At 36.2% G+C, this 72089-nt stretch overlaps 2 protein-coding genes and 2 pseudogenes across 2 annotated transcripts; 3 read left to right on the forward strand and 1 right to left on the reverse strand.

The window, feature by feature from the left end:
* The first annotated feature begins 34353 nt into the window (after nt 1-34353).
* On the forward strand, nt 34354-36904 carry LOC136227705 (uncharacterized). The gene is made up of 3 exons (XM_066016768.1): nt 34354-34636; nt 36334-36457; nt 36599-36904. Exons 1-3 carry the CDS (start codon nt 34485-34487, stop codon nt 36635-36637), a joined length of 315 nt encoding a protein of 104 aa, XP_065872840.1. The 5' UTR covers nt 34354-34484; the 3' UTR covers nt 36638-36904.
* Nucleotides 36905-38540: 1636 nt separating this feature from the next.
* On the forward strand, nt 38541-44217 carry LOC136216585 (large ribosomal subunit protein eL19z-like; annotated as a pseudogene).
* Nucleotides 42471-43595, forward strand: LOC136223085 (nuclear pore complex protein NUP155-like). The gene is made up of 3 exons (XM_066010886.1): nt 42471-42656; nt 42816-43021; nt 43439-43595. Exons 1-3 carry the CDS (start codon nt 42561-42563, stop codon nt 43593-43595), a joined length of 459 nt encoding a protein of 152 aa, XP_065866958.1. The 5' UTR covers nt 42471-42560.
* Nucleotides 44218-45252: 1035 nt separating the features above from the next.
* Nucleotides 45253-51149, reverse strand: LOC136216591 (uncharacterized; annotated as a pseudogene).
* Between the last annotated feature and the right edge of the window lie 20940 nt (nt 51150-72089).

A 72089-nucleotide genomic window follows, 5' to 3' on the forward strand; every position in this document is an offset into this window, starting at 1 on the left:
GAGGAGGTTCAGGCACTTATACAGTCATCTCGGTTGGCACACCTTTTACAGATCGTGTACGCAAACATTGATGCACCTCTGATAGCTGTTTTTATCGAGCATTGGCAGTCAGACACCTTATCATTTCACCTGCCTTTTGGTGAGATGACCATTCTATTGCATGACTTGTGGTAGGTTCTACGTATCCTAGTAGAGGGGGATACGGTGACTGCTGACCAGGGCTCATATGAGCTTTAGACCACTGTTATAAATCTTTTCGGGGTCACTCGAGATGAGCTGTTGAGAGGCCACTACAAAAGTGGCGGAGTTGTGGCTAGTTGCTGTTGGGGTTTTATGTCATATAGACATTTGTTTTAGGATATAAATACTTGTAAATGAATTGTTCTTTGAATCACTTGTTTTTATAAGATATAGTATGTTGAACTATATATAAAGACAATCATCTTTTATTAAGAACTAACTAAAGTTAAATAAAAGGAAATCCCAAAATTGATTTAAGGTGATTATGAAGTGTTAAAACAAGCATGAAATGAGAGTAAAATTTATAATAAACCAATAAACTTAAAACCACTCCAACTCAAGTAATATGTTTATGGGGTTAACATAATACTGTTGAGATTTGCATGTAATAATGTCTTCTGTTCTGAACAGAGAGCTGATCTCACAAGCTTCTGATATGAAGATATCTGGCAGTTACATGGATCCAGTGAAGGAGTTCATTAGGATTGAGGACCCTACTTGAGATAACAGGATGGATGGATTTATCCTATATCATATTTTATCTCATATGGTATTACTATGTATAAGCAATCCTCAGACTCAAATAAATATTAGTTAGTGATTTCGGATTGTGGAGTGCGATAATGATCCTAGGGTGTGTGCGTCACTCGTTGGGTGTCACAATAAGTAACTACAGAATAGTTAATATTAGATTGAGCATTCATCACTCCTAATAAGTGGGAGAGATTCGTTTAAGTATACAGCTGATGAAGGATTGAATAATACTGGAACTAATACAGAGAGGTAAACGACCGAATAAAAAATTAATTCAACTATATACGACTAGTAGTAATAAAGACCTATTGGGTCACACATGAGACTTGGAACCGGAGGACGAGACAATAATTATTGGATGGAGTAGTGTGGGCCGAAATTTGATGTATAGTACATCTAGTGGGAATAATTGATTTATTGAGATAATTGTAGTTAGATTATAATTATGGTTAAATCAATTGTAGAATAAAATTTAATTAGAAACAATAATTTATTGAGATAATTATAATTAGATTATAATTTATTGAGATACTCTATCTGATGTTTCTGTAGAGTGGAGGATTTTGAGTCTCTCCGTCTTCCACTTTTGTGCCAAATCTGTCGCAGTTTTAAGCTTTGAGAAATGTAAAGAGGAGTCTTTCAACATTTCTTCCCAATTGCCCTGCCCCAATTTTCGAACACCAAGCCAAAGAGAATCAAGCTCTTGCTCTAACCAGAAACACAACTTTCCTAGATTTTTTGCTGAGTTGTTCAACAACATCACCCGGCTGTCAGCCATTAAATTAGGTGATTTTGAACTGGATGACACATTGCAAGGATTATAGTTTCCTCCTCGAGACACTGCAGTTGGATTCTACATATATATAAAGTAGAAAATTAATCATTGTTCATTAAGGAAATTTTTTGTAAAGTATACTTTCAAAAATATTCTCAGTATTTCTTTTTAGACGAGAACAGAATACCATCAGAGATGATAAATTAAAGCTTGAATCCTGCTGCCATGGAAGAGCAAGTTCCTTCCCTGCCAATCGCTCCTGAAGCCAGCGAGGCCTTCTGGGGTGTTGTAAGATGTAAAGATTCTTACAAGAATTTAAAGGGTGTTGCTTCTTACCGCCCCAAAATTACTTCATACCGTCCCCATTTGGATAATTTTGCCATTTTAAAAAATAAAAAAATTAATTTTTGAAAAAAAACACTAATTTTGGTCTAGGTGGGTGCTAGATCCGCGCAGTCAATGGGCTGGGCGGATCCAGCTAGAGGTGGCAAAATGACACACGACCCGATTACACGACACGAACACGACACAGATTTTTAGTGTTAGTGTTGAGCTTAATAGGTAATGGGTCATTTTTGGGTTGACACGAAACTGACACGCTAATTTTTGGGTTGGGTTAGTGTTGATATGTGAACCCGAAAACGACACGAAATGACACGGATATTGAAAATTATTGTTATATTCTCTCGTGTTTTTATGTCACTTTATTAATAAAGATAAAAAATAATAATTATTAATTGCAAATATTGATTTGAATTTCCTAAATTGTTATAAACACATTACATTACCCTCTAACATGATATTATCGAACTTTTCGATAATTATTGTTAACATACTAATCTAAAAATGATATAAAATGTTTAAAAATAGTATCATATATTCTTATATTTTTAAGAGTTATTATTAATATATATGCATAACAAAATTACATGTAACCCGAAAACACGACACGAAATCGACACTAACCCGAACAGGTTAACACGATTTTGACACGAAAGTTTTTGGGTTGGGTTTGGGTTTACTCTTTTTGACACGAACCCGAAATGACACGACACGAACACGACTCGAACACGATAATTGCCAGGTCTAGATCCAGCACACGCCCAGCCAATGGCATAATCATATACTTTTTAGCGACGGAAAATATAAAATTCGCTAATTTTTTGTGACGAAAAATGTTAATCGTCACAAAAAATATGCATTATGTTCTTGATGTTTTTGAGAAAAAAAATGTAAATTTTATTGTTTCCGACTCATAATCATCCATTTTCGAGATTTGAATTGTTGCATATCAATTATTTTTATAATTTCAATTATTATTGTACGAGTTTGTGATTTTAGAGAAAGAATTTTTAGTTTTTTATCAAAATTATGAGAAGGGCAAAAAAGTCCAAATGACGGCGGTAACAGTAATTTGGCAGCGGTATTGAGAAATTCACAATTTAAACGACGGAAAATGGAAACATTTATCGCCCTCAATGGAAGGGGATCCAGCAATACTGGCTGCTTCTGACCAATTTCTGGAGTATGCACTCTCACCAATTCTATACTGCCTGCATTCAACAGAAGCAGTTGTTCATGTCCCTGAACTCTAGAACCAGGAATGGCTGCCCAGCTTCTTTTCCCGATGGAAATTCTTTGTTTCTCTCTCGCTCGGAGCCTTGCACTATTTAAACTAAATGGTTACTATTACAAAAACGTGTATCCAAATAAAATGAAAAAAGCACATATACATACAACTTCTCTTTAACAGTTTCGCCAGATTTTGGGGGTAAAGCCTGATATAATTCCTTCCTTTCTTTACTCTGCTTCAACACCATCACAGCGAAGTATAAGCTGAAAGAGTTCAATACACATAAAATATATGATACCATACGAGAATGAATTTGCACTTGCCTGCATTGAGCTCTGGCCGTCCATTAACTCCTGCATAGTGTCCCTAATAATTTTTTCACCAAACTAAATTCAATCAGTTTCTTCTAGCACAAACCATTTGCCCTTGTTTCTATGTTTTCTTGGATATTCAATAGACAATAGATGTAGCAGACGAATTAAATATTACCTCAGTATCAAAAATCAGCACACCATAACACGGGATTTCAAAGGTGAAAGAAGAAAGTGATATTGCAACTTGAATATGTGGCACTTAGGTGTAGAGAGATTAATGACACGGTTATCTCATATGTCATATTTCTGTTACTAGATACTCAATTGTGTCATTTGATAAATGTAGAAATAAAAAATTTGTTGTTTTGTATATGGGGACTAAATTCGCAATTTCCAAAAGAATTGAGACTATTCTAGTACTATAGGCATTCGGGTCGGTGTTCTATGATGAAAATCTTTAAAGGATGTTTGAAAAATATGATCGAAAATGAATCATAGAAATATCATTTATTAGGAATTCAAAATCAATCATTTTCCATTCAAAAGTCAATTTTTTTTGGATATCTTAGTGATGTGTGTGCTCGAGAATATTAGAACACACTTTTTGGGCACAATTTGGAGGTATAACAAAGAAGGTGTGACTATGTGAAATTTCAAGCGAATTTGAAGGATGGAGGACATGTGTCGGCATGTGCGATGCACACACTGCACGTATCAGCACAAGACTGGACGCATGAAATGTTCATGCCCGACAAATGTCAGGTTTATGGTAGTGTGTGCATTGCACGCGCCAGACAAGTAGCGGACACACATTTGACGTTGAAACTATCAATCAGGACTGAAACTGACATTTCAGTGGAATTTCTCACGGCTGGCTTTCATGATAGTTCATTATTTAATTTATTCAAATTAGTCGGCTTTTATGCTTTTATTATTGAATTTGATACTAATAATATTACTATCTAATATTTTTCATTTAGTTGATTCATTTTATTCATATCAATAATTCAAAATCGCTGAATCAATTTGAGATAAAAAAAAATTATGTCCTGCCCGTTTGGATACTGGTAGTTATCAAAATCTTATTTTATTCTTTTTAGTACTTAATTTGAAACTTGTTATTTTATTCATTATAATCCCTATTTTGGAAATATTTATTTTATTCCTAATTTAGAACGTTATTTTTTATTCACTTTTATCCTTAATTTGAAATTTGTTCTTTCTTTTCATTTGATCGTCCCTCAATAAGCTTTTAATTTATTCAGCTTAGTTTATGTTCATTTTTACACTATAATTAAATGTATAACTATTTTAATTCATATTCATTCTATTGCTTTTGGATGGAAATAATTTCATTAGTGGATTGTTAAATACCGCCACAAATTACTCATCACCGCCCCATCCTAGACATTTTTGCCCTTTTCATTTTTTGATTCAAAAACTGAAATTCTCTATCCTTTCAAAAATCAAAAACCCAAACAACATTCATGTCTGGCGGATACGACAAAGGAAAAGGACTAATGATCCCCATGATAAGTGGTTGTTAGAAAATCTAATCGAAAACAACGGTTCCGTCTCTAGATTCGGAGATAGATCCCATTGAATATTGCCAGGAAAGGTGAAATACATCGCCTGCCCTAAGAGTGGGCGGATTAACTACCTGCACGCTCCCAAAGGCTAGCGGGTGATTCACCAAGCTGCCCTTAGGGCAGACGGTGTTTTTCACCTGCGCGTCTCCTAGGGTTAGCGGGTGTTTCACCCATCCGCCCCCAAGGGCTAGCGAGTGATTCACCTCCCCGCCCTTAGGGCAGGCAGGTGGTTTACCCGCCCCTACTAAAGGGGGGCCAAATTAATTTTTTAAAAAATTTATAGGTCGACCCCCTTTAAGGGGGTCCCAAAATAGGAAAAAAGCCTATACCGAGTTACTGAGCCGTCCGATTATTGTTCTGACGCAGATAATAACAGAAATGCTTGGGGTTTAGAGACGAATTTCAATTAGCGTAAATAAGAAATGATGTTATTCGATTTGTTTATTATTTTTCAGACTTTTGAGATTGGCAATAGTTTCGTACAACGGCACACTACTTGTCGAGTTGTCACTGGCTCCGCACGGAGGAGCCAGGACCAGCAAAGGCTGATGGAGGACGCCTAGAGAGCCTATGTGGCACATGATCAGCATGGTATATATGATCAATATGATGATGTTGATATGGACGTAGATGGCTCACATCATCCACATGACGAGATGATCCTACCTCCTCAAGTGGTGAGGGGTCGAGGGGGCCGATTTGTTGCTGCTGGATCGTAATCTGGTAAATAATTTACATTCTTGTTTTATTTTTTTATTAGTTTACTTTAGTCATTATTATAATATTTCAATCGTTTAAATGTTATACGTGTTGTAACCACACAAGGGTTATTTGAAAGTGTTTTCTTATTAAGTCTAAAGGTATTACAAGTATATATATATATACAAACAACCATTAATACCCAACTACTTACTTCCCAACTACTTACTTAAATGCTAGCTACTAACTATATCTAATTAATATTGTAACACTCCCCCTCAAGCTGGAGCATAGATATTTATCATGCCCAGCTTGTTACAAATATAATTGACTCGAGTTCCTGGTAAAGCCTTGGTGAACACATCTGCTAATTGACTTCCGGTTCTGACATGTGGAGTTGTGATTGTACCATCCTCCAACTTCTCTCGAGTAAAATGACAGTCAACTTCTATATGCTTTGTTCTTTCATTAAACACATAGTTCTTTGCAATATAGATAGCTGCTTTATTATCACAATATAACTTCATTGGTTTTATCTGGTCAAACCCAATTTCGCCAAGTAGACGACGTAACCACACAAGTTCACACGTAGCCTGTGCTATAGCTCGGTATTCAGATTCTGCACTGGATCTAGAAACTACACTTTGCTTCTTACTCTTCCATGAAACTAGATTTCCCCCAACAAATACACAGTACCCAGTAGTAGAGCGTCTGTCTGACAAATCTCCAGCATAGTCTGCATCGGTGAAGCCTTCTACGATGTGATGTCCATGATTTTGATATAACAAGCCTCGTCCAGGAGCTCCCTTTAGATACCTCAAGATGTGAGTAACAGCATCCCAATGTGTTGTCCTAGGTGAAGACATGAATTGACTTACCACACTCACAGGAAATGAGATGTCAGGACGAGTAATTGTGAGATAATTCAGTTTTCCCACAATTCTTCTGTATTTCTCAGGTTCTTTGAGTAAGTTACCATCATCAGACTTCAACTTCATATTGGGCACCATCGGAGCATCACAAGTCTTTCCCTCAATTAGACCTGCATCTTTCAACATATCTAAATAGTATTTTCTCTGATTTAAACAAATTCCTTTCCTACTGCGAGATACCTCTATTCCCAAGAAGTATTTCAAAGGACCAAGATCCTTTGTCTGGAAGCAAGTACCAAGGAACTTCTTCAACTCCTTAATCCGATCAACACCATTTCCTGTAATTATGATATCATCAACATACACAACCAGAAGAATGCATCCAGAGCTAGAACTGAAGTAGAAAATAGAAGGATCATATGCACTTCTGTGTAAGCCGAATTCCATTACTGCGGCACTGAATTTACCAAACCATGCACGAGGAGATTGCTTCAAACCATACAGAGACTTTCTTAATCTGCACACCTTTCCAGACTCCCCCTGAGCAACAAAGCAGGAGGTTGCTCCATATAAACCTCTTCATTCAGGTCACCGTGCAAGAAAGCATTTTTAACGTCCAGTTGATGAAGCTCCCAATTGTAAGTGGCAACTAAAGAAATGAACAGACGGACAGAAGTGAGTTTAGCAACAGGAGAGAAAGTATCGAAATAATCAAGACCATAAGTCTGAGCATAGCCTTTAGCAACCAGGCGAGCCTTCACTCGAGCAACAGTACCATCAGGATTCATCTTAACAGTCCAAATCCACCGAGCACCAATTTTCTTCCGATCTTTTGGTAAGTCCACAATGTCCCAAGTGTGATTTTGTTCGAGTGCCTTCAGTTCTTCTTTCATTGCCTCTAGCCAATCAGGATGATTCATAGCCTCTAAAATGGATTTTGGAACTGCAATGGAATCTAAGGTAGCTACAAAACACTTGGAATGGGGTGATAAGGCATCATAAGAAATAAAGGACGAGATAGGGTAAGTGCAAGACCTTGTACCTTTCCGAAGAGCAATAGGGAGATCAAGACTTGGTTCAGAGGAAGGTGTAGGATCTGGAGCCGAAACAGATGAGGTATCATTGGTGACTGGTCCTGGAGCAGGTGTCGTAACCGCATGCTGCACACGCCTAGAATAAACGTGACGAATAGGAGGACGAGGGACAACCTGTTCACTTACAGTATAGATCAAAAAATCATCATCAGATGTATCAGCAGGAAAAGAGGGTGAAGGGGAAGATGGACGGAAGAAAGACGTATTCTCAAAGAACGTGACATCGACCGACACAAGATAGCGCCCCAAGGATGGAGAGTAACAATGGTACCCTTTTTGATTTCGAGAATATCCCAAAAAGACACACTTGAGAGATTTGGGGTCAAGTTTGGAGACTTGAGGACGAATATCGTGTACAAAACAAGTACACGCAAAAATACGAGGGGCAAGAGAAAATAAAGATTGAGAAGGAAACAAGATAGAGTATGGAATCTGACCCTGAAGAACAGCGGATGGCATACGATTGATGAGGTAACAGGCAGTGGAAACAGCATCTGCCCAAAACACTTTCGGGACTTGCATTTGGAACATGATCGCCCGAGTGACTTCAAGTAAATGGCGATTCTTCCTTTCAGCTACACCATTCTGTTGTGGTGTAACAACACATGACGTTTGATGAATAATACCATGTTGTAGAAGGTATGATTGAAAAGTACTGGATAAGTATTCTTTGGCATTGTCACTTATCAAAATACAGATATTTTTATTAAATTGAGTTTTAATCTCAGCATGAAAAGCACAAAAAACAGTAAATAAATCTGAACGGTGCTTCAAATGATAAAGCCATGTAACTCAAGAAAAATCATCCACAAAAGTCACAAAATAACGATAACCAAGTTTAGAAACAATAGGACAAGGACCCCACACATCAGTGTGAACTAAATCAAAGACAGACTCAACACGTTTATTTATTCGAGGAGAATATGGGACTCGATGGTGCTTAGCAAACTGACATGCTTCACACTCCAAAATAGAGTTCCTTGGAAGACTCGGACACATTTTCTGTAAGACTGGAAGAGATGGATGACCAAACTGACAATGAAGCTGCAACAGAGAGGAGCTTGTACAGGCAATTGGTCTTGGCACCGCTTTAGTGGAGTCAAGAACATACAACCCATTCACCAGTTTCCCTCTACCAATATTCTGTTTCGTCCCAAGATCCTGAAAAAGGCAATAATTTGGGAAGAAAACAACACAACAATTAAGGGCTTTGGTGAGTTGACTAACAGATAACAGATTAAAAGGAAATTGAGAAAGACATAAAACAGAGGATAAAGAGATTTTGGAGGTAGGATGAGCAGTTCCATGACCATTTACAGGAGCGGTGGCTCCATTAGCTAAAGTAACAGATGGCAGATTGGTATGAGAATCAAAAGAAGAAAGAATACCTGTGTTACCAGTCATATGATCGGTAGCACCATAATCAATAACCCAACTACGGGATGAGGTGGAGAGACAAGCAGCCCGATTACTTGTATTAGCCAAAGCAGTAGTAGCGGACTGGGAGGCACCATGATCAAGAGACAGTTGCTGAAGTCGAGCATATTCATCAACAGAGATAGTGACGGTAGGAGTAGAAGACGAAGATTGAGGGGACGGTAGGATACCATCACCAGCAGCAATGTGAGCAAACTTCCGATTGTTACTTTTCTGCGGCCGACCATGTAGCTTCCAACAGTTCTTCTTAATATGTCCTTCTTTACCGCAATGATGGCATACCTGAGGACCACTTTGAGAGATACGGTGAGTAGTGGAATTCTGAGGACCACTTTGAACTCCATGTGTCGCATTGCTCACCAGAGCCATTGTCTCTTGAGACATCACATCAGACGTCTTTTCAATATCCTTACACACAGGAAGAAGTCGACCATAGAGGTCAGCAAAGGAGGGAAGTGTCCCACTGGTCAATATCTGGCTGCGGGCTATTTCAAATTCAGGACCAAGACCCTCCAGAAATCCAAGAACAAATACACAATCATCATCCTCTTGCATCTGCTTAACATCGGCTGTCATAGGAAATCGAGTCCGCTTCTCCTCACAAATCTGCTTACATTCATTATAATACTGAAATAAGGTGCGACCCTTTCTCTGAGGACGATAATATGAAGACAACAAGTTATGAATATGAGTCAAGTCTTGTTTACTAGCATACATAGACTCTAAGTATTCCCACATTTCTTTAACAGTATCACAATGAGTCACAATGTCATCAATAGTAGAGTCCAAAGTATTCTGAATCAGATTAAACAGTTTATAGTCTACCATCATCCATTTCTTCCTACTTCCCTGATCATCTCTAGGTGGAGGATTATTACTCAAATGATCTCCCAAATCAACACTATTAATGTACCGAGTAATAGTACGTTTCCACTGAGTGTAATCCTTAACTCCAGTCAATTTTCTGTCCATAATTCGAGTGGTACCAACAGTAATTTCAGTCATGACTTTCTTATCCCTTTCCTCACGCATTGTCAATCGAAGCAAATGACAATTACCACCAAAAAATCAAAGAACACTAAAGGCACTACTAATAATTCTAACAAGATCAAGATAAAGTAGAGAAAATATAGCAGCCTCAATTGAACAGAAAAATCAGATCAGAAAAAATGGGACAAACCGAACACAAGCCGGGGTAGCCACAAAGAAGGAGACTGACCGAAGTTACCAAAATGAGAAACTGACCACACAGACGGGCCGGAGATATAGAGGCGAGGCCGGGAGAAGAAAGACGGCGGCGAACGGAGCAGCCACGGGCCGCCACGCACCGGCGAGTGGGCGGCGCGTCGGACTTAAGATCGGCGCGTGAGGCCTACGCGCGGCCTTTCTTGTTGCCGGAGTTGAGCAACCCGACAGATCGGCGGCAGAGAAATCCAATGGAGGGGGCGGTGAGATGAACGGAGGTGTTTGAAAAAACGACTTCCAACTCGGACCGACCTTTACCGTTCAAACTCAGAGAAACAACTTCCTAAGCCAAAATGCTTGGCTCTGATACCATGTAACCACACAAGGGTTATTTGAAAGTGTTTTCTTATTAAGTCAAAAGGTATTACAAGTATATATATATATACAAACAACCATTAATACCCAACTACTTACTTCCCAACTACTTACTTAAATGCTAGCTACTAACTATATCTAATTAATATTGTAACACGTGTAATATAAATCCAGGGAGGAGAAAACGCTGCAGGGATGCTGCAACTGACGACTGGGTTGTGACGGAGCCATTTCCAAGCGGTCCTATTGATGGTTCAGTGATTCCCAACTTCATATGACATATTGCAGCTATGATTTGGAGAGGTCATCAGAGGGGTGTCCTTAGATGCCATACCAGATCCGAGTTTTGCAGGAGGCTACTCACATGGTGTGAGGGTTCGACAAGGAGTTGCAAGCGCTTATACAGTCATCTGGGTTGACACACCTTTCAGATATCATGTACACAAACATTGATGCACCTCTGATAGCTGTTTTTACCGAGCGTTGGCAGTCAGACACGTTATCATTTCACCTGCCTTGGGTTGGCAGGAATCGAAGTACCAGTGAACAGATCTGAGTAGAACTCACCCACATGCTGTGAGATTTTGTCCATATCCAAAGTGAGCTCATCGTTGGTAACCATGGATTTCAGACATGAATAAAGCTTTTTAGCTTTAGCCGATCTGTGGAAGAACACCGTGTTTCTGTCACATGCAGGAGCTCTTGTCTAAATAATTATAATTCTAAATCTCCTTGGTGCAATACGCTCATGTAGTGTGGAACTTATTCATTAAAAAAATGAATAACAAATATTATAAAAATAATCAAAATAGGAGTATAACTATATAAAATTATAAAAGTGGTTTTTTATAAGAGAATAAGACATATAATTATTTTTTAATTAATATACATAAATATAAGAATTTTGATGTATATATACTACACAAACTTCATTATAACTATTTTGATTAAATTTGAAAACTAGAATGAGAAGTTATTTATTTGTATAATTAGGAGCAATTTTGTACTTTTATGTATAAAAATATATAAACGGACTAAATACTTGATTAAGATAAAAACTCACGATCTTATAATAATATGATGGACCTACTAGTGGGTTAATTAAAAACATAGAAACCTTATAATTATTTACCATTTTTTTTTTTATTATTCTAGTAACTTATAAATGCTAACTTTGAACCCTTTGCTATGGTAAAAAAATGAAACTTTGAATCCAAAAAGATAACTTGGGTTAAAAGATGGTAAAAAAAAATTTGAATGGAAGAAGATGAGAACAAAAAATAAGGAAAGAAGAGAACAAAATCAATTTCTCTTCTGTACAACTCATCCCTCTCAGTGTCAACTCTTTTTCTCTTCTTTTCAATTTTTCTTGGCCCATTTTCTCTCTCTTTTCTTTGTTCATCTTTACGCTGAATTCTCATTTTCTAGGTAAAACTGCTACAGTTAAATACTTGTTTATGGTTTTTCTTTTGATTTTGGGTACATCAATTTTGCATGGTTTTATTTTTTCAGAATCGTTTTAGGTTTACAATGGTAATTTCCTAGTCTGAAGAGAATGGGAAAGACAAATCTTATAACAAACCCATAGTGAAAGACTAGTTCAGTTCGTACTTTTTTGAGTTTCTAGATGAATATGGCAGGTAGATTGCTCTTTGGAATTCAATTTGGTTGAGCAGTACATTAGAACACAGTACAACAGTGATAGATATCAAAATATTCTTTTATGAAGTATTCCTTTTTATAATCTTTTTATTTGTCTTTGTAGTTTTTTTTTTCTTCTTTTTGTCGATGTAGCCTATATGAGTGAGAGGTTTTATTCCTCTTTATTTTAATGTTGTATTTGTACTTTTTAAATTAATGAAATGACATACTTTTTCTCAAAAAATTAAAAATAAAAAATTCCTTTATGAAGGTAGAAGTCATGGATTTAGATTCTGTTAATACGTTATTAATTACAAAGATAATGTTTAGGGATAATTGGTTAATTTAACATGTGGCATATAAGTATACAATCTATGAGCAACAGTGGTAGCAGTAATTCCTTTTTGAACTATGTAAATTGGTGTTATCTGTGCTAAGAAAAGGAGAATTGTTTTTCCGGTTTGAAATTATGGGTTACTTTCTTGAAATTATATATTAAAAACAAAGTAAACTTACTTTCTTGAAATTATATATTTAAGAAAAGGAGACTTCTACTTTCGAATGTTTATTTTTATTTTTTTGAAAAATTAAAACCTGCAGAAGAAATATGGTCGGGTTTCGTTATATTTTTACTTCTCCAATATGCTTTATTGGTAGATTTCTAACCTAATTCGACTTGGAACCCACAATGTCCCCACGATGTCGCTTCCAAGTAGAAAACCGAAAGCCAATGCTAATCCGAATAGGAAACAACATATACTGTCGGGCGGGGGATCCACGATGTCCCCACGATTGATTGACAGCAGACCCGTTGCTTCCTGTCGTATTGTGTTATATGGATTCAAGGCATTACAACATCCTTACTGTCCCTTTGGACGAGTCTCTTGCTCATTTTTAGTTTAGAGTTATTGTTTTATTCAGAATATAGTCTTAGGTGCAAAGAGGATAACACTAACACCTTTTTCCTCTCCTTCCAATATAGTTAATATTCTGCATTCTGTTTCAAGCAGAAACCATTAATGCATTCTACTATGAAATTTCAGATGTAATATAGTCTTAAAGATGTTATGTGATGATGAAACTAATCTAATCTTCGGTATTATCTAACAATGTAGGTTTACCTTGGACCTCCATTGTAGTTTAGTTGCCTTCCAACATGATTGATACACGGAATGGGAGTTATCAAGGGAGTAGCCATAAAAGGAAACAGTGTTCGCAGAAAGCAACGAAATCAAAGCGTAACTCATATAATTCTGGTGCAGGAAATGATGATAACTCATCTAGTTTGCCTCCTCGAACAATAGGAGCAGATGGGGTAAGATTTCTCTTTCTTTCTAATATCTTGGTTCATTATATTTCTTGTTATCTTAGCCTATGCTTCTAAACTCTCAAATAACCGGTTATCGAAATTACTTATTCATCGTTGTTTTAAGTTTACCACACAGCCTAAAATTCTATATAGGTGCAAAAGTCATATATGATTTGGTTTAAGAGCAGTAAGTTAAAGCATACACTATTCTCCTTATTTTACCTCAGAACAAGAGGAAATGTTCAAATAGCAATTGGTTTATAGGAATTAATTTGCTTAAGGATTTCCCTATATATTATTTGTTTTCTCAAACTCGAATATTCAGCTTCCATTCTATTGGCTATTACTGAACTTTGCTATGTTTCACAGTATTACTACGAGTGTGTAGTATGTGACATAGGTGGAGACTTGCTATGCTGCGACACATGCCCCAGCACTTATCATCTTCACTGTCTCAACCCACCTCTTGATGTATGTGAATTTTATGTTCGGGCTCACACCAATTTTCTATTATTTACATCAAGATATTGATACTTATCATGTATTTTTTTTCCTTCGAGAAGTCAGTTCCCGCTGGAAATTGGCAATGCCAAAATTGTTCTGGAGTTGCTGACCTTTTAATTCCTCTAAGTGCTCTCAAGAGGTCGAAAAAGAAACCCTCATCCGACAAGGTAAGGCTTGCTCATGCATTTTATTGTCTCTTCCTTAATTTTGTTTGTGAATATTGGTCTTCTTTTGATTAATGTTCGGTACAGAATCCTCCTGCTGATGCACTTCATTCATTAGATGATGCTGGAGCTCTTATAAAGCGTCTGAGAAACCAGTCAGTTCCAGTTTTCTACTTCTAGATCATGATTCATATTATATTTGTTATTATTGTTACTAGTTATAACGGGCTAGTTATTGTATTCACTTTTTCTTTCATCCAGAAGGTTGTGAATCACAATAGTGATGGAAAAGAGCATGAGACTTCATGGAAAAAATACCACAAGTACCAATCTGCAAATTGACGAAATCAGAGAGCATCTGTATGTAATTAACCTTATAAAATAGTAATATTCTTTATGATTATTAGTCAAGATCAACATTAAAATGGTATAATTGAGAAGCTAAATTTTAAAATATTGACAATAAATCTCTTTTTTTGCAACCATGAATTTCGGTGTATGAAAATATTCATTGCAATTCAGTATTCATTTGATCTGATTTGCAACAAATTTCCATAGGTATTTATCAATTTATTTGAATTATTTAGATTAAAAGGGTCTCAAATAAATAAATATTTATTTATCTATTTAAAGCATAGGACTGTGTCTACCATAGGTCAAACCATTAGATTTTTTTTGGACTATGTCTGCAATAGATCAAACTACTATTTAAAATTTGACCTTTGATCGATATGTTTAAATCATGAGTCTGTTTACAAATTTAGTTATTACTAGTCTGTTTACAAATTGGTTTATTACTTAAAAAATTATTACTCTCTTTCTGTTTCTAAAAAATTGTTGGGAATTTTTCTGGATTTCGATAATTTAGCGGAAACAATAAATCTCAATTTTATTGAATTTATGAGGTTTACAAGAGGGTTTTCTCTAGAAACTTTTTAGAGTTACAATGAGATAAAAAAAATAGTAGCACTCCGGTGTTTCCCAAAAATACCCAAAATAATTATCTTTACTATTTTTATCTCTCCTCAAAATAATTATCTTTACTACCCTCTAAAATAAACTCTCAGAAACTCTCAATGCACAATTGTGCCTTTCTCCCTCTACATTATTCCTCTCTCTATTAACTCCCTTTCTCTCTCACTCTACACCATCTTTATATTGAGAGATAAATTTCAAGGGACTGCCAAAGTTCGCAACATCAAGCTCCAAACTCTCCGGAGAGATTTCGAGAACCTTAAAATGAAAGATGGCGAAGCTATCAAAATCTACTCGTCAAGAGTTAATGAAGTTGTGAACTAGCTATGAGCTTATGGAGAAGATTTAGTGATCAAAGAGTTATCCAAAAACTCTTGATTACACTGACTGAAAAATTTGATTCAGTGGTCAGCGTTATCGAATCCAATGATCTTTCCCAAGTTGCTGGCACAATTAATTGATACATTGACCACCGAAAACTTTTATTTATTTATTTATTTAAATAATTACAAATTACAAAAACTAATCCCTCAATAATACAAATTACAAAAATAATGCTTCATCAATTGGGATTTCACAACAATTCATTTTTTTATTTAATTATTTTAAATTAATAGTTAATTTTCTCAACAAAAATTGCCTATTTCTTCTTCTCATTTCCTTTTCTTTCAAGTTTTTCTTGCTTCATTTTCACTTCCTCTTCTATTTATTCATCTGTGCAGGTAAAACAACTACTATTATTTACATCTCTATGGGTTTTCTTTTGATTTTGGCTACTCTTCTATGCTTTGTTGGAATTTTTCCTATGCTTGCATCAATCTGCATCTTATAGATTAGATGATGGCTTGATCGTTTTGCTGTTGCTTCTATTTCCTTGTCAATTTCTAGTTTTTCAGAATCTGGCTTTTGATGATGGTCTGTTTTAAAAAGAACTCAATCATTTTTAGGTATTAACAAGCACTATTAAGAAGAGGAATACCCATATTTTAATGATCTCCTCTAATAGCATTGACTAAGGAGCCCTTAAGATACCCAAACTATGAGTCAAATTCAACCAAAGGTCCGGGCGACCAATATTGGCAACACTCCCCATAAATAAAATTGAATTGGTGAAGGGCACAATTAGTTAGAAAATCAACAGAAATATGTTGATCATGAATATTAAAAGCTAACCCAATATTAGGATTAGTTAAAACCCAAATGGAACATTAGTACAGAAATGCTCACTTGTGTCGCACCTCTTGTGTCGCGCTTGAAGATAAAGCGACACAACAGAGTAACTAGTGTCGCGCGTTCTGTAAATGCGACACAACTAAGTATTCTGTCTCATCACTTGTATCATGCTTGAAGAACGTGCGTCACAAACGAGTTACTTCTTGTATCGCTTGTCTTACAGTGTGACACAAGAGAAAGCTTGTGACACGCCTTTACCAAAGCGACACAAGGAGTGTGTTATTTTTGTGACACGCTTTTATAAAAGCGACACAAGGAGTGTGTTATCTTTGTGTCGCTCCTTTTTAAAAGTGCGACACAACTAATACGAACTATTATTTGGAACGACCTAATTAAGCTTAATTCAAACAATTAGGTACATGATTAAACCATGGAGGGGTCTAATTGACAGGAGACAAAGTAAATAGGTCCAGATTCGTGAGTATATAAATCAATGGGGGACTAAATTATAGAACGGGAAGGGTTGATTTGAACAAAAATTGGATTAGCAGGAACTAAACCTGAATAAACAAAATAAGGGGGTTAAAAGAATAAAAAGCCTATAATATATTCTCAATTAGGTTAGGGATCATTTGGCATCCCCCTCTTTCATATACGGAGAACTCATAGGCTGTACTTCCAATTAAGGATTTCTTCACGGCAATTTTGAAATGAGGTGGTATCAAATGCGCAAACTCAGACTTCCTCTCAGATTCAATTAGGATGAGTTATTTAAAGTAATGGAAGAGAAAGATACCATCGGAGACGTTCTCTGCTTTAACCAGGTTCAAAGTGTCTGGAGAGGACCCAATAGGAGTATCATTTTTTGCTACAACAATACTCAAATTGCCAATAGTAGTAGAAGTGTCAACAATGGCCAATCTTCAAGAGCCATCAATGGCGTGCTACTCCGTTTCAGGGTTGTGATCAATGGCGTGCTACTCCGTTATTACTATGCGCAACTTTCCTGTTTTCAACAATTTACTGGTTGAGATTAAATTGTAATCAAAGGCAGGTATACATAGGACATTATGCAGTATAAGTTGTGTGCTAAGGATCACAGTGCCCATATATTGGGCTCTAACCCTTTCTCCATTTGGTAAATTGACCCAACACTTTTCTATTTTGGTATACGAACTGTATAGTCCAGTATCACAAATGATGTGATCAGTGGCCCCTGTGTCTATTATCCAAAATGATGAAAAAGAGTTAGGATATTAAGCGTTACCAGAACCTTCTCCTTTGACGAAGGTGTTAACACTACTCCCCGAGGCCGAAGCTTTTCCCAAAGGCTTCTGTGGCAATAGGGTGACTAGTGTGTGGTATTGCTCTTTGGTGAGGGAGAAAGGTTCTGTGTTTGGCTGTCTATCATCCTCCTCTCCTGATTCTCCGTTGTCCCTATTCTGATTCACTGCTGCATTCGCCTTGGATTGATTAGTTCTGAAAGGACTACATTTGTTTCTATTGCCATAGTTTGGTGGGTACCCATGTTTCTTGAAACAAATCTCCTCTGTGTGCCCTGTATTGCCACAATATGTACACAAGGATGAGTTTTTGCTGTTGGTTTTTCGATTATTATACATTGGGTTGCCTTGTTTGTGTCCTTTGTTCTGCGCATTTGTGAATCCTGCAAACGCATTGCTTTCATCCCCTTCATTGTTTTTTATAGGTGCAAGGCCTATCTGCCGTTCGTGTTGGGTTGCCAGTGCGAAGGCCTTGTTCAATGAGGGCAAGGGGTCCATCAAGAGGATTTGTGAACAGATAGTAGAATACGAGTCATTTAACCCTTGAAGAAAGGTTATGACTTGGTCCGCATCCTGTTGATCCCGAAGGATTTTGAAGGCACGACAACTGCAGGCCTGTCTACAGGTGCATTTGGGCATTGGCCTGAGGTTCATCAACTCATCATACAAGATTTTCAAACAGGTGTAATAGTCTGAAATATTACCATTCCCTTGTTTGAGGCTATGTATCTCTCTACGCAGTTCAAGTATTCTAAGTGAATCCGCCTGTGTGAAACGTTCTTTCAGGTCTGCCCAGACTTAGACCGCCTTATCGAGCCACATGATGCTCCGAGCGATGGATGGCGACAACGCATGGTGGATGCACGACATGACCATGTTGTTGCACCTCTCCCATTGGTTGTACATCGCATCTTCAGGTGCAGGAGCTTGGATGGTGCCGTCGACAAAGGCAAACTTATTTTTCGACATTAGGGCAACCTTCACGGCCCTTGACCATTGGTGGCAGTTTGGTCCGATGAGGACTTGGGACACCAGGGATAATGCCGGAGTTTCATTTTGAGGCAAGTGATAGGGACTGTTGGAAGTAATCAATGGAGCAGCCATAGTGGTTCAACAAGTGAAACCTTTAGCAAAGTATTTTCTCTGATACCATATTAATTGAATGAGGTAAGAAATCAATATCTTGTATTTCTCATTAGGGCTAAAACCATAGCTAACTATTACATTTATATTGTAATATTAGGTGTGCCTATCAAGCAAACTTAAAGAGCAAGGAAAAATAAAACAAGTGTCTTAATTGTGGCCATTGATCTAATTGATTGCAATGGATGGTGGAGATGGATTTGTGGTGAGCTTGAGTGTGGTTGATTCCATGATAAGCTGATGCAGCTTCTTCTAGAATCTACTACTTGTGTGAAAAGTCAGAATTGCCCCTAGCCTTTGTACAAAGACTAAAAGGCCTTTGGAGCAATCAATTAGGAGTGGCGTGTTGTACTTAATGTGGCTTCTGTACTTGATATCATGCGGATTCCCTTTTTCTTCTTCTTGGACTTAGACAGGAAACGAAAAGTCTCTCTTCTTCTTCTTCTTTGTTCGACCTTCTTCCTTCCATTGTAACAAAACCTCTCTGGTTTCCATTTTACTACTATAAGAGTGTCCATATTTATGTACATCTTTATATCTTAATTCTCTTTAGTTTAATGTTAGTTTTACTTTATTGGTGCTTATTTATCTTGTTTTGTGTTTTATAGGTGTTTTTGGAGATTCAATTCAAATTGGAGATTAAAATGCTAATCTTATGGAGCTTAAAGTGAAATTGGAGAAATCTGTCAGGTCCTAACCCATGCCCATGGCTTAGGCCATACTGAAGAAGGAAATTATTCACTAAAAAGCTGATTTGTCCTAACCCATGCCCATGGGTAAGGACCAGTCCGAATTTAAGAGTTAGATTATGATTGGAAGACTTTTATTTCATGATTTTTACTATTTGTAATTTTCATTATTAATTTTAATTATATTAAGACATTATTATAGGATTTAATTCTATTAGGATTTCAAAATATAGAATCCTAATGAGAGTTTAATTCTATATAGGATTTTTATTATTAGATTTTTATGGGTAGTTATTTAGTTTTCTCTTGAGAGAACAACATGGAAGGTGGGAAGAGTGGGGATTTTACGTTTTAAGAGACAAACAGAGAATGAGGGATGCTCATCTTTCATCATCGACCTTTTCTTCCAGCAATATCATTCTTCTTCAAGCTTCTTCATCTTTGGCGCTTTATTCTCTCTTCCATGAGGAACTAAACTCCAATTTCTAGCTAGAGGATTTAGGTCTTGAACAATGGAATTGTGAGATCATTCTGTACTTCATCTTTTTCATCTATTTCAAGTAATTGATTTCCATTCTGTTCTTATTCGTATTGCGTGATTTTATTGAATCCTTGATTTAATTATTTACTTGCAATCGTTTTGCTAATTGGATGTTTAAATACGTAATCGTTTAAATCATCTGATACAAGTAGCAAATAATATAGTTGATTGTGGACAAACTTTTAACCTATGTTGTGAATTGAGATTGATATGCTTTAAATAATCCCGCTTGTGTGATTGTTGAGTAGAATTAGCATCTCTTTTATATTTAATGTTTTCAATCAAATTAAATTCTAAAGCTTGTTTAGAACTGTTTGATTGATTAGAGGTAATTAGTGAACGTTTCCTGATTATCTAAATGGTAAGAAGAGATATGTTGTTAGTGCTTTTTAATAACCATAGCTAATTTATTTGAAGGGTTGAAACTTATATTTTCTGTTATCGATGATCGATTGGTTCAATTCAAGACTCGAACCTAACCTCTGGCTAGAATCTTTCTCATACATATTTCTCATTTATTTAATTATTGATATTTAATTTTTACTTGTTATCTTATATTCAATTCCTTCCACAAACCAAACCCCCCTCTTTACTTTTAATTGTTAGTTTCAAAAAGTTATAATTCGACTAGTCTCTGTGCATTCGACCCTACTCCACATTTACTAAAGTTTTCTAGTTCCAATAGTAGGTATTTTATTTTTGGTGAATTCGACACTCATCAGTAAGGATGTTTGTAATATGGTTCTTCATTATTTTTGACACAGGTTACATCTTTCTTGGTATGAATTCGAACCTTATAGCCTTACTCCCTAAGTCTGACGGAGCTATTCAAGTTTCACAGTTTCAACCAATTGTGATGAGTAATTTCTTGTATAAAATCATTGCTAAGATTTTAGCGGACAGGCTTGCCATTGTTGCCGCGAAAATTGTTTCAGTAAATCGATTCGGTTTTATCAAAGGGAGGAGTATTCATTAGTGCATTGCCGCAGCTTCTGAGGGAGTCAATCTATTAAACAACAAATGTTTTAGGGGAAATATGGCTCTGAAAGTTGACATTCGCAAGGCTTTTGACACGATTGACTGGAATTTCTTGCTTGCCATTATGGAATCTTTTGGTTTTTCGCTTCAATTCCGAGATTGGATACTGAACATTCTGACATCATCTAGAATTTCGATTCTCATTAAGGGAAATAGATGTGGATACTTTGGTTTCTCATGTGGTGTCAGGCAGGGGGATCCTTTATGTCCAATCTTATTCGGCATTGCAGAGGATTTCTTCAGCAGGTGGTTTAATAATAATGAAAGGGAAGGTTGTTTCTCTCCTATGGCTTATACGAGCATGTCTTGTTTTCCAACTCATTTACTTTACACCGACGACATGCTGGTATTTTGCAAGGCAACAAAGCGTAACATGTCTGCCTTTCGAGAATTGTTCCAGTTTTATGGGTCGCTTTCTGGTCAGGCAGTTTTTTAGGATAAATCGGATGTTTTCTTTGGGAAAGGAATCCCCATTCATAGAACAAACCAGCTTGCCTCTATTCTGGGTATCCGCTTAGCAGAGCCACCTTTTATATATCTTGGAGTGCCCCTGTTTCAAGGTACGCCAAAATCTCGACATTTAATGTCGATTGGTGATCATTTCATAGAGAAATTTGCACAAAGGAAATGTATTGCACTTTCCATGGCCGGGCGTATGACTCTTGTGAAGTCTTCTATCACTGGGGTGCTAATTCATTCTTTTTTTATCCATCAATGGCCCATGATTCTGTCAAAACAAAATTAATCGCGATGTGAAATTTTCTCTAGTCTCGAAAACGGGGTGTGCGGAAGCTGGTCACTATGGCATGGTTGACTTGTTGTAAAAGCCCTGTCACTGGCGGCCTTGGTTTAAAGCATTTCAGACTCTGCAATTTAGTTCTTGTGGGAAAATTTTGTTGGGAATTAGTTTAGGGAAATTCCTTGGTAATTAACCTTTTGAAAACTCACTTTTTTACCTTCTATAGGACCCCTAGAACCTGCATTAACAACTCCTTCGTCTGGTCGGCTTGCAAAAAGTGCTTTGAGAAGCTCCATAACCAAATATAGTGGTGGATTGGGAGAACTTCAAAATTAAACTTCTGGACTGACAAATGGATTGAGCCAATTGTTGCGGATCAGCTCGGCATCGAGCCTAAACTGCAAGCATGGATGTTCACTCCCATTGATGATTTCCTAGTTGAGGGCGTCTAGATGAAAATTGACCACTTGCCCTCCACAGTGCGTGGAAATATTCTCCGGGTTCAAGAGGATTAGATAAGGAAGATATCTGTATTTAGAAAACCGTGATAAACGGAAGAATTATAGTCAAGGAGTTCTATAATAATCAATTGAATATTGTAGAAGCAGTTCCCTATGGGCATTTTATTTGGCGCAGATTTATCCCTCCTAGTAGGTCGATGCTTTGTTGGAAGCTTTTGCACGGAAAGGTTGCCACAAAGGATGTGCTTCAGGCATGAGGTTTCAATATTGCATCACGATGCGAGCTTTGTAAGTGTGCCTCAGAAAATATTAACCATCTATTTGTTACTTATTCGTTTAGTGCAGGTCTCTAGTGGGCCTTGGGAACCTTACTTGTCATCATGCTTCCACCTCCGGCTCTTTTCTGTGATTTTTTTGCAGCTTTGCAGTAACTGGGCGTTAGGCGAATGTTGGAAAAACTGTGGAATTACAACATGATAACCTGCTGCTTGGTTATCTAGCATATCAGAAACGCGCCAATTTTCAAGAAAGAGCTCCCCTCAATCCAAAGATCTATAATGCAGCTCCAAAGTCTCATAAACGAAGCCCGTCACTGTCCTTTTGGTGCTACAGTGGAGCGAATGCGGCCTCCACCTGCTCCTGATTTCATCCCAGTTCGATGGATTCCACCTCCGCCCGGATGGACGAAAGTAAACATGGATGGCTCTGCGATGGGGACGCCTGGTACTGCTAGAGTAGGTGGTATTTTTTTCTAGGGGCGAGGCTTTTCAAGAGGAAGTTTCGTGATTCCAATCCCAAGCTCTTATGCTCATTTTGCAGGATTGCGTGCTGTTACCTTTGCAGTAGAATTTGCCTGGGAAAAAGACTGGCACCGACTATGGATTGAATCTGACTCTACCACTGCTATTCATCTTCTTCGCACAAGATCAGTTGACGTGTCATGGCAACTAAGGCAAGACTGGCTTCGCTGCTTGGCTCGCTGTTCGATCATCCGGTTGGTTTAACCAAGTGCGTGATTCCAAAACCAAGATTTTACCAAAATGTATTCAATCATTGGCGGACGAGTGACCATAACTTATTTGAAACCTCCATGATCAAACTTAATAGGCAATATTAACAGGGGTTGATTATTCATGGAGAGCTTAATTCTACCTCACCAATGTATGTCACTCTTATCACACAATTTTTGGTGGGTTGTTGTTTATATGCTCTTCTTTATACTTAACCAAAATCATACTGAGTTTGCATGTTCATCCGGGTTTTTCCATCCATGTTATGGTCGAACAATATTAAAAATAAGCCCGGACGGGGGTAGTAATGTAGGTGAGGCTTTTTAGTGGTTAGGGGTTAATTTTAGGAACTCGTGTTCGAACACCGAATTTGGTGATTGCATCGTTTTTTTGTTGATTCGTTCTAGCAAGTACGGGAGATGAGTTTGAAATTTCTTGTGGATCTTGAGAAAGCCTATTTACTATTTTTTTTCTTTTTATTTATATCTTTTATTCCGAGAGTGGCACAAAAACGATTTCAAAAGATGATTTGTATTTTCTTGCTAGAATCTTTGCTTTTTTTGGGTAATTCGACGCATTTGAATTTGTTGGGTGTTCAAACAAGAAGAAAAAGGGTTAAATGTTAAATGGGTGTTGGCAAAGAAATTGGTTAGTAGGCTTGACGGGGTTTTCGAAGGGTTTACGAAAAACGAGAAAAAATCAACAAGAAAGAATTAGCCTAAGTGAGCTCATTTTATCATCTATTGTTCTTTTACCAAAACAAATGTACTTAACTCGGTATTTACTGCAAACTCTATGAATTGAGTGAAGCAAAAGCACACAAAATGTCGTGAAGAAAAATAGAGTCCTCGTACGAACTCTTTTAGGCTCAAAATACTTCACATTGATTTCGGGTTTAATTGTCTACTTTCAAGCTCTCGTAAAATTTTCAAAAATCCCGTTTTTATTGCCTTTTTTAATTTCATTATGGAGATAACTCGTGGGTTTGGACTCGTTGCATTTGTTGAGTGCAAATCTCGACTATCCGTAAATTTTCTAGTTTCGGAATCAATACCTAAAATTTCTTAACTAAACCAATCCTTTGTAATCACGTGTTTCCCTATTTTAAGGACAAATAACGTAACTTTTAATTTATTTCCGAGGGGGTTATGTGCCGGAATGATTACTAAGCTAATTATTTAGTTTAATTGACTCTATTTTTATTGATTTTTTGTTTATTTTCATCTTATTTTTATCTTTATTTTTGTTTTATTATTTTTTTTCTTTTTGTTTCGTTTTTAAGTTGTGCCACGCGGAGCTTGGTTTTTAATTATTTTGTTTCTTTTTGAATTCTAGAGACTGGTTTACGCAGAGCTTGGCCAAAGGCACACTCCGCATGAACCATGATTAGAGCAAATTTTTGAATCAGAGTCTAGTTTACGCAGAGCTTGGCCAAAGGCACGCTCCGCGTAAACCAAACTTTTATTAATCGAAACACGAAATTAAACGATAAACGAACTTGAAAACAAAAAACATAAACGATATATTTAATTAACATGAAAAACATAAAAAATATAGATAAAGATAAAGTGCAAGACCAACGACTAGTGCGGGGTTGTATGTCCCTCCGCGTGAAAAACTAGACTTCAATTCCAAAGACGTCTAAAACATAAAAGCATAAAAAATGAAAACATGAAAACAAAACTAAAACACAAAAAAAAGAAAATAACACCCTAAAACTATTATGGAGGCGGGTGAGGGGGGCAATCGATGTGGAAGTGCGAGCAAAAGGCGTGGGTGAACGAATCAAAGTTGGCCCGGTCCATTTGGCGTTAGGCCTCGAGAGTGTCGAAGCGGGTGGCGAGGGCGGCGTGATCCATGAGGTGGTACGCCTCAAGGGTGTCGAAATGGGCATTCATAGAAGCCCGATCTTACCGGTGGTTGCCCTTTCAACACGTCCAACCGAGTATGAATTGATTAGAAGTCGAGGTTGGTGGTGTAGGAGCGACCGGTAGGAATGTCGTCCAAATCAAAATCTGAATCCCATCCCTCCGCGACTTGTGTGCTGGCACCCGAACTTTCACCCGGACTGGAAGGGGGGGTTTGGAGGTTTTTAAAAGAGGACTTGTCAATGGGGCAGGGGGCTAAATTGGGGAGCCCATCAAGGACGTCGTTCCCAAGTGCGGAGGAGGCAAAAAATGTAACCAGATGACCTAAACCCAAACTGGATCGCTTCTTTTTATTCATTTGGCGGAGAGTGGACTCGACTAGGAGGGAGAGGTCGAAAGCAAGCCCGTTCTCGCAGCAATAGAGGGCAAGGAGGCCTCAACATGTTACGGTTCCTGTAGGACAGATTTGAGTGTTGAGGTCTCCTCCAATCACTATCATAAAAGCTATAAGAATTGGGGTTAGAATTGTACCTTTGGTGATTACCCACAAAACTTACACTTTCATTGGTGTTGAGGCTCAGTTTCGCCATCAAGATATCCATTTTCTTATTTAACTTGGGCATGGAGGGATTGGGAGCCTCATTCTCCAGGGCATGAATATATTGTCTTGATGGTATTGTAAACTTTGGAGCTTGCCAGTCGACTCTTTCTTGCCAATTCATTGATCAGAGAATGCTGAGAAAAAGTGAAGTTCTAGCACAAAAGTTGATAAGCAAGATTTTACAGCTATGAATACAAAATTTTAACAAGTATAAAACTAAAAATCACAGCTATGGAATTTTAACAAGTATAAAAGAGTATAAAGAATTATATAATAAAAAAGTATAAACGATATAAACAAAGGATATTCACAAAAGGAATGCCTAAACTAACAAATTCGACCTTTGGTTCGATATTGCTGGAAAAGTAAATCCCCGACAATGGCGCTAAAAACTTGATGCGTCTCACGGTGAGACTCACTAAGGGATAAGTGTACCCCTTCATTATCAAGTAATAAAATCTGGACAAGTCCATGTATCGAATCCACAGGATCTACTGCTGCAAGTATCAAGCTACTCGGTCGTGTGATGTTATATAGGCTTTGGGGGGTTTCGATTTTGTTTTGTTTAAGTTAACCTACTCCTAGTTAAATTACTCTACTCCTAGATAAGTTATTCTATTTCTAATTGAGTTATTCTACTCCTAATTAAGTTATTCAACTCCTAATTAAGTTATTCTACTCCTAATTGATCTTTCACTAATGAAATTACCCGAAGGAACATGGAGTGATACGATAATAATTAAGTTATTCTACTCCTAATTGATCTTTGTTCCAACATTTGTGGTATCAGAGCACAAGCTGAGAGTGAGTAGAGAGTAAACACGTGAGTTGAGTGAAACACTAAGAGCAATAGAGATGGGCAGTAATAGCAATGCCATGGGTGTAACACAATCACTCATTCCCATCTTCAAAGGAGAAGGATATCAATTCTGGAGTATTCGTATGAAAACTCTACTTCGCTCTCAAGATCTTTGGGACTTGGTAGAAAAAGGGTACTTCGACTTTGATGACTCTGATGATGAAGACAGAATACGGGAAACCCGAAAGAATGATTCAAAGGCACTAGTAATCATTCAACAAGCAGTCCATGATAGCGTTTTTTCACGAATCGCATTAGCGACGACCTCGAAGCAAGCTTGGTCTATTTTGCAGAAGGAGTTTCAAGGAGATTCGAAGGTCCTTGTGGTGAAATTGCAATCACTTATGCGTGATTTTGAGACCTTGATGATGAAGAACGGAGAACCAATTGCTGATTTTTTGTCAAGAGCAATGGTAATAGTCAGTCAAATGCGATCCTATGGCGAGCAAATCACAAATCAGACCATTGTTGAAAAAGTTCTTAGAAGTTTAACTCAAAAATTTGATCATGTGGTAGCTGCTATAGAAGAATCTAAGGATTTGTCAATCTTTACCTTTGACGAATTGATGGGGTCTCTTCAAGCTCACGAGTCAACAATTAATCGATCGCTGGAAAAGAGCGATGAAAAAGCATTTCAGGTGAAAGAGGCAGCCAGCAAATTTGAAGAGGGTGATCATTCAGCAGGTCGAGATTTTCATTCAGTAGGTCGAGGCCGAGGGAGAGGAGGATTTCGTGGCCGAGGACGTGGCAGAGGTCAAGGCCGAGGTTGATCTGATTGGCAAAGAGGCAGTAAGAGCAATATTCAATGCTACCATTGCAAGAACTACAGACACATCCAAGCCGATTGTTGGTTCAAGGAGAAACAAATGAATTTTGCAGAAGAAGATGAAGAAGATAGTAATTTGTTCATGGCCAAAGTAGATGCAGCTGTTATTTCCAATGATGTTTGGTTTGTGGACAGCGGTTGTTCAAATCATATGTGTGGCATGAAAGAAAAGTTCAAGGAACTTGATGAGTCTCACAAGATAAGTGTCAGGCTTGGTGACAATAAGGCAATTCAGGTTGAAGGGAAAGGCACTGTAGTAGTAAAGACTCGCAATGGTAACACAAAACTTATCTGTGATGTCTATTTTGTTCCAAATTTGGCCCATAATTTGTTAAGTGTCGGACAATTGATGGGTAATGGGCATTCAATTTTATTTGATGATGGGCCATGTATTATCAAAGATAAGAAATCCAGGCAAATTATTGTAAGAGTTCTTATGACGGAGAATAAAATGTTTCTAATTGAAGTCTCAAATATGGAGAATTATGCTCTTGTTGCTGATGAGACAGACGAGTCAAAGTTATGGCATTTGTGATATGGGCATTTGAATTACAGAGGTTTGAAGGTGTTAAGTCATAAAGGTATGGTTCTTGGACTACCCAAAATAAATCCTTTTGACTTATGTGAGGGTTGTATCTATGGAAAACAACAAAGACATTCATTTCCTACTTATATGTCTTGGAGGGCCTCAAAATGTCTTGAATTAATACATGTTGATTTATGTGGACCTATGAATACTGAATCATTCGGTGGAAGTCGATATTTTCTGATGTTTACAGATGAATATAGTCGTATGAGTTGGATCTATTTTGTGAAATATAAATCGGAAGCATTTGAGAATTTCAGGAAATTCAAGGCAATGGTTGAAAAGCAAATTGATGCCAATATTAAAATTCTTCGTACAGATAGGCGTGGAGAGTTCTGTTCTGATTTTTTTAACAAATTTTGTGAAGAAAGTGGAATTCGTAGGGAATTGACAGCACCCTACACACCTGAGCAAAATGGTGTGGCAGAGCGAAAGAATCGCATGGTGGTTGAGATGGCAAGAAGTCTATTAAAAGCAAAGGAGCTGCCAAATAGTTTTTGGGGAGAAGCAATTGCAACTGCTGTGTATTTGTTAAATATATCCCCAACCAAGGTTGTCCTTAATCGCAGTCCACATGAAGTTTGGCGAGGAACAAAACCCACGGTGAGCCACTTGAAAGTTTTTGGTTGTATAGCCTATGTTTTGGTAAATTCTCAATTTCGCTCTAAACTTGATGAAAAATCTGAGAAATGTATTTTCATTGGGTATTCTTCTCAATCCAAAGCATACCGGTTATATAATCCTTTTAGTGCCAAAGTGATCATTAGCAGGATTGTGATTTTTGATGAAAATGCAAGATGGAATTGGAAAGTTAACCATGATGATTCACAAATTCAAATTCCAACACAACTTCAACCAACAAACCCAACTTTCAATGATCCTAGCCCCACAAACTCCACAAATAACAATTCCACAAGTTTACCAAATGCTAGCCCTACAATTTCATCAAATACCAGCCTGATAAATTCCCCAAATACCAGAACCTCAACACTTATAAATAGCTCCTCATCTGATGAAACACCTCCTAGAAAATACAGACCACTTGCTGAAATTTATGAGACCTGCACATTCGCTTTAATGGTGTCGGACCCACTCAGTTACAATGAAGCAGCAGAAAGAGATGAATGGCGCAAGGCAATGGAGGAGGAACGGATGGCAATCAGGAAAAATGACACTTGGGAGCTTGTTAATCTACCTGAAGATAAAAATCCCATCGGATTGAAGTGGGTGTTCAAGACAAAATACAATTCAGATGGTAGTATACAAAAGCACAAGGCTCGATTGGTAGCGAAGGGATATTCACAGAAGCAAGGTATTGACTTCGAAGATACTTTCTCTCATGTTGCTCGTTTTGAAACAGTAACAACCTTTTTGGCATTAGCTGCTCAATTACGTTGGCCAGTTTATCAATTTGATGTTAAGTCAGCATTTCTAAATGGGGAATTGGAGGAATAAGTGTATGTTGTACAGCCTGAAGGTTTCATTGTTCAAGGAGCAGAAGACAAGGTGTACAAATTGAGAAAAGCATTGCATGGGCTGAAGCAGGCTCCACGCGCATGGTATAGCAAGATTGACTAATTTTTCCAGCAAAATGGGTTTAAAAGGAGTGAAAATGAGCCTACATTATATTGTAAGAAGTCAAGTTGCAATGATGTCTTACTGGTTTGCCTTTATGTTGATGACATAATTTACATGAGTTCATCTCAGTCTAGCATTTCTGAATTCAAAATGAGTATGATGAAAACATTTGAGATGACAGATTTAGGCTTGCTGCATTATTTTCTTGGAATAGAGATTAAACAAGGAGAAGATAGAATGTTTATCTCTCAACGAAAATATGCAGAAGATCTTCTCGAACGGTGTAACATGTCAAATTGTAATATGGCTGTTACACCAATGAATGTTAATGAAAAATTTCAGCTTGAAGATGGTTCGGGGAAAGCAGATGCAAAGAAGTTCAGAAGTTTAGTTGGTGGTTTAATTTATCTGACTCATACTCGGCCCGATATTGCATTTTCTGTTGGTGTGGTTTCCAGGTTTATGCATAATCCAACTAAACAACATTTTGGTGCTGCCAAGAGGATTTTGCGTTACATAGCTGGAACAACCAATTATGGGATTTGGTACTCTAATGTTCCTGATTTCAAATCGACTGGCTTCACAGACAGTGACTGGGCTGGCTCATTAGATGATAGAAGAAGCACCTCAAGCTGTGTATTTAGTATGGGTTCAGGAGCTATAACATGGAGTTCCAAGAAGCAAGGAATCACAACCCTTTCTTCCACTGAAGCAGAGTATGTTGCAGCAACTTCTTCTGCTTGTCAAGCAATTTGTCTTAGGCGATTACTTGTTGATATGAAACAAGAACAAAAGGAGGCAACTGAGATTTTCTGTGACAATAGATCAACAATTTCAATTGCCAGGAACCCAGCAATGCACGGAAGAACAAAACACATCGACATTCGGTTTCATTTCATCAGAGATTTAATTGCAGATGGATTGATAACTCTTAAATTCTGCAGTACCCATGAGCAATTGGCAGACATATTCACAAATTCACTCTCAAGTGAAAAGCATGTCAGATTTAGAAATCAACTTGGTGTTTGCACTTATGAATCAAGTGGGAATGTTGAAATAATTTGATTCATAACTGATAGCACTTGGACTCAGTCTTTGGTTGTTGAAGACCTGTTCCTGGATTTTCTGATAGTTAGTTAAATAAGATTATGACTGATTTAGTGGCTAAAATATCTGTATTTCTGCTGTAATTTGTTTCTTGTTTGCTTATAAATTGGGCTTTCCACTGATTGAATAACATCTGCAATTCACAATCACTTTCTGAGTTTATTTTACTTTTTTCTCTGCTTTGTTCCAATAAAGCACTCCTATTTATACACAAATCAAGCTTGGGTCATAATTGTAATTACATAGTGTGAAGAGAAGACTTTGAATGTGAATGGAGACCTTGAATGTGTGTAAAAGTGGTAGGAAGACTTTGAATTTGATGTAGAATAATGAAGCATGTGATGCTTCATTATTTTCTTATTTTCTCCTTTGCATATTTCACACCCATGAAAGATTTCTTAAGCTTCAACACGTCCAGCAACTTAGATTAATTATTTGAGCCTGTTACGCTGCGAATTTGGAGATGACATTATTAGTCACTTGTATATCTTTCTTTTAGATTTTCAACGCATTTTAATCGCCTCAATCCGAGTTCGTATGAGGGAGATACGATGAAAATACAAAAATATGTCAAATCTGTCCTCAATGTGAACAAGGTGACCTGACACCTCGCGCTCCGCGTGGAATACCCCAAGCCCCGCATGGATGAGCTTCTGAAGTTATATTTTTGTCGCTCTGCGTGAATGATTTGCTGACGTTTATCAAACACTTCTCACTGATTTAAGCTCCGCGTGGTACATCTTACGCTCCGCGTGGACGTTTATTCATCGCCTTTTCCATCTCATACATTTGTCCTGCAAAACACAGTAATGAACACCGAGATTACTTGATTTATTTATTTATTTTATTTATTCAAAATGACGAAAATTAACTAAAGGTACATAATTTATTACTTGTTGCTAATTTATTGAAATATGCAATAAACTAGCACTAAACCTAACAATTTAGCTTAGAAATAAACCGTAAATTACCCCAAAAGATAGGATAAAACGTCCATATTAGGCACGTACATTAACCTTTTTTCTCAAATTTCAGAATCCATCATAATCTTAAGAGATGTGGTTTTTCTCTTTTTTTTTTTAAATTTATGTACTTTCTATAGTAAAAATGAATCTTAATTGCTCTAAATATATTCTCAATCAAGTACCCAAACTCAACATTTACAAAAGAAAACTTTTAAATTTAAAGTATATATGAGACAAATAAGCATGAATAAAAACATCCAAGCATTTTCCAATATCAAAGAATTATTTTTATGGCCAAATTGGTAAAGGCTAATGTATTTGTTCTTACTAATATCAAACATAACCATGAGAGTGTTTTTATAACGACTTGAGTGAAAAATACACTAAACACTTGAATGTGAGAGTGACTTCCAGGTGAGGTGTTTAAATAGGTTCAATTTTATTCAACTTAATGAAAAATGACGGTTTAAAAATAAGAGTGTAAAAACAAATAGTTTTATCAAAAGAAATAGTCTGAGATTTGAATATAGAATTTTTGTTCATTTTCGATTAAAATAATCATATCCTTGCATTGATTTATTCGACCATATAATTTTCGTTTCAGCTTTTCTTTGCTCGAGGACAAACAAAGCTTAATTTTGGGAATGTTGTTATCGACGTAATTTACACAATTTTTCGTACTTAATTACTATTTATTCCGTACTATTTCAATAAGTTCTAATGGTATTTTTTTTATACTTTCATCATTTCATGTATCTAAGTAATTTTCTTGTGTCTTCCGGATTTTTCACAAGGTTTCATCACAAATAATTATTGAAGTCGGGGCTTAAGACGAGGATTCAGAAGTAAAACGAAGCCATAAATCAAGTTTATTCAATTTAATCCCTGCACCTTATCGACGTGTATAAGCACCTCGTCAAGTTGGATGCTGTAGGTGGAAAGTCTCTTATTCATATTAATGGCAGATTTGACACATTTTCATATTACAATTGTAACTCGCGCATACGAACTCTGATTGAGGGGATTCGGATATTCAAAATGTTGTGAAAATTGTATACTTTAAGGACTGAATTGATCATTTTGAAAGGTTAGGGATTCAATTGACTTCTATGTAAAGGTTAGGATGCAAATTGAGCATTAAAAAAATTACTCTCTTTCTCTTTCTGGATGCTGGTGCATTCTCTTTCTCTTCTCTCAATATGGTAGCCATTACTCTCTTTCTTTTTTTAATAAATTGACTTCTCATTTTCTATACTTTGCTATTGAATTCTTCTTCTTATCTCATTTTCACTCTCTCTCCCCATTTGCACTGAAATTCTTCTCCTTATCTCATTTTCTAGGTAAAACTACTACTGAATTCTTCTCTTCTATTTGTTTTTTTAATTTTTATCTTTGCATTGGATTTTCATTTTCTATTCTTTTCAAGTTTTTAAAAATGCTGAATTCTTCTCCTTTATCTCATTTTCTAGGTAAAACTCCTATTGTTATATACTTGTCTATTGGTTTTTCTTTTGATTTTGGGTACATTTCGAAGCTATGGCTTGATGTATCGGCATCTTACAGATTAGATGATGGATTGATTGTTTGGTTTTGCTTCAATTTCCTTGTCAAATTTCTAGGTTTTCAGAATTTGGCTTTTGATCACTACAACAAAATCAATTTTTAGTGTGGAAAATTTAGTGGGAGAAATTAATTCGCCACTGAATATGAGGCGTTTGTGGCGAAACTCGTCTTCACCACAAAAAGTGATTTTTTAATGGGGAAGTTGAAAACCGCCACAATAATTAATGCATTATTGGAGGGTTCATATATTCGCCATAAATAAAGCACTATATTATGGGGAATTTTGGATTCGCCACAAAACAAAATATATTTTGTGGGGAATTTAATATTTTCCCCACAAAAGTTTGTGAAAAATGAGCGGCAATTTTAACCGCCTAAACAAACAAAATATATTTTAAATACTTAAATGATATATATATATATATATATATAAGGGTTAAGGTGTAAAAATACCCCTAACGTCTAAAATGGTGCAATTTTACCCCTAACGTTGGAAGCTAAGAGCAATTTTACCCCTAACGTTAATAAATTGGGTCAATTTGATAAATAATTCATCAAACTGTCTTCTCGGTCATGAATCTTGTCATCTACACTTCATACGTGTGTCATTTTATCAGTAACAAATTATAAACATACGTTGGGATGTGAAAAAAAATAAAAAAATATAGTATCTTTTTGTATGAATTAGACAAAATAAATTTTAAAAATTCACCAAATTTAGAAATATTAATATCAAATTCTATTATTAAATTAAAAAACATGAAATCATTTTTTCAGAACAAATTATTATGCAATTGGTGCTGAATAAGGAACAAAAGTATCTATGTTTTATAATAGTGCCTGAAATTGACCCAATTTATTAACGTTAGGGTAAAATTGCTTTTGACTTCCAACGTTAGGGTCAAAATTGCACCATTTTAGACGTTAGAGGTAAAATTGCTCCTGATCCAAAACATTAAAGGTATTTTTGCACCTTAACCCTATATTTAATATAATCTTATAGAAACGTGATTATTTCTCTTTCTCTCCAGTATAACCTAATTCATCTTTCTCTCTCTTCGGCAGTCTCCTGCGCCGCTTCTCTGTCTCAATACGATCGCTCTCTTTTTCTTCCTCACTTTCAACGGCGACAAACACCACTTTCTCTTACCATCTAAAGGGATGCTATCGTTCAATGGTGATTCTGCATCTGCCTTCCTCCGATTTCACTGGCAGTTCTCCTTCAAATGGCAGCGGCTTCTGTTCTGGGCGATTTTCCTTGAAGAAATTTCTTCCTATCAAACCTAAAATCGTTCTATCCGAGCTTCAAAATCCACCTTCAACAAGGTAAACCGCTTTATTGTTTAGCAAACCTAAAGTTTTTATTTACTCTTGAATTCTCTGTCTATTTTAAAGTTATGGAGTTCCTGACACTCCTCTTTCAGTTTGCTTAATCGGTCATTTTGTTGCTTGCTCAAATGATCTCTTTTTCGGATTTGGAGCCCGAGGTTCTCTTTATGTATTTTGATTTTAGAATCAAACAAATGTCTTGGTTACTTGAGAAATTGATGACTTTTTTCCCCTGGTTGCTGTGATGAATTTGGCTTTAAGTAGGGATCCTATTTTGGTTTGCTCTGTTTGCCTTTTGTGTTGCTGGATTGATTTAACTGGTTTTTTTATAAGTCATTATTGACACTTTGAGGTTTTTTGGAATCCCCTTGGTGAATTAGCTTGAGGTTTTCATGTCATGACTTTATGTTCTGCACCGTGATGGACTTTGATATATTTTGGGGATCCTCGAGTTCCCCATTTTTGTCACTCTAGAATTTATGTGCTTGTGTTTGGATGTAATTATATCATGTGGGTTCGTTTATTATGGCTCTAGTTCAAAATGATTGGTTAAACTATGTACAAGAAATTTTTGAATTGAAATGGTAAGTGTAGGTAATGAAGAATAATGACTCTTATTTCCTAATCCCTGAAACAAACTTTAGGGGTTTTGAGAGTTTGAATCTAATGGTTTTAGCATTCAATTCTATTGAAATAGCAATCAGTTTGCTTTGAACCTAGGTGAGTAATTTCCTAATCCCTAAACCAATGCCTCTTTCTTGAAAAATAAGATTGTGAACCCCTTGCCATATTGTCTTGTAGAGGCCGTATTGAGATTCCTAGATGAGAAGACTAAATCTCTTGTGTTGAGTTACTTGACAAAACTCAGTATCACTCTATAATACCCGTCAATGTCATGACTTTCCATTCTTAATATATAAAAACCATCAACAATTGTTTATCTCCTCCAATTGTAATTAAATTGATGCAGTTTCATTAAGAAAGATTAATGGCTGTAACGTTTAAGCACGGAGATGAAGTTAGAGTTAGAGATGAGTTTGCAAGATCAATAAGCAGAGTTTGCAAGATCAATAAGCAGGTCTATGAGTAGGAATTTATCAGCTTCAAGAAACAGGAAAAGTTGGGGTTCGGGTAGAAGCAGTATAAGAGAAGTATGGGGTAATCAAGAAGATGTGTTTGGACGGAGTGAAAGAGATGAAGAAGACCTCAAATGGGCAGCAATAGAGAGGCTTCCAACTTATGATAGGCTAAGGAAAGGGATTTTGAAGCAGGTTTTAGATAATGAAATTGTTGATTATCAAGAGATTGATGTTACTAATCTTGGTATGCAAGATAAGAAACAACTTTTGGAGACTATCCTTCAAGGTGTTGAAGAGGATAATGAGAAGTTTCTGCTTCGACTTAGGGAAAGAACTGATAGGTTGCTTCAACTACTCTCATCATTTTTTTTCAAACATTTTTGTCATTAACTCTGTTTGAAATACTGATCAATTTTTAAATCAATGAGGATAAAATTGCATTTTTAGTACTAAACATTTTTTAGGTGCAATTTTGCCCACATGGTTATGCTCTTAGTTCAGTTTTACCCTTTAATTTAAGAACATTAAAAAACGTTAAAAAACGTTACAGGTACTTTTGACTCTTAATGCTTTAATTTTATTTTAAATGAGTTCTGAATTTGTTGATATTGACAGGGTAGGAATTGAGATTCTTAAGATTGAAGTTAGATTTGAGCATGTATCAGTAGAAGGAGATGCCTATGTTGGAACAAGAGCATTTCCTACTTTGGTGAATGCATCTTTGAATACAATATTAGAGGTACTTGTTATTTCATTATAGTTTAAATTGAACATATTTTCTTGTTTCACCAATTAGGTTGTATTTTCTTATTTCACCAATTATTGACATGTAGCTCTGTAATTTTTTTAAGGCATGATACTCATTAACATTACTTTTCAGGTAGCTTGGTCTCCATTTATTTGTAGAGGGAATTTGTGAATATGATTATGGAGTTGAGGTGTTGTGTCTCAACTGGTAACACATCTTGAACCACCACCGTTTGTGAGAGGTGAAATCAGGCCAAAGTTCTCCGAGCATGAGGTGGAGAAAAATAGTGTTTTTGCGCTTGGACTTCTTGTAGTTAAAACTAATTAGATACTTAAAGTGCAACTATTTTGTATTGAAATTTTCAATTTTAAGTAAAGCAGTGCTTTAGTTGTTGACTACTATTATGATTTATGTTATATATATATTTACAATTTTTCATGATAATCGTGCTAACATTTCGAATACCATTTCAAATAAAATGTATTAAGAAAATATAAATAATTATTGCTCAAATTGTTTTTTGCATATTTATAAAATTAATACGGGTTACTAATCTGAATACAAAATAAATTGATATTGGCTATTGCTGACGGATCAAAATTAATTCGCCACAACAAAGTTATTTTTTATGGGGAAAATTTGGCCACAAAAACACAGCTTTTGTGGCGCTGTTTATTTGTCACAACCAAGTTAAATTTTGTGGCATCTTTGTTCACCACATTAGCTTTGCTTATTGAGGGGTAATGTTTCGCCACAAAAACATATCTTTTGTGGCGTAATTTTTGCCATAGTAGATGTATCTTTTGTGGCGAACACGTGTTTTGTGGCGAGATTGATTTCACCACTAAATATTAGCTATTTGTGTTGAATTCATTTTTTGCCATTATAGGTTTTAGTGGCGAACTTATTGTGGCAAACTCAATATTTGCCAGTAAAACCTATAGTGGCGAAATTCGATATTTTGTTGGGGAAAAATTCCCCACAGAAAAGCTATTTTCTTGTAGTGGATGAAGGTCTGATTTTTAGGATTGATTTGTTGAATGTGAAAGACAAATATTATACCTCATAAAGTAAAAGAGATATAATATTATATGCTCAATTGGTACTTTTTTGAGTTGTTAGTTGAAGATAAGATGAATCTGGTAGGGTACATTCATGAACTGCAAATGTATCTATGGTGTTTGCTTACTATGATCTGATGTTGAATGTCTTCAGGGATTTCGGAATGTATGTCTTCAATCCTATTCATGGGCTAAACTATATGCCTTATAATTTTATATAAACTAAAAAGCTTTGTTTTTCTTGATTTCGTTGAGTAGTACATTAGTGCAAAGTAAAACTATGGTACATCCTGATAACAAAGATAAGTCTCGTTGAACTATGTAATTTGATATTATGTGTGCTAGGAAAACGAGAATTGTTTTTCGGAGTTCTAATTATATCCTGCCTTTCAATGGAAATTTATTTTTGAATCTTTATTTTTGTTTTTTCTTAGAAAACAAAAAATCTGCAGAATAAATATGAAGTGTCTGTGTGGTTCGGTTTTTTTATTTTCTTACTTCTCCCATACACTGCAATATACTTTGTTAGCAGATTTCAGTGTTTGATTGTTCTCCTTTACATGTCTCTCCCTCATTTGTGGTTTAGGGTTACTGTTTTATAGCTCTAAAGAGGATAGTCTAATCATATATCTTATATTAATCTCTGATACACCCCCACACGACATCACAAATTAATGAAGTTGCCGGGACTCGAATCCTCGACCGTTTGATCCTAGAGGCTCTGATACTATGTCATGGAACCGTTTTAGCTAAAAACTCAAGCTGATAATTAAGACCCAATCATATATCTTATATTAATCTCTGACACTAACACCCTTTTCCTGTCCTTCCAGTTTAGCTAATATTCTGCATTCTGTTTCGATCAGAAACTATTAATGCATTCTATTATGAACTTTCAGATGTAATATGGTCTTAAAGATGTTATGTGATGATGAAACTTATCTAATCTTCAGTATCATCGGACAAATGTAGGTTTTCGTTGGAGCTCCGTTGTCATTTAGTTGTCTCCCAACATGATTGATAAGCGGAAAGGCAGTTATCAGGGGAGCAGCCATAAAAGGAAACATCGTTCACAGAAACAAACGAAATCAAAGCCTAACTCATCTAATTCTGGTGCAACAAATGAGGATAACTCATCTAATATTTCTCCTCGAAAAGTAGGAGCAGATGGGGTAAGATTTCTCTTTCTTCCTAAAATCTTGGTTCTTTATATTTCTTGATATGTTAGTCTATGTTATAGTATTTCATAATATATACTTCTTAAACTATCAAATAAGCTGTTATCTAGATTACTTATTCATCATTCTTTTAAGTTTCCCATAAAGCTTAAAATTCTACAGGAGTGCGGTAAAATTAATTCTATAAGTTAAGCCATTCACTAGTTCTTCTTTGGTATGAAGAGAATAAGAAGAAATGCTACAAACTAGCCGTCTTAGCATAACACATCTATATGGAAAGAGTAGTTTTATGTTATAATCTGCTAAAGGATTTCCCATTACATTATTGGTTTTCTCGAACTTGAATTTTCAGCTTACTATGACATTCTGGTGATTTGTTTTCTATGTTTTTGCTATGTTTCACAGCATTACTAGGAGTGTGTAGTATGTGATGTCGGTGGAGAATTGCTTTGTTGCGAAACATGCCCCCGCACTTATCATCTTCATTGTCATAGTCCACCCCTTGACGTATGTGAATTTTATGTTCTATCTAATATATCCAATTTTCTATTATTTACATGAAGATTCTGATATTCGACATGTATTTTTTTTCTTGGAAGTTGGTTAGCTTGATTCTCTATGGGTTGGTGTTCGCAAATTCGGCAAGGGGAATTGGCAAGAAATGCTGAAAGACTCCTCTTTGTATTTCTCGAAGCACTACAAGAAAAATGAGATTTAATGACGGGAAAAACCATCACTAGAAGTCTAATTCCACTCATTAAATGTTTTTAATGAGCAGAATTTTCCCCTTGAGGAAGCCCTTCTTACTAAAAGTATTAATGAGCGGAATAATTTCGCTCATTATTAGCTGACAATGAGTGGACATTTACCCTTACTAGAAACTATATATAATGATTAAAAATACACTCATTAAAAGTATTTATAATGATAAAAAAATACACTCATTAAAAATATTTATAATGATTAAAAATACACACATTAAAAGTATTTATATTGATTAAAAATACGTTCATTAAAAATATTTAAAATAGATAATGATTTGGATTGAAGGGAGCTACTCAAAATTAGAGAGAAAACATATTAAAAACTACTAATTGAACATTATAAAAGATCATAAGAATGCAATAGTAATGAAATACCATTTGGCCAATACATCCACAGGGCATTTCATGACCATATTTAGTACGAAAATCTAAGCAGGTCAACCAAACTTGAACATTCAGATACTGACACGAAAATTTCTATTAATTTCTAAAAATATAGGCAATGGCAAGCGTAATGGTGGAGTCCACAACAACTACTCAAAACAGGTGGAGTAAACTCACAACTTCTGGGCACAAAGAGAGAGAGACGTGGAGAGTGAAATCATAGCAAGAGCAGGGGAAATAATAGCCAAGACATGTTTTGGAATAGGCTATGAAAATGGCAGACAAGTTTTGGAATAGTTGAAAAATTAAGAGCAAATGACCTTATAGGAGATCATTAGTTTTTTAAAACGTACTACAAACTAATAAAAGATCATTAGTTTTTGAAAAACATAGTACAAACTAATAATTGAGCATTATAGAAGATCATAAGAATGCAATAGTAATAAAATACCATTTGGCCAACACATCCATGGGCATTTCATAACCATATTGAACAGAAACTCAGCTACCTCATTTCGAGCTTGTTGGACTAAAGTCCTTGCATCAGCTGTAAATTGACAAAGAAAATGAAATTTCATGCTAATAATCCATAAGAGTTAACCAAAAGCAAGGGTGCAGATGCAGTACAAACCAGAATATTTTGCAAACGCGGCAAAATGTGAAGCAAAGAAGAGTTGAGATTTTAAAGAAGATTCATTCATGAGTAGCTCAAGCTGGTTTCAGTAGTATTTACCTAGACATTAAACATTTTCCTGAATTTAATTTGTATTGGATCGTAACTAGAGAGGGTGAATTATCAGGTCGCAGTCTGGAAAAGAAATATGAAAACTTCTAGCACGTAGGCTTTCCATCACAAATGTTCAGAGAAACCGCAGTCAACAGGTTATTTTGATAGTGTAGAAAAAAAGATGTATCTACGTTATTTCCCATCATTCCTATCATTGCGTGTCCAATCATGCTTCACAATGTGTACATTACACGTAAAACTATAACCTTTATTGAACAACATTAAACTCTGTAGTGACTAAACTAAAAGTGCATCACATCATAAAAAGAAATGCAGTTTCACAGGAGGGAAAGAGAAGCTGAGCTGTTATGCCAGTAGCCAGTAATCCAAGGTACTTTGGTAACAGGGAAAAGATGGGTAATACTAGTCCGATCCAAAAGCTTGTCCTGCTTAAATTTCAAGACGTGAATTTCCAAATTAAGCAAAAACATTCGAGTTCTAGATCAAAAAATTGAGAAGGTCACTTACCTGTGTGACAACACAGACAGAGTCCATCCCACGAGCTGCAATGGATGTAATGGAAGCGGCCTTCACAGCTTTAAATGAATATTCTACAATAAAAATGACTCGAAATTTAAATAAACCTGTAGGATTCACAACTTGCCACGAAGACGCATGAAATAGAGTTAAGCATTTTGAGAAAGTTTTCCTTAAATGGAGTATAAACAAGTTTCCCTACTTTTAATTAAAGGGCTCTAAACTAAGTATTGCTTGATAAATTTTCTTAACTTGTCCCATTTATGATACCTTCCAAAATTGACTTTACTGATAAAATTATGCTTATAGATAACAGAAGTATGTCTCATATGCTATGAAATACTAGAAAAGCACGGAAGTTCAGTTAGGTCCCTCAAGGTGGAAAATTTTGCAACTTAGGATCTTAGTTTTAAAACCTTTGAAAACAGCACATAAGCTTGGTATCTAACATTATTTTCCAACAATAAATCAATTATATGTAAGGCTTTGTCCTCTAGTTGCAGCAACTATGCCAGAAAACGAACAGGAACAATTGTGTCATTGCAACTGCAGAAACGGCTAGCCTCTAGCGTTCTCAAGTGAGGAAAAGGAAGGTCTGGCTACATCCTAATGAGTGTAATGAAATATCCATGGCCGAATCAAGGCAGAACATTAGAAAGCTTGTGAAGGATGGCTTTATCATCAGGAAACCAACGAAGATTCACTTACGTTCCAGTCTTCACAGAATGAAGGAGACTGCGAGTTCTCAGACGACTTCTATAAGGAAGCCCAAAAAATTGACAAGCACATGTACCATGAGATGTACATGAAAGTGAAAGGTAACATGTTCAAGAACAAGTGCGGGGTAAATTACATACGTGGTGTACAACTTTTACCCGTAATCACACTTTGGTGTACAACCAAAATTTTGTCACACTAAACTGTACAACCTTTTAGTGACCTCCCATAGCAGGTAAAAATGACTGGTTAATGCTCAGTCAACGCACCACCTCAGCTTTGACCGGTCAAAAAGTAAAAAAAAATCAACCACTTAATATAAAATTACTTCTATACCCCTATCTCTCCATATCTTCATCTTCTTCCTTCTATTTCTTTCTCTCTCTTCAAATTTCTTTCTCTCTCTAACCTCTGTCACTAAAATCAATACTATCAAATCCTTGTAGGAAACTTCAAATTTTTTTCTCTATCTAACCTCTCTCTTCAAATTTCTCTCTCTAACCTCTCTCTCTCTCCATAATAACAGGTTCAGAACTGAACCAAAAACATAACTATCTTTGTAGAAGTTAGGTGAGTCCTCAACAAGGGAGTTTGGTTCTCCAGTGAGGCCTGTTGCAACGGGACCAGTTTTTTTATCAGGCTTCTCGAAGGAAATATATTTGCCAGATTGTTCAGCTTGGTGTCCAGTCATCTGATAGACTGTTTCATGAATATCTGTATCGAACTATGATTGATTTGGGTCTTGAGAATGAGCTTTTGGAGTTTGGAGGCCCTGATTTAGTGCCTTTTCTACAAAATGCAGGCCGTGAATCATCACAAGAGGTAAAGGTTGTCTATTGGCAACATAGACTCGTTTCATTATCTGTTAGTTCCTAACTCTCATTGGTCCTATTAAAGTGCGTGGACATTTGGATTGTGTTTCTGATATTTTTTTTTTTTTTGCATTTAACATCATCTAGTAAATTTTTTGTTATCTTGTAGGGCCGAGCTGTTTCTGCAGTAACTGCTGCATCTTCTCCTGTTGGTCATTCAGGAGCTCTTGTAACTTCTCGTCAAGCAAAATATTTTGAGCTTTTGGCTGGATATTATGTAATGAAGCGACAACATATGCTTGCTGCTCACATATTGCTTAGACTGGCTGAAAGACGCTCAATGGATGCAGGAGATGTTCCTAGTCTTGAACAAAGGTCAGCAGTCTCCCTTTCATTGTGGATTTATGTATTTCTTATCGTTGTCTATCTCCTCAGCAAGAAGTTGGTGTTAATCCCTTTGGTCCTGTTCTCTGTATTAACTTGGACTGGAGAGTTCATTATAATCTTACCTAACTTCTATAGGAAATTCTTATATTAAAACCCAGATGTAAGGCCACATAGACATGCAAATATATTAGGATAAAAATGGCAATGAGAGCTGATGCAGAACACTTCTTGAGTTAATTAGCTCTGAATTTGTTTTTCCATTTCATTGTGGAACCAATCAGTCAACGAGAAATAAACATTAGCTCAAATTGTATCACAACAACTCTCCGCTTTTCCTTATTCAATTTTTATGTATTTTCCATGGAGCAATTATCATCTGATGATTCATTCATTTTCTTAATTCAGGCGCCAATACCTGGGTAGTGCTGTTCTACAGGCGAAGAATGCAAATGATAGTAGTGGTCTTATTGGTTCCCCTAGGGGTGTCATGGAGAGTGGATTGTTAGATAGTTATGTTTTTGGTTCAGTTCTGAACCTGTCATCATGGAGAGAGAGAGGTTAGAGAGAGAAATTTGAAGAGAGAGTTTATAGAGAGAAAGAAATTTGAAGTTTCCTACAAGGATTTGATGGTATTGATTTTAGTGATAGAGGTTAGAGAGATAAAGAAATTCAAAGAGAGAGAGGTTAGAGAGAGAAAGAAATAGAAAGAAGAAGATGAAGATATGGAGAGATAGGGGTATAGAAGTAATTTTATATTAAGTGGTTGAATTTTTTTGACTTTTTGACCGGTCAAAGCTGAGGTGGCGCGTTGACTGAGCATTAACCGGTCATTTTTACCTGCTATACACTTTAGTGGGAGGTCACTAAAAGGTTGTACAGTTTAGTGTGACAAAATTTTGGTTGTACACCAAAGTGTGATTACCGGTAAAGGTTGTACACCACGTATGTAATTTACCCAACAAGTGCGTGCCGATGGAAAGTATCCATAAATCAATGGCTGAAAAAGCAAGAGAAAAGACCTTGCCTTACCAGTTTGAGGCTAAATGTGCAAGGAGTAAGGCAAGCAGGGAGAGAAATATTGCAAGAAGAGAGGAGCGTTTTACACAGGGCTGGGAGAAAAGGTACCACAGCCACCTGCTATTCAGCAGACTCAGACTAAGGGAACAAAGAAATCTATCAAGTGATTGCAGAATCTGATAAATGCTGAAGGTTGATATCCAATTAATACTGATATGCATGGTTTTCATTTATGTTCATAAAAGCTATTTTGCTTTCATTTTTCTAGGAATGTTCTGTTTCTTTAAAGTACAGAATTTTGGAACCTGAGCTGTAGTTTATTTCTTATATGTTGACTCATGTTTATATGCTTTCAGATCCACCAGCTAATTTTTCCTTTTTTCACATGAAAAGACTTTTTACAAACAAACAAATAACAGATGACCACAACAGAATATTACAATTCTCAGCAAATTTAACCAACCATCTAGCTGCTCATTTGCAAACCTATTGAGAAAATTCTTTTCAATTACTGAAATGAAACCTCACCTGCTAGAAGCTGAACAAACAATGTTGTCTCACAATCTCTCAGCCTCTCGACCAATTTGGATAAGAAGGGGAGTAAATAATTCATGCTTAACTTCCTTTATATCCTGCTTAAAACAGAAAAATAAATAAACTAGCGAATCATAACCTTTGTGAAATAGTCTCACTAAGGTTCAAATAAAAAAGTAACAAAATTGGCAGTAAAAAATACCTAAGATAATCCCAAACATTATTAAAATGATATGCAACTCTACATGTATTCGTCATTTCCATTTTCTATTTTATTTGGCCTAATAAAGAAAGATTGAACTATCTACATTACATTGATTACATTCTATTATAACCCTATTTAGAGTAAAGTAACAAATATTATTCCCCTTCCCCAAAATATTTGATTTTCATCTCAGTGTACACTGGAAAAAGCAGTTCACAGCAGCTTACTCATTGAAATAACGCTGACCATGATGGATGTTAGTAGTTGTCATACTCAAATCATTGAATTCCCCAACAACATCCTCTAATGCTCCCAATATATCAAGTCTCTGCATTGAGAAGGAACAAATTATTTGGCATTTAAATGTGCTTACATGTGCTTATCAGTTTATGTGTTCACTATAATACATATAGAACATAAGACCAAGGTAATTTGAGGATAAAAATACTTAAGACTCCTTTAACTACTCCTCATTAACTACTCCTTTCGGTTTGACCTCATCCAGATAAAAAGCAGCATGTTTAGCATCAACCAAAGTTACAACACCGTCCAACTTGACATCATTACAAACCGCATCCTCAGCATAAAAAATCTGAATTATTGGTGCTGGATTAGCAAGACCTGTAAGGTTTCAGTATGGCATATTTTAGTAAATGTGTAACAAGTACATCATTTGATGTACACACAACAAGAAATCATTTAGATAACAAGTCACTACTGTATAGTGATTTCAGAACAGTATATTTTGACTAATACAGTAATATCTAACCTGTAGTTTCAATTACAATATGATCAAAATTTCCTCTGTTTTTAGCCACTAGTTCAGCTATCATTCTCACAAGATCAGCCCTCACTGTACAGCACAAACAACCATTGTTCAACATAATAATGTCTTCAGCTCGAGTAGTTTTTGCAGCAACTAGAGAACCATCAATGTCAACTTCACCCTACTGCAATTCAACATTAGCAGAGGAAATTATACATCTGCACACTATAAACGTACTCTCACAAGCAGGACTATAATAATAAACTTACAAAAGTTTGAGATTTTGTACCATGGTCATAATGATACAACAATATACATAGAGACTCCCATGATTATAACAAAAATGGTGGTTTAACTAATAAGCGAACAACCAAAAACAATGCAAACTAATACCTCATTCTGAATCACTCCTATGCGCTTCCCATGGTCTGCAGTCAATATATGGTTAAGTAATGTTGTCTGTTCATCAACGCAAGGAAAAATGTCAGCCCAATTAAGTCCAGTTGAGAAGAAATTCAAGAAAATGGAAATTTTTAACTAGCATTTGCATTGACCATTTAGAAAGCTTAATAAGTCAGCAATTACATTTGAAGTAGCATATCTTCTTAATTTTAGTACGAATTAATACAAAGGGAAAAGGTAACAACTAAAATAGAAAGATTACAATACCTTTCCAGAACCCAAAAAGCCGGTAATAATGGTAGCAGGAATTCGATCATCGGGAGGAATCTTGGTGGTGACATCACAATCCTCGGTCTGGGGGGATGCGGCGGCAAAAGAAAATCTACAGGGGTTTTTGAAAGATGGTTTGGAGAAACAGAGAGCGAGGATTGTAGAATGAAAGGAGCGGGTAGCTTGAATGGATAAGGTGGGTTGAGGTTTGAAGAAAAGAGGAAGGAGTGAGGTGCCTGTTGATTTTTGTGACTTGTTGCTGCAGATTATTTTTAATTTGAAATAGTCATATATCAGTTTTGATTCTTTTATTTATTAGTTCTGATTTTCTTGCTGATTTTTAGGAAGATTTTTATGCTACTTTTTAGGCCTTTTTTACTCTCCTGTAACTGTGTTGTAGCAGTATAAAACTGCACATCATATTTCAATAAATTAATATGCTCTTCCCTTCCATATCAAAAATCAATCGTATATCTCTGCAATTCTAACAAATTGGTATCAGAGCATTATTGATTTAAAGGGATCTGTGAAAATTCAAAAAACCCTAGAAAACAAAATACAACCAAAAACACAACCACAAACACAAACACAAACACAAAAGATGGATTGAGATTTTTCTTTCTCTTCTTCGATGTCACCTCCGTTATTTGACGGAACCAATTATCAAATGTGGGCCGTGAAGATGGAAGCCTACCTCGATGCCCATGATTTATGGGAAGCTGTGGAGAACGTTTATGAAGTTCCTGATTTATCTGAAAATCCAACAATGGCTCAAATAAAAGCTCATAAAGAGAAGAAGCTCAGAAAATCGAAGTCCAGATCGATTTTGTTCACAGCTGTCTCATCTGTCTCATCTGTTATTTTTAACAGGATTATGACATTAAAAACTGCGAAGGAGATTTGGGATTTTTTGAAGAAAGAATATGAAGGAAGTGAGAAGATCATAGGGATGCAAGCTATCAACCTGATTCGGGAATTCGAATTACAAAGGATGAAGGAGACGGAGACCATCCAGGAGTATGCAGATAAGCTTCTTGGCATTGCCAATAAAGTGAAACTCCTCGGTACTGATTTTTCTGATTCAAGAATTATTCAAAAAATTCTTGTTACCATTCCAGAGAAATTTGAAGCAACTATCAGTTCTCTTGAAAACTCAAGAGATCTAACAAACATCACATTGACGGAATTATTGAGTGCACTCCAGGCACAAGAACTGAGAAGGCTTATAAGGAAAGAAGGTTCTGTAGAAGGAGCTTTGCTGGCCAAAACTCAAAACAATTATGGTGGCAAGAACAAGAAGAACAGGAACTTCAAGGCAGGAAACTCGAGCAGCAACAATAGCAGCAGTGGTAACAAAAACTTTCAGAATTTTCCACCATGTCCTAATTGTAAGAAAACAAATCATCTGCAGAAGTACTGTTGGTGGAGGCCATATGTAACATGCAACAAGTGTGGATAATTAGGACATGTGGAGAAAATCTGTAAGTCTTCACAACAACAAGGGAAAGCAAAAGCTGCTATTGAACAAATTGATGAAGAAGAGCTTTTTGTAGTATCGTGTCTTACTATTTCAAGCTTAGCAGAAAGTTGGCTGATTGATAGTGGTTGTACGAACCACATGACTTATGATCGAGATTTGTTCAGAGAACTTGATACAAACTACACTACCAAAGTCAGAATCGGAAATGGAGAGAAAATATATGTAGCAGGAAAGGGAACCGTAGCAATCAAAGGCTGCACAGGTTTGAAACTAATTTCAGATGTTCTTTATGTTCCTGAAATTGATCAAAACTTATTGAGTGTTGGTCAATTATTGGAAAGAGGCTGTAAAGTTCTCTTTGAAGACAAAAGTTGCTTGATTAAAGATTCAAATGGAGTAGAGCTGTTCAGAATTCAAATGAAAGGCAAGAGCTTTGCTTTGAATTTGATTAGAGAAGAACAAATTGCTATGCACAAGGTTGGAGACAATACAATGCTTTGGCATAAAAGGTTGGGGCATTTCCACCATAATGCTCTGCTTTATTTTAAAAGACATAATCTTGTACAAGGGCTACCTAAATTAGAAGAAGAATTATCTGAATGTGCTGCTTGTCAATACGGCAAACAAATAAGGTTGCCTTTCCCAGTAGGCAAGTCTTGGAGAGTATCGAGTAAGCTGCAATTGGTGCATACGGATGTTGGAGGACCTCTACCAACACCATCTTTGAATGGCAGTAAGTATTATATTGATTTCATTGATGATTATACAAGGATGTGCTGGATTTATTTTATGAAAGTTAAAGTTGAGGTTGGTGACATCTTTTTCAAGTTCAAAACTTGGGTGGAAACTCAAAGTGGCATAAAATTGCAGATATTACGTTCTGATAATGGAACGGAATATACATCAAAAAAGTTCAGCAAATTTTGTGAAGATGCAGGTGTAGAACATCAATTTACAGCTCCTTACACCCCACAGCAAAACGGGGTTGTGGAGCGCAAAAATAGAACAATCTTGGAGATGACGAGATGCTTGCTTCATGACAAAGATCTTCCAAAGAAATTCTGGGCAGAGGCAGCAAGCACTGCAGTTTTTTTTGCTGAACAGATTGCCATCTAAAGCCATTTCAGAAAAAACTCCATTTGAGGCCTGGTATGGTTTCAAGCCAAAGATGTTGCACTTGAAAGTTTTTGGTTGTTTGTGTTTCTGTTACATTCCTCAGGTTAAGAGAGACAAACTTGATAAAAAGGCGGAACCAGGAATCTTTGTAGGCTACAGTTTAACATCAAAAGCCTATAGAGTTTTCTTGCCACAAAGCAATAAAGTTATTATCAGCAGAGATGTGCATTTCTTTGAGACAGAAAATTGGAGCAAAGAAGAGAAGCCAATTGAGTTTGACGAGGAGAGTGATGATGATATTGATGACCAGCCAGTCAGAGGAACCAGATCACTCTCAGATATTTATGAAAGATGTAGTGTTGCTGTTATGGAACCTGCAAATTACAAAGAAGCTGCTACTGACTCGAAATGGTTAATTGCAATGAAGGAGGAGTTGAATATGATTGAAAAAAATCAGACCTGGGAGTTAGTGGAGAAACCAAAAGATAAGAAAGCAATAGGTATCAAGTGGGTATATAGAACCAAACTTAATGCTGATGGTTCTATCAACAAATATAAAGCAAGGCTCGTTGTGAAGGGTTACGCTCAGATGTTCGGGGTAGACTTCTCTGAAACTTTTGCTCCAGTCGCTAGGCTGGATACTATAAGGATGTTATTAGCTCTTACTGCACAAAAGGGTTGGGTTGTACATCAAATGGATGTAAAATCGGCTTTTTTAAATGGATACTTGGAAGAAGAAATATTTGTGGAGCAACCAGAGGGATTCGTTGTTCAAGGACAAGAGGAGAAAGTTTATCACTTGAAGAAAGCCTTGTATGGCTTAAAACAAGCCTCGAGGTCTTAGTACAGTAGAATTGATGCACATTTGATCAGCTTAGGCTTTGAAAAGAGTCTAAGTGAGTTCACTTTATATGTCAAGAAGATTGGTCATGAAATACTTGTTGTCTCCTTGTATGTTGATGATTTATTGATTACAGGAGAATCAAAAGAGCTTATTGAGGAATTTAAAGAAAGAATGAAAGATGTTTTTGAAATGACTGATCTAGGAAAAATGACATTTTTCCTAGGTATGCAGGTGCATCAAAATAATGGTGAAACCTTTGTATGCCAAGAAAAGTATGCAAAGGAAATTCTGATGAAATTCAAGATGGAGAATTGCAAGCCAACTGCAACTCCAATGAATCACAATGAAAAATTCAGTAGAGAAGATGGAGCTGACAAAGTTGATGAAAAATTGTACAGAAGCTTAATTGGATGTCTGATGTATTTGACGGCAACCAGGCCCGACATTACATATGCAGTAAGTTTGTTGTCAAGATATATGCATTGTGCTAGTGAAATTCATTTTAAAGCTGCCAAAAGGATCCTCAGATATGTCAAGGGCACAGTTGGCTATGGTGTTAAGTTTCCACATGTAAACAATTTCAGTCTTCATGGAAACTTTAGTCTCTATGGCTATTCTGATAGTGATTGGGCTGGAAGTGTTGATGACATGAGAAGCACTTCAGGATACTGTTTCAGTTTTGGTTCTGGAATTTTTTCATGGCGTTCAAAGAAGCAAGAAGTCATAGCACAGTCACCAGCGGAAGCAGAATATGTGGCAGCTGTTTCAGCAGCAAATCAAGCTCTTTGGCTCAGAAAACTCATGATTGACTTGAATATGGAGCAGAAAGATAGCACACTGATACTTGTTGATAATCAAGCTGCAATTTCGATTGCTAAAAATCCAGTGTTTCATGGGAAGACAAAGCATTTCATGATAAAGTTGTACTTTCTAAGAGAGATGCAAGAACAAGGAGAGGTAAAGTTGATTCATTGCAAGACAGAGAATCAGCTTGCTGATTTTCTAACAAAACCACTTCCTAAAGCAAGATTTGAATATCTCAGGCAGAAGCTTGGAATATGCAGCTATCAAGTCAAGGAGGAGTGTTGATTTTTGTGACTTATTGCTGCAGATTATTTTTAATTTGAAATAGTCATATATCAGTTTTGATTCTCTTGTTTATTAGTTCTGATTTTCTTGCTGATTTTTAGGAAGATTTTTATGCTACTTTTTAGGCATTTTTTACTCTCCTGTAACTGTGTTTTAGCAGTATAAAACTGCACATCATATTTCAATAAATTAATATGTTCTTCCCTTCCATATCAAAAATCAATCGTATATCTCTGCAATTCTAACAGTGCCACTAGTGGAAAGAGGGGTTTGTTGGCGAGAAGAGAAGGAAATGAAGGAGGTGGCTCTTGCTATATCCACTGATAGTGAAGCCATGTGCGGGAAGAGAGAGAGGTTGGGGTTTTTGATGGGTTTTGAGTTTCCAACTCCACTTCTTAAGCAAAACACAAAGCAAAACTGATCGTAAACCAAGGTCATAAAGACATTGAATCTAAACCTGTAAAGGAAAACACAAGAATATGAAGAAAACATGAAAAAATAAAGAAATTAACAAGAGATGAGAAGAGATGCCGCGAACAGAAATGGGGAAAACCCAAAAATCTGCTGAAGAAGGAATAAAGAGGCTCGTTCAGTCCCAATTTCAGAAGATGAGAGTGAGACGATGGGAGCAGACCTAGGTCGAACAGGAAGGAGAGCTTTTTTGGCTGAAAGCGTGAACTTTATGTCTGATTTTAGGGGGGAATGAAATATTTGGAATGAATTTTAGGTCACATTGGCGGCAAATTAAAGATTAAGGTTATTAATGAGTGGGTTTTTTTATAATTAAAAGGTGGTTTTTTTATTGTTATGAAATAATGAGTGGAATTTTAGGAAAATTGAGTCAAATTATATACTTTGCTCATTAATATGATATCCACACATTAAATGTATTGAAAACATATTTTTAATGAGCGGAAACTATACCCATATTAAATTTTGGTCACTAAAACCCTTTTTTCTTGTAGTGAAGTTTAAAACCGAAGAAGATTTGGCAAAGAGGTGGAAGGTGGAGAGACTCAAAATTATCAACTCATCAGAAGATAACTCTATGCCTTCTTCTGAGGATCATCCCCCAGTAACCCAGAACCTTCTTCTAGGTGGGTATATCGACATTCACAAGCTGAATTTAAAGTTGGGTAGCAATGGATGCTAGTCATGAATATAGAGTGTTGTTTTTTCAGTAATTTAGGTTCATCTGTCCATGCTAACATTAGATCATACCTGTTCTGTTTTCATTTTGGTTTTCGTTTCCATTCCGCATTTAGAATAATCAGTTTTGGTATTTGGAATAATAAGTAATGAACTCTGTATGCTATCTATTCTGGTGTTTCTGTTTCTACTGTTTCTTGTCACAAGCCAGAGAAATTTTTGCAGAGGTAATTTTCAATTAATGTCCCTAATTTATAGCAGTTTGAAAACAGATTTTTAGGGTACTCCTGGAGTAATACTCCCAACCAATTAATTCAGGACACATGTGTATATATTTTTTCTTTCCACCAATCATGTCCATGTAGTGGTATTTAAAATGTTTTTATTTGTCAGGAGTATTACTCCTGGAGTACGGTAAAATTTCTCGATATCAGCTCCAATTTTCTATTACAATTATACTTCATTAGAGCTTGAAAGCTGATACTACTAATTGTTTAAGGAGGCTTGCAGGTTATTAGAACTGAAACTAAACCCATCAACATATTCCCCGGAGACGCTATGTTAATCGAAATCTCACCACAGGGAATGTAATTGTCCATCTCGAGATATTTTGATGACATGTCATCCACGTGTCTCTAACGAATGCTTTGGCTAGTTGAGTACAAAAAGGACTATAGAAAGTGGCGGAACTATTGACCTAATTTGGATTTTAGGGTTTTTTAATCAAAATATATATTTAATTTAATAAAAAATACAAGAAAGATATATATATAAAAAAACCATCTCTATCTAAATCTAGACTATAATAAATTGGAAAAAAAAGGAAAGTTATATATAAAAAACCAACTTATCTAAATCTAAACTATAATAAATTTTCAAAAAAAAAAATTACAATCCACATGAGAAAATAACAAATAACCCAAATGCATAAAACATAAATAATATTTTTTACTTCCAAAAAGAAAATATAGCATTTTCAAGAAAATCCACTGTTGTAAAAAAGTTAAAATACGATGTTTATCTTTACAATTCATTATTATTTTTTTTTTTAGAGAAATGCTTGTATTTTCATTACATGATAGAAGAAGTACAACAAATAAAATATAAAGAATAAAACTTCACACAAGAAAAGGCTAAAGCCAATACAAGATACACGAAGGGATAAAAAAGACTACAAAGAGCATATAAAATTATAAAAGGTATAAAAACATCAAACAACAATATAACATATATTTTTCGTAGATTGAAATATGTAGAAAAGCATCTACAATCCAAATTCCATCATTTAGGTCATTACGAACATTCGTATCTGAGTCCTTTTTTTGTTCCAACCATGATTTATTGATCCACGGATAAGATAAACCGTTTTGGAACTTGCTAAATCCGAGAAAGGTATAAACGACAGAATAATGGAGAGCAGATACAATTCAAACCGATAAAGAAGATCCGAGAAAATATATGATACAGACAAAACAAAAAACAAAACCAGGTAGAAGGAGGAAAAAGGAAGACAAACTTCCTTTATCCTCCTTGTAGTAGATCAACAAAACATGAGACTTTGACACAATGTGTAAGAGAAGAGAAGAGAAGAAGAGGGAGGGAGGGAGATGGAAGTTTTTTTTCTCCCTTCAATTCATTATTAATAAATAGAGATAAATAGATTGTTCCGAAGTTGCACCCATTTTAACCAAAAATAGTTATCTGTAAAAAAAATATAATAAGATATCCAAATAGATTTAAGGTTTTTTGAAAAGAGTCAATTAAGTCTTCACTTATAAATTATGAAAAAAGTCTTCACTTATAAAACAACAAAATTTCAGTCTCAACTTTGTCAAATGAAATGATTAAAATTATCACTAACAAAAATCAGCACACCAGATAACACAACATGTTGGAGAGAAAAGAAAGAATATAAGAAGCGAAAGAAATATATGAGGAAGCTTTTCTTAATTTTATTTCTCTTTAACTTGTGCTTCTTCACTTTTAGCTTATACAAGATAACTATTTATACTACATGAAAATGTAACTATTACAAACCTAATAAATAACTCTTAATAACTCTTAATGACTAATTAAGATTCTAACTTAACACCACATAACTTCTTATAAGTTATTCTAAAGTAACTTAATAACAATCAACTTAAAGACTATTAATTATAAATTTATTATTTCTAACACACCCCCTTAAATTTATAATTTTTTTTATCCTTTACCAACAACATCTCTTAATCTGCTGAAATCTTCAAACTTCAACGTCGTTGACCTCTTCACTCTAGCCGCCATCATCCTTATTATTATCTCCATCTTTTTCTTCGCACTTCATTGTAATTGACTTCTTCACTCTGGCTTCTATCATTTCCGTTATTATTTCCTTTGTTTTCTTCTTCCTTGTCATCATCGTCATTTTCCTCATCATCATCGTCGTCTTCCTCATTATCATCATTGTCATATTACTCAGCATCTTGGTCAGTACCATCCGCATCACTATTATCAATGTCAACTGGTATTTTGGGTTTTATCGTAGTGCACCTTCTACGTGAAATTGACACAATATTACTCATGTTAATGCCCTCGAGCTCTTTCACTCCTTCCTTTCTCTTTTTAACTTCCTTGATTTCCTTTTCAGATGCGTTTGATGACAATCCTTCATTGGAAAATGTCTCCTTCAATTCCTTCATTAGCTTGACCTCACATTTGTTATCATGCACATGCTTGATTTTCTTGTCAATGACTAGAGGTACACTCATCCTGCGTGATTCGATTTGACTAGAGGTACACGCATCCTGCACATGCTCAACATCTTTACCATACGCTAGAGTTGAAACTTCCTTTTCCTTGACACATTGATAAGCGGATGTGGCACATTGATGGCTATTATTAGAGGTATTCCCTGCACCATTGTTGTCCTTCGTTGTTTCTTCCACAGGATTGCTTTGCTTCTTACCTGATGCGTTGACTTCTTTTTCAAGTCTCAGTTTTACTTCACCATCTTCATCTTGGTCGTCCTCATCAATCTCTCTGTTTGAAGACTCCGAATTCTCATCAACCGATAGAAATGCCTCATGTAATAGATTGCCTATATATTTCTTGTATGGATCAAGTGCAAATTTATCAAGTCCAAAATCTTCCTCTAAAATTCGACAAAGACTGTTCGTCGTAACTTCCTCACAATTAGCTTTAATATAAGAATCTTTCTTCAATATGGCTGTGGTAATGCTGCTCTTACTTGGAACTTCTTTCTTCTTACTGATTGGATTAGTTTCTGGCAAAAGACCCATCACAGGAGAATCTTCCATTTTCTACTCATCATCAGATACATGTCCTTGTACCTTAATTTCTCCTAAATCCTCAGAATTCTCATCATCGTCATTTTCTAAGGATTCCACTAAACATTGCATGACAAATTTCTTTTGTCCATCCAAAGCATATTTCTTCAATCCCAAATCTTTTTCCAACACCCTCCTGATCTCCTCGAAGGTCAAAGAATCAACTTGTTCTTTGATGTCATCTATGCATAAGCGCATAGCTTTCCAAATCTGGGACTTGGTCTCCCACGAATCAATGGCGATTTCTCTTTTCACCATTATTCTCAATTTTCAGGAGAACTCTTGATACCACTTTGTTGGCTCTGATACCACTTTGTTGGAGAGAAAAGAAAGAATATAAGAAGTGAAAGAAATATAGAAGGAAACTTTTCTTAATTTTATTTCTCTTTAACTTGTGCTTCTTCACTTTTAGCTTATACAAGATAACTATTTATAATGTAACTATTACAAACCTAATAAATAACTCTTAATAACTCTTAATGACTAATTAAGATTCTAACTTAACACCACATAACTTCTTATAAGTTATTCTAAAGTAACTTAATAACAATCAACTTAAAGACTATTAATTATAAATTTATTATTTCTAACACAACGTTGGTCGATTTCAATGGTGAAAGAAGAAAGTGATATTGCAACTTGAATATGTGGCGGTTAGGTGTGGAGAGATTAATGACACAGTTATCTCATCTGTTCTGTTACTAGATACTACAACTGTGTCATTTGATAAATGTAGAAATCAAAATTTTGTTGTTTTGCATATGGGGACTAAATTCCAATTTCCAAAAGAATTGAGACTATTCTAGTACTATAGGCATTCGAGTTGTTGTACTTTGATGAAATTTTTTAAAGGATGTTTGAAAAATATGATCGAAAATTGATCATAGAAATATCATTTATTAGGAAGTCAAAATCAATCATTTTCCATTTAGAAGTCAATTTTTCTAGATATCTTAGTGATGTGTGTGCTCCGAGAATATTAGAAAACACTTTTTGCCCATAATTTGGATGTATAACAAAGCAGGTGTGACTATGTGAAATTTTCAAGCGAATTTGATGGATGGAGGACATATGTCAGCATGTGCGATGCACAAGACTAGACGCATGAAATGTTCATGCCCGACAAATGTCGGGTTTATGGTAGTATGTGCATTGCACGCGCCAGACAAGTAGCCGCCACACATTTGACGTTGAAAATATCAATCAGGACTGAAACTGACATTTTAGTGGAATTTGTCACGGTTGGCTTTCATGAAACTTCATTATTTAGTTTATTCAAATCAGTCGGTTTTTGTGCTTTTATTATTGAATTTGATACAAATAATATTACTAGATGTTTGGCTCTTTCGTGGGAAATTGCGGGCGTGCCAGATAATTATAGTATTATCAAACTATGGAATGAAATTGAGTGCGCTTTCTAACTTCTAATTATCAAAACGATTGTAAGAATTAAAGAGACCGGAAATTCTTAAAGATTCGATTATCAAAACGATACCGACCTTACAGAAAATGATTGAACAACAAATAAAATAAAGATTGTACTGGGAAATGAATAAACTTTAGATCTGAAAATTAAATCTAAGGGAACAACTAGGAATTGTAAAACTGCTGAAGTCTAGAGATAATTTGCTAGAGTTTTGGCTTGTATGTGTTGAGTTGTTGAGTTGGTTGATTGGGCTTATTTCATCGTGATTCCTTCCATTTATAAATGTTGGAGGTAACTTCCTGTTTGCTTCCACTAATCCACATTCTCCACCACATTGAGTAACCTCCACTTTAACTTCCATGATGGATTGATACGTACACTTTCTGATTGTTCCTGCTTTTTAATTGGCTCACGAAAACATGTTAAAATATTACCTGGCACTTGGTTCCCCTATGTTTACTTTAAGTTCCCCCTGATGTCCACTATAGGAAGTTGATTTCCTATGAGGTACACTATGATTTCCCATGAGGTACACTACATGATTTCCCTTATGTTTACTTTAAGTCCCCTTGATGTCCACTATAGGAAGTTGATTTCCCATGAGGTACACTATAATTTCCCATAAGGTACACTACGATTTCCCATGAGGTACACTACATGATTTCCCATATGTTTACTTTAAGTCCCCCCTGATGTCCACTATAGGAAGTTGATTTCCCATGAGGCACACTATGATTTCCCATGAGGTACACTACATGGTTTCCCCTAAGGTACACCGTCTAGGAAGTTGGTACAGTATTTTAGATGTTTCTCTTGAGGGAAACTGAGGTTCACTCTAGGAAATCCTAAGTGAACGATGTACTAGGAAAATATGAAAAGTTTCCCGAAATGAAAAGTTTCCTAAACAGGCCTTTTAAGGAAAAGTTTCCTAAAATGTTCTTTTAAGAAAAAGTTTCCTAAAAAGAAAAGTTTATCCATGAAAAGAGTAAACCAGGGCATACATCAGGAAAATTTTATTTTTGGTGCAAACAATTGCCCCCCTCAAGCATGAATTTGAGGAATGTAAATTTCATGCTTGATTCTTCATAAGCCGTGGTGTCAGCTTTTAAAAGTGTCACACCATATTTCTTTAGGTGACACAAAAAGCATAGGCCGTGGAGTCGGCCCTTGTGTCATTTTCATGCTAATATTTCATTTCCTCAATTGGAGGAATGCTCCTTAGCCTCAACTTCAACTCGCCGACTTGACATCTCATCGCTGCTTCATTTTTTTCTTGGCTTATGAAACTCAAAGTGGCCAACTTGACGGAGTGCATAAGCATATAGTTTCAATACAACTTCTCGGATGTCCTCCATAGTACCTGGGGGAATCTATTGAGGGATGTCAATCTTCTGGTGAGCATAAGGCACATGAGGAAATCCAGTGCTTCTTCCATTTCCTCTATAGTTGCCCCCCATCTCTCCAATGATATGGTGGCCTCCTGCCTCCTCGTGATATGAAGCTGTATAGGAGGTAGGATTAGTGTTCTCAAAACATTGAGGAGCATGTGAGTTACTAGAATTTTCTTGGCCTGCAAAAGTAGCGGCCTTCTTTGAGACAACATCCTCCCTCAAAGGTGGAATCTGATACTTCTCAGCGATGGACACACCACATCCTTCATTGGACTCCAATGAGCCTTGAGGAACATGGTTTCCTCCACTCTTGATGCCCCCTGGTTGCGATAGCTTCAGGAGTATCTTATCCATCTTCTGATTCATATCACTCCTTATAGCTTCCAGATTATTTTCAATGGAATTGAAATGTCTCTGCAAGAATTGTGAACTTTGGATCTCTGCAGAGATCCATGATTGTCCTCTGGAATTAACAACATTTTCACCTTCAATTCGTTTCATCATATGTGGGTCATTGCCTGTTGCCATAATCTCTTATTCTTCAGAGTTGGCTGCTACAGGATCTTTGTTGTTCTTATCATTTTTCCTTGGAGGTATTGTGATTCGTGTCCCACCGGGCATGCCAATTTTTGTTTGGCTCTTTTGTGGAAAATTGCGGGCGTGCTAGATAATTATAGTATTATCAAACTATGAAGTGGAATTGAGTGCGCTTGCTAACTTCTAGTTATCAAAACGATTGTAAGGAATAAAGAGACCATAAAATTCCTAAGATTCGATTATCAAAACGATACCGACCTTACAGAAAATGGTTGAACAACAAATAAAATAAAAATGTGGTGAAAGCTTGAATGAACTTTGCACTTGAAAATTAAATCTAAGGAAACAATCGAGAATTGGAAAAATGCTAAAGTCTAGAGATAATTTGCTAGAGTTTTGGGTAGTTGTGTTGGTTGTTGAGTTGGTTGATTGGGCTTATTTCATCGTGATTCCTTCCATTTATAAATGTTGGAGGTAACTTCCTGTTTGCTTCCACTAATCCACATTCTCCACCACATTGAGTAACCTCCACTTTAACTTCCATGATGGATTGATACGTACACTTTCTGATTGTTCCTACTTTTTAATTGGCTCGCGAAAACATGTTAAAATATTACCTGGCACTTGGTTCCCCTATGTTTACTTTAAGTTCCCCCTGATGTCCACTATAGGAAGTTGATTTCCTATGAGGTACACTATGATTTCCCATGAGGTACACTACATGATTTCCCTTATGTTTACTTTAAGTCCCCTTGATGTCCACTATAGGAAGTTGATTTCCCATGAGGTACACCATGATTTCCCATAAGGTACACTACGATTTCCCATGAGGTACACTACATGATTTCCCATATGTTTACTTTAAGTCCCCCCTGATGTCCACTATAGGAAGTTGATTTCCCATGAGGCACACTATGATTTCCCATGAGGTACACTGCATGGTTTCCCCTAAGGTACACCGTCTAGGAAGTTGGTACAGTATTTTAGATGTTTCTCTTGAGGGAAACTGAGGTTCACTCTAGGAAATCCTAAGTGAACGATGTACTAGGAAAATATGAAAAGTTTTCCGAAATGAAAAGTTTCCTAAACAGGCCTTTTAAGGAAAAGTTTCCTAAAATGTTCTTTTAAGAAAAAGTTTCCTAAAAAGAAAAGTTTATCCATGAAAAGAGTAAACCAGGGCATACATCAGGAAAATTTTATTTTTGGTGCAAACACTAGCTAATATTTTTCATTTAGTTGATTCATTTTATTCATATAAATAATTTAAAATAGCCGAATCAATTTGAGATTAAAAAAATTTATCTCCTGCCCGTTGGGATACTGGTAGTTATCAAAATCTTTTATTTTATTCTTTTTAGTACTTAATTTGAAACTTGTTATTTTATTCATTTTAATCCGTATTTTGGAAATATTTATTTTATTCCTAATTTAGAACTTTATTTTTTATTCACTTTTATCCTTAATTTGAAATTTTTTCTTTCTTTTAATTTGGTCCCTTTATAGGCTTCTAATTTATTCCGCTTAGTTTATGTTCATTTTTACACTATAATTAAATGTATAACTATTTTAATTCATATTCATTCTAGGGAAAATTACACAGAAATTCATATTTTAAAAATTATTTACAACTACGTCAAGTCATCATTTTGGATTATATCAAACTAATAAAATCAGTACTTTTAATATATTTTAAAGATTATAATTTATAAATTAGAAGTCTAGAATATATTTTATAGGGTTTATGATTTATGAATTGGAGTATAGAATTTTTAAATGATAGTTTAAAATCATAATATATAGAGAATAATGACATATTAAGAATTAAGTTTGGTGATATGACTTAGTTGTAATTTTCTACTTAATTATGATATTCATGTATTTGACCCTTCATTGTATTGCTTTTGGATTGAAATATTTTAGTGGATTACTAACTACCGCCTCCAAATTACTCATCATCGCCCCCTCTTAGACATTTTTGCGCTTTTCATTACTAAATACAGTCTTGTGCTGATACGTGCCAGTGTGTGCATCGCACATACGGACACATGTCCAATTAGCCTAAAATTTCACATAGTCACACCTTCTTTGTTATACCTCCAAATTATGCACAAAAAGTGCGTTCTGATATTCTGAGAGCACACATCATTAAGGCATCCACAATAAATTGACTTCCTAATAAATGATGTTTCTATGATCCATTTTTTATCATATTTTTCAAACATTTTTTAACGATTTTCATCATAGGACACAGACTCGAATGTATATAGTACTATAATAGTCTCAATATGTTTTTGGAAATTGCGAATTTAGTCCACATATGCAAAACAACAAAATTTTGAGTTTCTACATTTGTCAAATGACACAATTGTAGTATGTAGTAACTGAAATATGACATATGAGATAACGTATCATTAATCTCTCTACACCTAAGTGCCATATATTCAAGTTGCAATATCATTTTCTTTTTCACCATTGAACTCAACAAACTCTGTGTTATCTGATGTGCTGATTTTTGTTAGTGATAACTTTTATCATTTCATTTGACAAAGTTGAGACTGAAATTTTGTTGTTTTATAGGTGAAGACTAAATTGACTCTTTTCAAAAAACCTTAAATCTATTTGGATATCTTATTCTGTTTTTTAGAGATAACTATTTTTGGTTAAAATGGGTGCAACTGCGTAACAATCTATTTATCTCTATTTATTAATAACAAATTGTAAAGATAAAGATTGCATTTCAACTTTTTTACAATAGTGGATTTTATTGAAAATGCTATATTTTCTTTTTCGAAGGAAAATATATTATTTATGTTTTATGTATTTGGGTTATTTGTTATTTTCTGATGTGGATTGTAATTTTATTTTTTTTGAAAATTTATTATAGTCTAGATTTAGATAAAGATTGTTTTTTATATATAACTTTCCTTTTTTTGCAATTTATTATAGTCTAGATTTATATAGAGATGGTTATATATATATATATATATATATATATATATATATATATATATATATATCTTGTATTGTTTTTTTATTAAATTAAATATATATTTTGATTAAAAAACCCTAAAATCCAAATTAGGTCAATGGTTCCGCCACTTTCTATCACTACAAGAAATTGAATTTTTTGTGGGGAAAAATTAGTGGGGAAAATTAGTTCCCCACTAGTTGCTATAAATTTGTGACGAAATTGTTATTTCTCCATAAAAGTTAAATAATTGTGGGGAGTCCGAAAATTCGCCACAAATAATATAATATACTGTGGGGAGTGATAAATTCGCCACAAAATATTATATATATTGCGGGGATTTAAATTTTCCCCACTATATTGTATATATATTAGTGGCGAATTCATGAAAATCCCCATAGAAATGCGAAAATAAAGTGTGTCGCAACCGGATTTTTCAGGCACGAGCGCCGGATGCTAAATTTTAGTTAATAATTCTTCTATTTTCAAACTATTTTTTAGAGCCGCCACAAATCAAAATTAAGGTGTGATTGGACACCGAAAGTAAATTTCAATGGATGAAGAAGTCTGCGAAATAGAGATTTTTGGTTCTTTATCGGTTACGTGTAGGAAAGAAAAACTTGATTAATCACCCTACCACGTCCAAATATTGGTACTAAAAATATGGTTTATGCGTTAAATGTGTGTTATGTTGTGGATTGTCAATGCAAGCCGAGTATTCTTGTGTCTTAAAATTTTAGGGTATGTATTTGTTTTAATCTGGAATTACGTACATAACATACACGTAATTATTTTTATCGAAAAAATCCTAATTTTATTCTACGCATATCGCATATACGATAAATAGAATAAAGATTTTAATAAAGGGTACTTTGTATTTATGAATACGAGTGACATTTTCACGTCGATTCGAATTAGTTTGATTAATTTTATTGATGTGAAATGACATCTCGAATTGATTTATTTTAATTTGGAACTACGTGCGTAACATACACGTAATCATATTTATTGTGTAACGTTAATTTTACGTACATCGCATATACATTGAGAAATTAAGATAAATGATAAAGGTGTTAAATTAAGAGAAAATAAAGGACCTAATTAAAACATATTGAAATGATTTGGGATCATATTAAAATTTAAATAGAATAAAGGAGGGTAATTGTGATATGGAAGGGCTTAATTGAATTTTATTTAAACAATTATGGTTTAATTAGGATATGAAGGGGACTTAATTGAGCGAAACAAGATAGACAGGGTTAGTTTTAAAACATTGATAAAATACGAGCGGTCAAATTAAAAATACGTACTATATTTTTGGATTTTAGGGTTTTACCACACATTTATTCCAGCAGCCACCCTTCACCTTCTTCCTCTTCTCTCTTCTTTCCCACATAGATTATAGCTTGAGCTCTCACCCTCCATGGCCGGACCCATGGCAGCCACATCTTCTTCCTCGACGATGACGATGATGACTGCACTCACTTCAGGATGGTGGTTCTTCCTTCTTCGATTTTCTTTTCGTCTTCTCCTTTTATGACAACGACGGTGACGTGATGGAGTCGCCGGAGACATCTTCCTCCACCGACTCGAGTTTGATTCCAGTAAGGGCTCTTAGTTCCTTATGGTATTCACCTTTTATTTTTCTGCTTGGCTCCTCTTCGCGCATCTGATCTATTTTTTTGTATTTGATTCTCTGAACCTTCATTTTGGGTCTCATCTTGGTTTTGCTTTTAATTTCGTTTTTCTTTTACTCGGAACCTTTACCTTTTATATTCTTCTTGATTTCTTATTCTCAGATCTGATCTTGATGTCTTATTTTTCTTCAGATCTCGATGGTTTTTCAGTGAACGAAAGACAATGAGCGGTGGTTCGTTCTCCGATTAGAGTGATTTCCGGTGAAATTTATGAAGAAGAGGTGATGCTTATTATATTCACTACAAGAAAAGGGGGATTTAATGATAGGAAAAACCATCACTAGAAGTCCAATTCCACTAATGAGCGGAATTTTCCCCTTAAGGAAGCCCTTCTTACTAAAAGTATTAATGAGTGGAATTATTCCACTTATTATTAACTTACAATGAGTGGACGTTTATGCTTATTAAAAATTATGTATAATGATTAATAATACGCTTATTAAAAATATTTATAATGATAGGAAATACGCTCATTAAAAGTATTTATAATGATTAAAAACTTGCCTCATTAAAAAATATTTATAATAATTTGGATTGAAGGGAGCTACTCTGTATTGTCTCATCAAACTGCATCAACAAAACCAAATTATCTAAAGCTTAAAAATTGGGAGTGTACAGGAATTTAAATACGAGCAAAGGAACAATACAACATCTTAAGACAATTCAAATGCTCAATTGGGGGAGGAATAGCCGTGTCAATTTGTTGTTAATGTGATCCCTGTTATGTGAAAAAAATTCCTTCACTGCAATATCATTATATCATCCTCACATCCCGTATCCAATTCCCCAAACTTCAGTGTACAATTAGAATTTTGAAGATATGATTCATCTAATAGCAAGAAAACAAAGAGGCAATTCAATATACCTTATCGGGAGCATGCCCCACGTAAACTTGTTTGATACCTTATCGACTTGTTTGATACCTTATCGAGAGTGGAAGTAAAACTGCACAAGCGCATTGCTGTAATGATGAGCACAAATATAACAAAAGGCAGAGGTAAAAAAGTTGTGAAGGTGTTATTTATCTTAACTCTTAAGAAATAACATGTCCGACTTAAATAAATTATAGGCTTCCACACTTTTGAAATGCGAAGCATCAATAGTGCCTTTAAAGGTATAAAGTTACTTGTCTATGCATAGTGAAAGGCAAGTTTAACCTCAAATCTCACCTTTTACGCTTAAATGTCTACCTTCGCTTTCAGGGACCCTGTTTTCCTTCACATCTGCAACCTTCCACACAAAGTTCTCCAGTTCTGTTTCTGTTGTCACTACAAAAAATACACTCTCATTTTCCCGACTACGAGGTTATGCGCATTCTACATAGCTTACTGTCATGGGCATGTCTTTGAAATGGCTTAACTCATTCGGTACCTTAAGTATCCTCTCTACACTAAGAGATTATACCTTCAAGGTGAAACCAATATTTTTATATCTAGAAGAGAATATCACAATAACTAGTCCTTGTTTAAGAAACAGTAAATGAATAAGATAAACCATTAATTACCTCAAGAGCCAAATTGTCAGGTATCTCTCCAAGTGCTCCAACTTCCTCCAATCTTTTTGTATTCTTGACAATAGCTTTCAAGCTCCTCCATGCCAGGGCAACAACATCTGATAAAGAAGTGTAGCAGGAGTAAATACTCTACTGAGATAAATTATCCATGTATAACGGTTAAACGAAGTTGTGATTCGCTCATCATAAAATTTACCCTTTCAAAGTTATTAAATTAGCACAAGTATAATATTTTAATAAATTCATAACTATGCAAAGAAGAAAATTGTCTCAAATGGTAGTATGCAGGGCACACTGAAGTTCATAAACCAAACAAGAATCAGCTCTGTCAAATCAATATAAAAGGTTCACTTTCTAACTAACAGGGATCTAAAACTTTACTCTTCAAAAGTTTATCTAGTCTCACATAAACATATCCACGATTAATAGTCTTGGAAGCATAGAGTTTCAATTCATCAGCAAATTGCAACAAGATCTCTCAAGCAACAGATAGGACTCGCTCACCCCACGCGACACCTTGAAGCACAACTCCACCACCATCCACACCATCACTAGGCTGAATTTCGAGTAAAAGAAACAGGTCAAGAAAGAGGAATTTTCAAAAGCCAAAAATCTAAAACCAAGCAACAAGATCATCCAAATCAATGAACTGCACCTTGGCCTCCACCTCTTCTTACTCATTGTTGGAAATATGCCTTAGTGAATTTATTAGCAGATAATGTTTCATTTAATTATTTGAATTTAGGAGAAGTTATTCAATTATTGCTTATGTTCAGGAGAAGTTCTGGAAGTCAGTTGTAACTGATGTTTGTAATTCTGTATAAATTTCCTGAAGTTCAATAGAACTTAAGTGTTGGTTCCAAACTCTTTAGGGTTAGTTCCAAACTCCTAAATGTTAATTACTTCAAAATGGTATCAGAGCAAATTATCTTGAGGGATCTGTGAGAATGGAAGCAGATGCAGTATCTTTCAGGTTGCTGCACCAGTTTTTTGATGGCCAGAATTAGCAAGCTTAGGATACTTTGAAGGGTCTCTATCATGGAAATGATAGAACAAGAAGAAAAGGAGACTCTACCAGAGTTTTCTGATAAACGGTGATAAATAAAAGGTTTGGGCATATTCAAAGGAATTGTAAAACCAAGTATGAAGAAAGTGTCAAGTTGACACATGTTGCCGAAGAAGAAGAACCATTGTTTTGAAATTGGTGAGACGTGCACCAATATGAAGCATTTGGAGAGAAAGTGCTCCAATTCAAATATGAAGCATTTGGAGAGAAAGTGCTCCAATTCAAATATGAAGCATTTGGAGAGAAGTGCTCCAATTCTAATATGAAGCATTTGGAGAGAAGTGCTCCAATTCTAGAATGGTGATGGGAAGTACATCATCAAAACAAATTTTGAATCAAGAGGTCCAATTCTAGAATGGTGATGGGAAAGTACATCATCAAAACAAACTTTGATACAAGTTGGGTGTTTCTAAATACTAAGGCAAGGAGGAGTTTGTTGGAAATATGCCTTAGTGAATTTATTAGCAGATAATGTTTCATTTAATTATTTGAATTTAGGAGAAGTTATTCAGTTATTGCTTATGTTCAGCAGAAGTTCTGGAAGTCAGTTGTAACTGATGTTTGTAATTCTGTATAAATTTCCTGAAGTTCAATAGAACTTAAGTGTTGGTTCCAAACTCTTTAGGGTTAGTTCCAAACTCCTAAATGTTAATTACTACACTCATCCCATCCATCTGATTCACTGTCTTCAGTTATTTCATCTGTAAAATAAAAAAGGGAAGAATCACTATTCTATCTTGAACCTATCGAAATACTTGAAAGGTAGAAAAAAATCACAGAGAATAATTTAGTGACAGGGTGAAGAATACCAAAATTGAAAATTCATTGTAATTTTGTTAAAGAACAGGGGGAAAGAGAATACAGTCTCATATGACATTAGATGATTAACAAAAGCAAACAAAAGAGAAGGTACAGAGATTCAATTTAAAAGGAAATAGATAATGTACAATAAAGTCGTCCATATCATACTTAAGAACAAAGAGAACTTTTATCAAACACTTACAACCAACGACATACATACGATTGTAAAATGCAACCTAAAGCAAGCAACTTTTACCCCCAATTAAACATGTATTTCAATAAGAGAAGCCAACTGCTTCATACTCTATTCTTTCATCAATAAGCTATTCTCAACCAAAAACGCTATCAAAACAAACCATTGAACCAGCTATTCATATTCTTAAATCTAAACTAGTCAACCATTACATTTCAAAATTGCATAAAAAAGGAGTGAGGAGCCAAGAGAAAACATAATCCTTAAAAGGAATCCTTAAATTATAATTGAAAACACAACAAAAAAAATTAACTAACCTCAACTAGATCTATGATTTGCCAGCACACCTACCATCGAGTCCCAATCCAGAGAGAGGGGTGAGATTGTCGAGAGAGATGGGATGCTGTCTGTCTCATTCCAGATTATGAGTTGGACGGCAAGGAGAGTTGAGACAATGTAAAAAGTTGAGGAGAAGAAGACCCATTACTTTCAATGTGGTCGGAGAGAAGGAGCCAATGCTATTGTTGACGAGGAAAACCCATGCCTAGTAGAATAGGAAGCTCAATGCTAGGTCGAATACGAAGTGAGAAGATGGGAGTGAGAAGCCCAGACCTAGGTTAATCCGATTTCAAAGGGTTTTTTTTTTCTTTTTTGCTGAATTCTCAAGATAATTGGAGGGAATAATTTTGTTTGATTTAAGCGAAATGAAATAAGTGGAGGAAATAACCTTGTGCACTGGCGGTAAATGAAAAGGTTAAATTTTTATTTATTTTTTTTATTAAAAGGAAAAGGGTAGTTTATTAATGAGCTGTTTTTATTTTCCTTAGTGATTTTTTTTGTTATGAAATAATGAGTTGAATTTTATTGAAATTCAAAAAAAAATGTATATTTTGATCATTGATAACATTGAGATATTATCCCGAGGACCAAAAGGGATATTCACCTAAAGAACGCCGCGTATTGATCCTCCAAAGAGATCCAACTGGCGGATCACCAAGGTCCCATCAAAAGAGACCCACCAGCGAACCTATGAGGCGAATCTCCTTGAACACTCATTCGCCATTAGAACGGCTGGGCCGACCCGACCATAAAGACCATTAATGAGCTATCAATTGGCTAACCGTCGGCTTAAAGGTAACTTGTAACCGCCATTAATGGAGCATTGATGGAGACTTTCTAGTTACTGAAAGTTACAAGTTTCTAGCTATATATAGCCTACGTCTCAGGCTATCAAGGTACACATTCCTTCTTACCCATTGTCAATTCAGTTTGCACTCTTGTTCTTCCTTACTGACTTTGGCATCGGAGCTTCCCCCAGTCGAACCCAACGACGCCCCCACAGGGACGGAAGTTAATCAGAATTTCTCAGCGTGGCATCAATTGGTGCGGTGAGCGTGGAATCCTTAATCAAATAAAGGGTTTCCATTCACGTTAGAAAGAATATGACAAACGAAGAGCAGAACCCCTCCTCAGGGGTTAAAACACCATTAATAACACCATCGAGTCAACCAGTAACTAGTGCTGGGCGCACTGATTCAAATGCTCCCACAACGCAAGCTGAAAATAGTATGCCCCCGGATGCTTTCATCAACATGTGTGCAGAAGCAATAGGAGAGAAGTTTGGCTCTGAGACAGGTAATCGCCTACTGTCATTCATGACCATTCCTCCGTTTTGGAGCATGGCGCCCACATCTACGATATCTTCTTGGCCCCAGGTGACTCTAGGACCAAACTCCCTCAATTCTTCATTTCTCCAAGCTCACAATACAGAATCCATGGTAACTACCACAGCGGCGTTTGGAGAACGACCGATCAATCGGGAATTATTCCCTGCTGGCGCAGGAGGAAGTCAAAGGAGCGATCAGCCTCTTCCTGGCGGATCTGTAAGCCATGGGATCAATCTAGGCGGATTAGATATCCAAAGGCGACCACAGTCGAATCTCTCCTTGGGTGGATCAGAAAGGCAAAGACCACTGCTCTTGACAAGGCATCGTTGAATCGCAAACACCAAGGTTCTCCATGAAGCGGAAGACGTCTTTGCATGGAAAGATGAGATCCTCCCAGGGATCAGTCCAGACGTGATCACTCACAAACTTAACATTGACAAAGATGCAGTTCCCGTAGCCCAGAAACGGAGAAACCATGGCCTTCAAAGGCAGAAGGTGATAGAGGAAGAGATCACCAAGCTCCAACAGGCGGACGCCATTGAAGAGGTAGTTTATACACAATGGTTGGCGAACGTCATTCTGGTGAAAAAGGCAGGCGGATCCTACCGCATGTGTATTGACTTTACGGATCTCAACAAGGCTTGTCCCAAAGACAACTATCCTTTGCCCTGTATTGACATACTCGTAGATGGAACCACCGGACATGCTATGTACTCCTTTACAGACGTAAAGTCGAGTTATCATCAAATCCCCATGGAGCCTTCAGATAGAATCAAGACCTCGTTCGTGACTCACCAAGCCACTTATTGCTTCAAGGTCATGCCCTTTGGGCTTAAGAACGCAGGTGCCACCTATCAACGGATGATGAACAAAATATTCGCGGAAAGCAAAGGTGATAACTATTCTGTCTATGTGGATGATATGATCATCAAAAGCACCACTATGGAAAAACATGCAGATGATGTAAGGGAGGTACTGGTCGTACTCCGACGCCACAATATTAAGCTGAATCCGGAAAAATGTACCTTTGGTGCGACATATGGAAAGTTCTTGGAATTCATGATTAGCGAGAAAGGAGTGAGCCCGAATCCTGACAAGGTTAAGGCTGTTCTAGAAATGCAAGCACCGCGGAACATCAGGGAAGTGCAATGCCTTAACGGGCGGATCGTGGCCTTGGGCAGATTTATCTCCTGTTCAGCTCGTAGGTGTCAGCCCTTTTATGAAGTCATCAAGAAGCAAAAGGCATTTGAGTGGAATGAGGATTGTGAAAAGGCTTTCGAAGGAATTAAACGGTTTCTCTCAGAACCGCCCATGATGAGCCGACCCCTAAAAGGTGAGAATCTCTACATGTATGTCTCGGTCACAGATAAAGCTGTATGCAAAGTCATGATAAGAGAAGAGGATGGCCAGCAGTATCCACTCTATTACGTGAGCAAAGTATTGAAGGATGCTGAAACCATGTATTCTAAACTTGATAAAATGGCTATGGCCGTTGTCACCACGGCAATCCGCCTTAGGCCATACTTCTAGGCCCACACTGTCATAGTTCGCACGAATATACCTATGAGAAAAGTATTGCAAAAGCTGGACACTTCGGGGAGATTGATGGAATGGGCAATTCGCCTGGGAGAGTTTGATGTGCGATGGGTTGAATCTCCCTAAATCTCTAGTAGAGGAGTGGACGATGTACACGGATGGAGCTTCCTCAGCAGATGGAGCTGGTATAGGTATCGTGATCAAGGGCCCCCAATACATAAAACTACGGTATGCAGCAAAGTTGGATTTCCATGCAACCAATAATGCCGCAGAATATGAGGCTCTAATATTGGAGTTGCGCCTGCTAAAAGAAATCACTCCCGAGCGGATCGTGATCTATAGTGACTCCAAGTTGATGGTCAATCAAGTGATCAAAAATTACGAACACTGTCATAGTTCGCACGAATATACCTATGAGAAAAGTATTGCAAAAGCTGGACACTTCGGGGAGATTGATGGAATGGGCAATTCGCCTGGGAGAGTTTGATGTGCGATGGGTTGAATCTCCCTAAATCTCTAGTAGAGGAGTGGATGATGTACACGGATGGAGCTTCCTCAGCAGATGGAGCTGGTATAGGTATCGTGATCAAGGGCCCCCAATACATAAAACTACGGTATGCAGCAAAGTTGGATTTCCATGCAACCAATAATGCCGCAGAATATGAGGCTCTAATATTGGAGTTGCGCCTGCTAAAAGAAATCACTCCCGAGCGGATCGTGATCTATAGTGACTCCAAGTTGATGGTCAATCAAGTGATCAAAAATTACGAAGTAAAGGATGATGTTTTGGCCAAATACGTGGCCGAGGTTAAAAAATTGCTGGATCACCTCGAAGCTAAAGAAACTAAATGGGAATTGATCCATGTGCCCCGAGGATCAAACACCGAAGCAGATCACCTAGCAAAAATGGCTTCCAGCGAAGAGAACTGGACAAATCCGCAATGTCCATTCGAGGTTAAAGCTGCTCCGGCCTTCGCCTCCGAAGAAGTATCCCTACTCACAACAGTAGAGGATGATTGGCGGATAGTCATTCGCTAGTATTTGTCAGATGGAGCTCTACCCATCGATAAAGAGGAGGCTCGGCGGATCGTCAGGAAAGTGGCCTATTTCTCCATAATCAACGATTGCCTCTACAGAAAGTCTTTTAGCCATCCTTGGTTAAAATGTATTCTACCAGAAGAGGGACAACAAGTCCTCAAGGAGCTGCACGAGGGATCATGTGGGGCCCATGAGGCATCCGCCTCCATCTTAAAGAAATCCAGGTTAGCAGGATTTTTATGGCCCACTGCCGAGCTTGATGCACAAAAATTGGTGGAATCTTGCCATAGTTGTCAGATTCATACGAATGAATCACACACTGCCAAACATCTCTAGAGGCCCATCATTGAAGGGCGACCCTTTGCCCTCTGGGGAATTGACATCGTTGGACCATTTCCTCCTACTCGTAGACAAAGAAGGTATGTGGTAGTGGCAGTAGATCACTTCACCAAGTGGGTAGAAGCCGAAGCTGTCTCCTCCATCACTGCTGAACGAATGGTGGAATTTGTTAAAGACAATATCGTGGGAAGATATGGCGTACCTCACACAATCATCACTGATAATGGAACGCAGTTCAACTGCGGCGAGTTCAAAACTTTCTGTGAGAAATTGGGCATTTTGAACAGATTCGCCTCCGTTTATTATCCTCAATCCAACGGTATGACTGAAGTTACGAATCGAACAATCGTAAAAGGAATAAAGAAGAGATTGGGGGAGCATGATAAGAAGTGGGCGGATCAGTTGACGAGCGTCTTATGGGCGTATCGCACCACTCCTAGAACGGCCACAGGAGAAACACCATTCGCCCTCTCTCATGATGTAGAAGCTGTAATCCCAGTTGAAATACTGGTCCCAAGTGATAGAGTTGCATTCTATTGCGAGGAGGACAACAGCCGCAGATTAAAAGAAAGTCTTGATCAAGTGGAAGATCGAAGAGACAAGGCTTATGTACGTATGGCGGCATACAAGCAGCGGATCACCGCTTATCATGACAAAAATGCCAAACTTGTAGAATTGAATGTGGG

This window comes from Euphorbia lathyris, chromosome 1, assembly GCF_963576675.1.
Source record: "Euphorbia lathyris chromosome 1, ddEupLath1.1, whole genome shotgun sequence".
NCBI lineage: Eukaryota > Viridiplantae > Streptophyta > Magnoliopsida > Malpighiales > Euphorbiaceae > Euphorbia > Euphorbia lathyris.

Bases quoted from the DNA above. Each gene is read 5' to 3' on its own strand.
- LOC136227705 (XM_066016768.1), top strand. From the start codon at position 34,485: ATGGTGATTCTGCATCTGCCTTCCTCCGATTTCACTGGCAGTTCTCCT. The intron at 34,637-36,333 runs GTAAACCGCTTT...TGATATTGACAG, and splicing joins CAAAATCCACCTTCAACAAG to GGTAGGAATTGAGATTCTTA. The intron at 36,458-36,598 runs GTACTTGTTATT...ATTACTTTTCAG, and splicing joins CTTTGAATACAATATTAGAG to GTAGCTTGGTCTCCATTTAT.
- LOC136223085 (XM_066010886.1), top strand. From the start codon at position 42,561: ATGATTGATTTGGGTCTTGAGAATGAGCTTTTGGAGTTTGGAGGCCCT. The intron at 42,657-42,815 runs GTAAAGGTTGTC...GTTATCTTGTAG, and splicing joins GCCGTGAATCATCACAAGAG to GGCCGAGCTGTTTCTGCAGT. The intron at 43,022-43,438 runs GTCAGCAGTCTC...TTCTTAATTCAG, and splicing joins GTTCCTAGTCTTGAACAAAG to GCGCCAATACCTGGGTAGTG.